We start from the raw sequence: 72,089 nt of genomic DNA, 5'->3' as shown, positions 1-72,089 counted from the left end.
TGATAAATCACTGAACATAAAAAAGGCACACCTTGTAAATAATACCCTGCCCCTTATATCCTAAGTTAACTATCTCCCACCTCTAAAATTCCCTACTATCCTCTAGATTTTTCTCACTAAGTAGAAAAAGGATCATAGTTAAACTTTTTTAAGATCCCTAGAGCTAGGAGGGCTTTCTTTTTAATAGAGCATGGTGAAGTTGAGTCACTTTATGATAGGGTACAAAGATCATCATAAGCTGTGTTCCTCCTGCCTTCGTTGAAGAATCTTTAAAACTCATTCAGGCCGTTAGAGAGCAGCAGAGAACCTTATTTCAATAGTTAAGCTACATGGAAACACATATTTTGTGCTTCTTTTCTCCCAAAGTTGAACCAGATCAAATAATCCTAGAAGAGAGGAGCAAAGTCGTTATCTTTATGTGAAAAAAGAATGAATTACTACACATTTAGGAGAAGTTAGGATAAAAAGAGAGAGAAAGACATAACAACTACTGAAAAACAAAAATAATATTTTTCTTGAGGCAGAAGAGAACCACTATAGAAAATTTGTTGGTGATTAAAAACTAACAAAATCAACCACAAACAATGCCACGTACAGAAATTACTGGTTGCTTATCAGAACAATAGTCTCACATTTCCACTTGCCCCAGGGACACCTTTGCTTAAATTTTATAAAATCCACAAACCCAGCATGACCAGCACCATCGTTTCTAGTATGAAGTGGTGGTCTTCTAATTTGTCTCCTGACTGCAGTCTCTCACCTGACCAGGTCAGCTAATGTTCTTTCTTTATTGGTTTTTACCTTGTAAGAGAGTATACATTTACTGAGTATTTTGTTCTTACCACTGAGAATATAACACTTAGAAGAATTCTAGATTCATAACTTGTTTTAAAATGTTAATTTAGGGACTTCCCAGGTGGGACAGTGGTTAAGAATCTGCCTGCCAATGCAGGGGACACGGGTTCGAGCCCTGGTCTGGGAAGAACCCACATGCTGTGGAGCAACTAAGCCCGTGCGCCACAACTACTGAGCCTGCGCTCTAGGGCCCACATGCCGCAACTACTGAGCCTACGTGCTGCAACTGCTGAAGCCCGTGCGCCTAGAGCCGGCGCTCTACAACGAGAAGCCACCACAATGAGAAGCCTGTGCTGCGCACTGCAACGAAGAGTAGCCCCCACTCGCTGCACCTAGAGAAAGCCCCCATGTAGCAACGAAGACCCAACGCAGCCAAAAATAGCTAAATAAGTCAATCTTTAAAAAATGTTAGTTTATTTAACTCTCCTCATGGTTTCATGGAGCAAATCGTGCTGTACTGATATGCTTTCATTTTCAGATTTTTTTTTTTTTTTTTTTTTAATTTTTGGCTGCATCGGGTCTTCGTTGCTACACGCAGGCTTCCTCTAGTTGTGGCGAGCGGGGGCTGCTCTTCGCTGTGGTGCACGGGCTTCTCATTGCGGTGGCTTCTCTTGTTGCAAAGCACAGCCCAGCTCTGCATGGGCTTCAGTAGTTGTGGCACACGGGCTCAGTAGTTGTGGCTCGTGGCCTCTAGAACACAGACTCGGTAGTTGTGGTGCACAGGCTTAGTTGCTCCGCAGCATGTAGGATCTTCCCCGGGCCAGGGATTGAACCCATGTCCCCTGCATTGGCAGGTGGATTCTTAACCACTGCACCACCAGGGCGTTCCCTCATTTTCAGATTTATGGGTCATATGAAAAGGGAAAATGATTCTAGGAAGATTCTGGAGAGAGAAAACCTGTTAAATATGAAAAAGACTTGGCAGCAGTTGTAAGATCCATGATGCTGGGGAATTAGGATTATCCCTTCTCTCACATAAAAGTGGGAGTGATTGAGGAACTGTGTCACATAATTGATGGACACCAACTTGGAGACAAATGCTGGAGGGGTGGGGGAGTGATTGATAATGTTATAAAAATATTCTGTACCTAACCACAGCACAATCGTTATATTCCTGAAAAGCTTCATGATCAGAGAGTCCATGATTGAGACAGTTACATCTTATGGGAAAAACAGCACTGAGTACTGAGATTATTAATGAATCCAGAAAAACCTAGAAAAATATTCAATTTTACTTAAAGGCAGCACTAAATAAAGAGAATATAAATTATTATATATCTTAAGTTAGTGATAATGGCCTCTCAGTAATTAATGTCAATTTATTGATTGCTAGGAACTTCAGGATTTCTACTCTAGAATGTAAATTTATTTTAATGTTCACAATTTTCTTGTAATTTAGTTTAACATTTTTATAAATTCATTTTGCATTAAATTTTGGGACGAAGGGAGCGACAGTACAAACTATAATAAAGGATGTTGTCAAACTTTCATTTGTTATGGCAGGAAGAGATTCAGAGACCCATAATACCTTAGGAGACAAATGATGACTACCCCTCAATTCCATTGTATAGCTTGGAGTGACTCTTAATTTTAGGTGACTCACTGTTCACCAGGCACTAGTCTAACCAAACCTTTTCACAACCTGTCACACCTTTGTACTTTCTTTCTCTTTCCATATTCCGGCATAATTAAAAGAGGAATTAATTCTTGCTGCTCTTAACTTTTCACTACTTGTTTACATCTGTGTAGTGAGTGGTTGATCCTGGCCCATGAGTAAGCATCGAGACAGTATTCCTTGTCTTTTAAAACATCTTTGTTCCTCATTAAGCCTGATTTTATCATTCATTCATTTTTCAACAAATATTAAATATCTAGTATTTTTTCAGTACTGTGCTAGGTACTAGTTATCCAGTGATGTATAAACCTGAAACCATCCCTTTCCTTGTGGAGTGTATATCCTAGATGAGGAAACAGACAGTAACTCCTTCCTTAACACTCCCTGTGTTCCTTACTTTATTTTTTTTTCCATAGCATTTATCAACATCTAAGACTTTATTTTTTGTTTGATTTCATCCACAGAGCGTTGGTTACATGAGGACAAACAAGAATTTCTGTATGCTTTGCTAAAGGAATATTTTTTGGTTGAGAAGTGAGAAAGGCACGTTTAATTCGTCACCACGTCCCCTTGATTCTGCTTCTTCAGCCTGTCTCTAAATAAGCCCACTGCCGCTTCCTTTTAGTTCAAGCCCTTTTTATTTTTACCTGGTCTATTAAAGTAGCTTTCCCTGCCTCTGTAGTACCTTTCCCCTCCAGATTGCTGCCAGTAATCTTTGTAAAATTCAAGTCTGAATTTCTTCAGTGATCTGCTGTCTTTTAAAGGTAAATCAAACTCCTTCGCTGTTCATTGTCGGGTTCCTTCCTATCTGTCCAGCCTTTTTTTTTTTTCTCTGCCACTCCCTGCTCTCCATCTCAAACTTTATGCTGCAGTAGTATCAATATATTGCACTTCTTCAAGCTTCTCTGCTAAGTGTGGTGGCTGGACCAGAGGCTTCCCCTTAACTTGGAAGCTATTTAGAAATGCAAATTTTAGGCTCCACCCCGAGGCCTACTAAATAAGAACCCTGGGAGCAGAGCTAAGCAAGCTAAACAAGACTTCCCAGTAATCCTGATGTACCTTAAATTTGAGAATCACTACTTTAGTCCTTTTTTTTTTTAAAGTTCATTTCCTTAACAAGCTCAGCCATTAATTACCATGCTTTCAATATCATTTTCATTTGTGTAACTCTTAATTTACATCATTGACCCTGGTATCTGTGTCAGTCCTGCTTTTTAAATTGTGTATTGGACATCTTTCCTGGATATCCTTCCTGTACTTCAGACTCTGTAGGTTCTAAACAAAATTCAGTACCCATCTATTAAGATGTTTTATATACTGCGTTTCCTATTTTCTCCTTCAAAGGATTCCTCCTTGCAGCTTTGAATCCTAGATTATGAAGTATTTTCTCTTTGGTTTCTATTTTGTCTTGCTTTAGAGCAACAAAGGAAAAGGTTTTTTAATAACTCTACTGACCAGAATAGGGTCAGGATTTTCCAGGCAATAGATTACTGTTGTTTATAGACCATCTGTTAAAATGTATTTTTTAATGTATTTTTATCTTATTCTTCTCTGCTTTTAACTTCCCACCTTTTTTCCCTCCTCAATTGTCTTTTTCTCTCTCATTTTAAGAACTTAGAGACCATTTACTTTGAATCTTGACCTCAGCTGCCCACGTTCTACCGTAAAGCTGGAGGCATCCTTGACCCTGGGCTAATAGAGTGACAACTTGTACCAAAAGTGACAACTGGTACCAAAGATTGTAGTCAGGCAACATTTCATCTATCTCGGTACAGTTTCTGCAGTAGATTCTCAATAAATTTTTTTCTAATGAATAAGTGAGTAAGTTAGGCAAGTCTCAAAGCACTGGACAGATCTCCAAGGTCAAAAAACCACAGTGAAATTGTGGCTGGATACATAAGGAAGCTCAAAGATCTGAGCAGTAAGAAGTGAGAAATTTTGACACTCAAATATTTATTCAGTGAATAAATGAAAGATTTTAAAGAAAAGAATAGCCATTGTAACAGATGGTGAGGTATTTCCTTCTCTGAGAGAAGAGCGATAAATTTAGATTTTATTTCAGTGTGAACTTTCAAGTTTAATTTTAAAAATTCATGTTTATGTGTGCTTCCCCATAAGCACAGTTTGATATACATTTTTAATAATTTTCGTGTCAGTTTATGTAACAGTTACATTTTAATGGTTTGACTATATCTCTTGGGCTATAACTTTTAACTGTTATTATAGTTCTATTTTTGTTGGATAGGAAAGACAGTAATGTATGTGTGTGTATATATATATCTGTTAAATTGCACATCTGAATTACCTTACATATGAGAAATTTTTATATGTGAAATCATATATCTATTCTCATAATTTGAGCTATTCTCTCATAAAAAATACATTCTTAAATTATAGTAATAAAAAAACCTTTCTTTTTAACATGCACACAGGAAACCTCGGCCTGTCTCCCAGTTGGTTGCACAGCAGGTTACTCAGCAGTTTGTGCCCCCTACACAGTCAAAGAAAGAGAAAAAAGATAAAGTAGAAAAAGAAAAAAGTGAAAAGGAAACAACTAGCAAAAAGAACAGTCATAAGAAAACCAGGTAAATTTAGAGTGTTTTAATGGCACTTTTGAAGTAATAAAATTAACCATTTAATATTGTCTTTTAACATCAATATATAAAGTATATAAAGTAGAAATAAAAGATTTCATCTCTTTTACTATATCATGAAAGTGTTTTTCTTAGTTGAAGGTATATTAGAAATTAAATTGTGAGGACACTTTCTGTTTTTTGTTTTTGTTTTTGTTTTACTAGATTACAAGACATTTGTGTTTGAAATGTTTCTTTTTCACTCATAAAGCCAGGAGTGATGTTCACAATACTGAACAGATATTTGCATGAGCTTTAACCAGTCAAAATGGTCATGGGTCCAGGCAGAACAGACAGTCATGACGCCCTTATCACAAGTGCACATCAGTGGAGTAACAGCCCTGCATATAACTCAACCTTAGCTGTTGTCAGCTTCCTCTGTGATTCAGCTATGTCACTGCTGTTCTAAAACATTTATTTTAGTAAAATTGATAAGCTGTCTGCAAAATTATGATAAAGCTATAAAAGCACATTTAAGAGAACATTACTCCCAGAGTTTTTTGTCACGTTGAGGAAGATTCAGGAATGATTGGCTTGATTAATGTTAATGATTTCAAACATTTAATTATATTTTTGTGGCTAGTTACACATGAATATAGAGCTTTAAAGATAGATGTATTTGTTTTGTTATTTTTACCTAATTTAATATGCATTACATGCTCAGAAAGTTGGTAGAGAGAAAAGCTAGTTTAAAATTTTATCATCTTTTGTGTTTAGGCCAAGATTGAAAAATGTGGATCGGAGTAGTGCTCAACATTTGGAAGTTACCGTTGGAGATCTGACAGTCATTATTACAGACTTTAAGGAGAAAACGAAGTCACCGCCCGCATCTAGTGCTGCTTCTGCAGATCAACACAGTCAGAGTGGCTCCAGCTCTGATAACACAGAGAGGGGAATGTCCAGGTCATCTTCACCCAGAGGAGAAGCCTCATCATTGAACGGAGAATCTCATTAAAGTTTATTTTCTCCAATTTCCTAGTCACTTCTGTCATACCATGCAAATACACAGATTATGCCAAGAAGTACCACATTTTCATGACAAACATATTCATGCACAATCCATAATTTGCATTTTACATAAAATAGAAATTTGTTAGATTTTATTGCAATCTATGCCTACCAAACATTTCCAGACTTAACATTTTGGTCTCCACAGTTAAAGGTGCCATGAAAATGTGGTTGAATTACTCATTATGCAGTGTTATTGGTAAGTCTATTTTCACTTTTAGTTTAGTGAATTCTAACACATAATTCTTGAATTCTCTACTATTGGCATGTAACGAATTTAAATTTTTATAACATAGTGCAAGCTGCCTAAATATGTATTATTTGAGAATTGTGAAACAAATAGTTATATGTATACAAGTCAAAAATCAATTTAATCAACTGTTGCTACAACAGAATTTTCTTAATGGTTATCCTCTTAAATACACCTGCTGGTACTTGGTGTGGTTAAATAGGAAGATTGTTATTAAATAAAGAATTTGTATGAACCATTGCCAATGTTTTTGACACATTTTACTAAATTATTGTTCCTGAATTATGTTTTAGGTTTTATCTGTTTTGGGGGGGATTTTTTGCTTATCTTTCAAAACATTCATTTATTGTAATGTTTACTAGCAGACTAGTAAACAATAAAACATTGATTACATGGCTTTATAATTCAGATTTAGTGCTATTGTCATTGAACACTGGTATTTTCTGTATTATATAGAACATTAAAATTCAAGTAATTATAAGCATTTGGCAAAAACAGAAGAGAAGAAACCTGTCATATTTTAAAAGCTGCAGTTTTGGAAAAGCTTTAACTTAATAGTTTTATCACTGTTTCCTTGCCCCAAACTTATCCAGGGTCATAGAAGTGTGAATCTAATTAATACAGAAATGGGAACTGTTGCACAGAACTGAGAAATAACTAATCTTTAATCAGTTTAATTGGCCTCTTATTAAATATAACAATTCTTATAAAAATTATAGTACCCTATTTTCAGAAACAATTGCCAGTTTATGCATTTATCAGTATCCTAAAATTTAAAAAGCATTTACAGCCCCACTAACTATTATGTCAATTTACCAATAAAATATTTTTATGACTACAGATTTTGCATTTTTGTTTACAACTAATAAAAGTGTTTTTTGTTGTTTCTAAAAATCCAACTTAGAAACCACACAGTACTTAAATTCTAGGGTCTCCTGCTTTCTCTTAGCCATTTGTTGAGTATGTATTCACCTATAGGAGACTTTTGAACTATAAATGGACTTTAAATCATAACTTGGATACAGAATATCACATAAAAACATCATGATAGCATTTGAAGAAAGAAATAAAACTGTAGACCCTGACAGTTGTGATATTTGGTGGTTTCATGTGGTAATGTAATTTTCTGTTTAATTGCAGTACTTTTTACAGGCACAATGGTACTGTCTTTTTTGTAAGATGCAAGTTGTGAAATACAGTTAATTGCATACAGTAAAAGTCTGTGATTAAAACATTTATATACCTCATTCTTTAGTGTTGTTAAATGAAAGAATTTTATTTGTTTTTAAGATACTTTCAGTGGAACCCCAAATGACTGGTATGTTCTTTTAAAACATGAAAATTTTTTTCTCTTATTTTATTCTTTTTCACATGTTCCAAATGTTTTATATATATACATATATATTCATTTTTAGACATAATAAAAACTACAAGTACTAATTGTAATAGGGCAAATATTCTAATTTTTAAGTCAAAATTACTCTTTGGAGGTACTGGGTCTTATCATGATGATCAAATACTTTCTGGATATGTTTTAAATGGACTGCAAGAGAGAAAAATCTGACAGAAGATGGGATTTTACCTGAACGGGGCATAGTCATCTTTCTAAATAGTAGGGAGACAGTTAGCATGGAATTTGAGAGTGCTAACTGATGGCTGGTATCTGAATCTCTGTTGTAGAACCTAAGTGAGCTTGAGTAAGTCATTCAAGGTCCTTTCCCGTCTATTAAACAGGGATAATGGTAATCATATCTAACGCATAGGGTTGTTGGGAGGATTAAATGTCAATCCATACAAAATTCTTAACAACTACCTGACACGTACTCTATGCTCAGTAAATGTGAGCCTTTACTATCTTTATAGGTAAAATCCCATTACAGAAACATAATTTTTTTTGTAACAAAACTTATTTCCATGCCTTCTTGGATGCCCAAAAGGAATTGTGTTCTGTAGGTTAAACTGAATTTTTTACATCAGATGTTTGCTCTGATCCCAGACCAGCTGTCTTTCTGTAATTAAAGAACCTGATGGTATGCATTATGAGACAGGAGAAATAAGCTGAGTTGGCTACTTTGATATTTTGTTTTCCTTTCATTAATCACAGTTATCTTTTCCTGTCTTCATTTCACCCTACCTCAAATACACTTCCAAACCAGGAAACAGACTCAAATTCCATAAATACACCTAATGTTAAAATATGCAAAAAGGTTCAGAGCCTGGGCTTAGGGTATATTTTTAGCTCTGGTTCATCAACTTACCCTATGGTTTTAATAGTGGGTTATTTTAGCCAAATTCTATACAAAAAGAGCATTTGGATGTTTTTCAGAGTTTATTAGCTTATTTTGATATAAGTAAGAGTGAAGATATAATTTGAGGCATACAAGAATACATATTCTTAAACCTTTTATATTACACAGTAGAAATAGTTGACAATAACTTAAAGGTTTTATTTGTATTAAATGCTTTCCTAAAATTATAGTGATGACTGTAGACAAAGTGAAAACATGAAAAAAGGAAGAAAAACGTTTGCTTTTCTAAGTTGATAACATTTATTACCCTTCTTTTAGAAAGAAGTTCTTATTGCCTGAAAAGAATATAGCTTATTATATACATTCATGCTGAGTGGTCTAGAAGTTTTAGTTTCCACTGAAACCCTTATTTTACTTATTTTCTCGGTCTGCCACTTATCTCTTTCCTGGAATCTTGAAGACCTGAAGTAGGAACTGGGCCATTGATAGAAATTTCTGTACTGTACTTTGAAAATCAAGTGCAAACAGAAGAGTTAATGTGTGTGTAAGAAGGGTAATCATAAAGTAATACTTCGACTTACTAACACTGGCTCCCCTCTTCAACCACAGGCACCTTCAGGTGTCTGGAACAACTGAAATGTAGAAAAACTGAAATGTAGAAAAGTCATCAGTGACAAAAATAGCTGAGTAGACTCAAGAGACAGTGAAGATTGCAGAATACAGGATGTGACTGATCGTTTGTGAAAGCAGAAGGAAAAGAACACCCTCCCTGGCTATTGAGAGTGATGAAAAAGAAGATGCCCTAATAATAAAGGCAAGGAAGGTTAGAAATGGGGAAAAAAATGAGGGAGGAGGAAGGAGAAAAAGCAAAGATAGTAGCAGAAATTAGAAAATGGGGATTGTGATGTAGTCGATGATAGCAGAGAAGAATCACTCAGAAGGGAGAGAGAACAGATAGAATGTATAGCATCTCGGTCTCTTGAGAAAAATTTTAAAACAAGCTATGATAAATCATCTTTGTAATGACTCAGTCATTAAGTTTTCAGTTGTGTTTAGTAGACTGTTTACTAGAGCAGCAATATGTGTAATCACTATAAAATGATTTTCTTCAAAACCAGTTCATTTTTAGAAGTTGTCATAGAGATTTACCTTGAATTATATGAACACTTTCCTGAGTGCACAGCCCTGCTAGCCCAGATAATTTAAATGTTATGTTTTTAATGTGGCTTTGTATTTAGCCAGTGCAGATATTCCAGCCTTTGTGGAATGGGCCAATTCTGGAGCATATGAAATGCCACGATAAGACTAGGTACTTATATAGAAAAATCAAGTAGAGCTCTGAAAGCTTTTAGTTCTCTGGGACATGTTTCATGTTCTGAATTGTTTTTCAATGGTGATTTCTTTCCTCCCCATCAGCAGGAGTTGTAGACTGTAGTAGCTATTTTACTGCTGTAATACTTTCATTATTTTCCTGATCTAGATTTTCTTTATGTCAGTTTTCAATTCAGTGAACATTTATTGAGTATGTTTTGTGTGCTAGGCACTGGTCTGGGGGTTGGTTGCAAAGAGGACAAAGATGTGGAACTCACATCTTAGAGGAGAGATCTGTAAATACAATGCCATTATTTCAACAATAAAAATACATATAAGATACAGAAGTAACAGAAGAGGGAGTGCTTGCCACCATTTTTTTTTTTCTTTTTCCTTTTTTTTTTCCCCCTAGAAAATTCAGCTTGGCCTGAGTATCCACTGTAAGTCCGCAGTGGAGATGTTAGGATCTCATCTTGATAGTTGCAGCTGGTAATGTTGGGTGTCACCAGTAATTTTAGCCAGCTACCATTTCATTACTCCAGTTTGAATTTTCAAAAGTTAAAGACTTTAAGGCATGTAATGTGAGATTATCATTTTCCTATACTAATTTTTAAAAATCAGTAAACAGCTGAATGAGGTCTCCTGTTGCCTTTTTGTGAGGATATTGAGGAAACATTACATCACTCAGAATCCAAATGAGAAAATTTATTCAGACCTGTTTCAGGAAAAGCTTTACTTCAACCTGAGAAATCAGTTTGCCTTTTTCTTGTGAACAATGCAAATCATCGATTGTCCTCAGTTTTTGCTTTAGTTGTGGGAAATCTCAGATTAAAATTAGGCATACTTTTAATAATTATATAGAACTCAGTCATCTGCATATCCATATTCTAACTTGTTTTTCTTCATCTAACTACATTTTTAACTTCATCTAACTACAGTTTTTATCTACTTAACGTTTTCCCTTGTGTTCTTATAAAGTTCCTCAAATCTCTTTTGTACATAAGGCTAAATAGTAATGCTTTTTAAAAAAATCTCAAAAAAACTGCTTTATTTTAGTTGTGAGGATAAGCCCCTACGTGAAATTTTCAGTTCAAGGATCCAGTAAAATGGATCCAACTGGAATTCCTGAGGAGTGGAAATAATACACAAGTTTGGCAGGTCTTGAATTACATGCAGGTAAACCTGGATCTGCTGACTTACCTGGAAGTAGGGAATGTGGATGAAAGCTACCATCTCATCTTCATATTTTCATTAACTCTTTTTTCAAGAGAATTCAGAAACTGGGTACCAAGATTTACTAATTTAGACTTTGTATGTGTATTATTTTCACTAACCTCTTTTAATTCAGACTAATAGCAACAATGAAATTAGCCTGTGTTCACTTCTGGAGTCAGCAAGATTGAGAAGAGTTGGGATACTGTATAAAACCAGTTTGGGAGAAGACTCCTAAAGGACAAAAATGTAGTGAAAGCATTAAAAAGAAAAAGAAAAGTAGGCTGTTTTCAGAATTAAAAAACAGTGATCTGGCCTTAGGTCCAAGAGGTAGCTTTTGGTCTTTAATAAGAGAAAATGTAAAAGCCTATGATGTTTCCAGTATAGGATAAGATAAATAATTTAAGGGACACTTTAACTTAATTAGAAAGAAAAAAAAATTTTTTTTACTTTATTAAAAATAAAATATAGACATGTGAAAAGAAAAGCCATTTCAACATGTGAAACCTATTAATAATAAAACCTATTAATATTAAAAAAAAAAGAAAAACCAAACATAACATAGGACTATTTAGGATGTAGCTTCTATACAGAAAGGAATATAGATAACAATAATTCTGACTTTATTTTTCAACTAAGTACTGTATTTCTGAAGTGTAATAGTATCAGAATTCTTAATTATTTTCATTTTTCAATTTTGGGGAATCTGGGTCCAGAGACTTATCTGTTACTTAATATTATAATCATGACCTTGATTGATGGCAGGTTTTGGTGAACTTGTGCATGTATGTTTTAATTCTAATTTTCCTCATGACTAAATTTCCCTGTAAATCTAGCTTTTAATTTCACTGACAGTATTTTTAAAAAATAACAGTAGGGCTTCCCTGGTGGCGCAGTGGTTGAGAGTCCGCCTGCTGATGCAGGGGACACGGGTTCATGCCCCGGTCCGGGAAGATCCCACATGCCGCAGAGCGGCTAGGCCCGTGAGCCATGGCCGCTGAGCCTGTGCATCCGGAGCCTGTGCTCAGCAACGGGAGAGGCCACAACAGTGAGAAGCCCACGTACCGCAAAATAAATAAATAAATAAATAAATAAAATAATAGGTTATAATCTATTAATGGGAATGCAGGGTTCCTGAAGATTGAACCAGGGAGAAATGTAAGGATGGTCCATAGCATATTCGTTCTTTCCCTCCCCACTCTGCCCGCTTCATAATCTCTCTCCTTTGTGGATGGAAATACTAGCTGAATTCTAGGATTATTTAGGAGTTAAGGTGTCCCCACTTAGTTTTCCACTGCCACTTTTTCTAATCTTATGATCTATAGCTGAGTTTTTTGAGCATGAAGAGAATCAGTTTACTCTTTCGTCTTCCCCCTTACCCTACATTTTCCCACATTTACAAGTCTGAATGAACACTTAAAATGAAATACTCTTTGCTCCAACTGACAACATACTTTTCCAACTTTTTCCTCCAGCCCAACAAGGTCTCTAGGAAATGGACTGTGAAAAATGAAGAAATTTCACTAGAGGCCAACAAGAGGAGAGAATGATTTTCAATTTTAGTGTGAATTTCTGATTCTTTGTGCTCTGCAACTAATCTGATTTGTATTTTTTTAATATAAATTTATTTATTTACTTATGGCTGCATTGGGTCTTTGTTGCTGCATGCAGGCTTTCTCTAGTTGGCAGCGAGCAGGGGCTACTCTTCGTTGCGGTGCACGGGCTTCTCATTGCGGTGGCTTCTCTTGTTGCAGAGCACCGGCTCTAGGCGCCCGGGCTTCAGTAGTTGTGGCGCAGGGGCTTAGTTGCTCCACAGCATGTGGGATCTTCCCGCACCAGGGCTCGAACCCGCGTCCCCCGCGGCGGATTCTTAACCACTGCGCCACCAGGGAAACCCCGTGATTTGTATTTCTGTGATTGCAAGTTTAATTTGTTTTAATTCCCAAGACCAATCTAAGAGATTTTCATATAACATCTATTTTGCTTTTTTGCTTTTACTTTTAATTTGCATCACTCAGTTTAGCATTTATTTTTTCACAGTGAGATAGCATGGTATAAGGGAAAAAACAAACATGCACTTTGGATCCTCAAAGATTTCCATTTGAATTATGGATCTTCATCATTAGCCATGTGGTTAACAAACTTCTCTGAATTTCAGGTTCCTTGTTTGTTAAAAGAATAAAGTATAATTGTTATCAGGATTAAGTTAGTTTATGCATAGACCTTTATAAAGTGGAAATTATGTAAAAAAGCTTTGAACTTTACTATGAAAAGGTATAGAATTTACCTTTTCCCCCACAGGACGTCTTTTTTTTTTTTTAAGAAGTACTAAAAGGTATAATTGGGAAGGAAATGCTGAGCAGGACCTAAATTTGCTCTAGAGTGTCTTGGAAAAGACATTAAAAAACCCCCCAAAACTCATTAATTGAATGTCTACCATATATCCAGCATGTACTAGGAGCTATATGAAAAATCAAGATTAATCTTTTGAATATACGATTGTTGAGATTTGGATTATCCTGAATCCGAGAGTTTTTCAGGTCATGGAGAAGGTCTCTATCTCCATAATTTAAACAACTAATGTTGCTACTTTTAAATTTCTTTTTGTCCACCTAAATTTACCTTTTTTGACAGAATGAAGGGAAGATCAATATTGATTAAATATTTGGATATAGGGGCTTCCCTGGTGGCGCAGTGGTTGGGAGTCCGCCTGCCGATGCAAGGCACGCGGGTTCGTGCCCCAGTCCGGGAAGATTCCACATGCCGTGGAGCGGCTGGGCCCGTGAGCCATGGCCGCTGAGCCTGTGCGTCTGGAGCCTGTGCTCCGCAACGGGAGAGGCCACAACAGTGAGAGGCCCGCGTACTGTAAAAAAAAAAAAAAAAAAAAATTTGGATATAGCCAGCCTGTCACTAGAGAATTAAGAGGGTGGTCTAGAGATGAAAAAATAGACTTAAGAACACATACATACACACAGTAAGTGAAAGAAATGCCTAACCATTATGGCAAAAAATATTTTCAATAATTTACAATTAATTTTAGGAATATCAAAATGTGTGAATCCTGGAAATGATCAGAAGTATTCACACAGCTCCTTGTACTCCAGGATAACCAGTTGGGACAGTGTGTGGGTAATACAAAAATCATTTCTATTTTTGGAATGCCTTACATACTTTTCAACAGAATTTCCTTTTTAATTACAGGATTAAAAGGAACCTAAAGGGATGATATGGTCCAGAACCCTGATGTCAAGTAAATGGATGATTGTTCTTCCGGATATGGTCTTCCCATATATTGTCGCAGAAATGAATATTGCCATTCTAGTATTTTAACAATCTCTGGGTCATTAAATTATTCTTTATTTTCATTACATTTAGTTTGTTGAAATAGAAACAATTGTAGTTAGCATCTCTTTAAGTTAAACGTACTTTGAGTGCTAGCTCTTACTCTAGTTTCTTGGTACCATATCCTTTAGTTTTCTCTCTGAAAATCTATTTTCTGTTCTTATAAATGCTTTTGTTATCCATCTTTGTACCTCATTAAGTTTATCTTTATTTCTCTAAGAATTGTAAGGCGTAGTGAAAGGATTAACTTTATATTGTCGTGGTTTTTACTTGCTTGTCTCCAGTTTTGGGGGCAGTACAGAATAGCCCCTTGTCTGGCATGTAGAATATATTCAATAAATGTTTATTGAATGAATAAGTGTATGTTTTCATTCTATTCACAGCTTGATAGCATGCTAGTTTTCATTTTTTGTCAAGTAAGGCAAGAAATTTAATCCTTATAGGGTAAGAAACTGAGGCTTAAATTTGTTTAGTGACTTTCCCATGGTCACAGAGCCAGCACTTATTTGGTGTAGGGATTCCAAATGAAGAGCTACCACTAATTATACAGCATTTCCCTATCTTGTTTCTCATGGCCAAACTCTTCAAAGCTCCAACTGCAATTTGAACAGTTTAACAGCATGATTTTTCTCCATGAAGAGAGAGAGAGAGAGAGAGAGAGAGAGAGAGAGAGAGTGTGTGTGTGTGTGTGTGTGTGTGTGTGTTTAAAGCCTCCTTTCCCTCACTTTTTGGCACTGTAGCTGCTTTCTGGCTCCAATATCAATCTGTCCCAGCCTCTACACTGCAGCCAGAATCTGCTCTCCAAAAGGCAAATGTGACCATGTTATGTCCTAATTTAAAAACCCTTCAATGGTTCAACATTTTACGTTCAAGCTCCTTGCCAGATTATGTTCAAACTCCTTGCTGTACTAAATAACGCATTCCGATATCTGACCCCTTCAACCTCTAGTCTTATAGCTCATCTTCTCCTCTTTTGCATTCACTTAACTGGTGATATCAAACTTTTCACAGCTCCCTGACCCAAGAGCCTGTTTCACTGATTCCTCAGCCTGGAATTACTTCTCTTACCACACTCTAGACTCTAGGGCCACTTTTGCTACAGTCAAAAGTTCACAAAAAACAAAAGTAAAACCTATGAGTCACTTACATAGTTATTAGTAAAAGTTTATTGTGTGTACACCAAAAAGACAGCAAACTGGGAGCACTCAAACCAAAATATGGAATGAGGCTCAGGGGTATATTCTGTGAAGACTGTGAGTGTGTATTCTCTACAGTGACTGGTTAAAATATTATAATTTTCTCTTTTCATTTTTTTTTGCAGTTTAAACTTCAAACGTTGAGTATTCAACTGCTTTTCTTTCTTTTTTTAAATTATTTTTTATTATGTAAGTTTCAAGTGTACAGCATTATAATTCAACACCTATATACTCTGCAAAGTCATCACCACCACAAGTCTAATTATCGTCCATCACCGTACAGTTGATCCTCTTCACCCATTAAAAAAAAAAAAAATTTATTTGGCTGCTCCGGGTCTTAGTTGTGGCACATGTGATCTTCCTAGTCGTGTGCGGGATCTTTAGTGGCGGCATGCGGGATCTAGTTCTCTGACCAGGGATCCAACCTGGGCCCCCTGCACTGGGAGTGCAGAGTCTTAGCCACTGGACCACCAGGTAAGTCACCCCCGCTTCACCCATTTTGCCCACCCCTCCTAGACTTTTCTTAAATGAAAGGGAATTGGTTAGTGGTTACCTCATACCAATTTTTGGGAACTATTTAAGGTCTGCTTATGATTTTCACATGCATAAGCAAAAAGTAACCCAGGTCAAGTTAACCTCTTATCCCGCAAAATAAGCTAAATTAAGCTTTGCTTGTATGACTAACTGGTTTTGTTCGCTCAGGGTTCAAGTCTGGCGTCTGTGTTTCATTTTAACATTGTAAAGTGTCTCTTAACCATGCCCGCAGGCAGAACTGATTGCTCCGTTTTGTATGTGTGCCCACACCTTTACAGGCTTATATCCTAATGTCTGTATGGTCGTATTGCACTTAACAAGTATCCACTGTCCCACCCCCATGCCCCAACTAGGCGTCTTTGTACCCCAAGGTACTCACACAGTGCTTGGCACATGCTTTGTAAATGTTCAATAAATGAATGGAGTGAAAATATGGCTGAGAAAGAGGGAAAAGAAATGGAAAGCTAAAGGCAAAGCTCTTTAGGGAGAATATTAATTGTTTTGGACATGCGAATGGTGAGCTGTGAGGAGGATCAAAAAGGCATAAAAGGTTGAACCTCAGCCTTATAGGAACTTACAACCTCGATGGGAGGCAAGATATGCATCCTAAAGGGCATTAGGAGGTAATTAGACATCTGGGTGAAAATGGCTCGTACCGACTGTATTATAGAATCTTAGAGGCTGGGGAAGTCCCTGCTGAGAAGGATGTAAGTGAGAAATGGCTTAATCAAGTGCCGTCTAAGTGCAAGGGTTTTTTCGTGCGTTAAGCAATTTAATCTTTACAAGCACCCTATGATGTGGATGTCATCTCCATTTTAGTGACGAAGAAACACGCTCAGAGAATTTAGGGCTTTCAGCGTCCCAAATTACCACGTGGAAGAACCATCATTTGAATTTGGGTCGGTTGCCTCAAATGCCCCAATCATTTCGCCCGCAGTTGGGAGCCACAGGGCTCGAGAGTGGCCCTCCCGGGGTCGCCGGTGGCCCAAGACCCTGCGCCAGCCGCGTCCCGCGTCCTGCTGGCCCCAGCCCACCCGGCGCGCCCTGCCCCCCTCGCGCTCAGTGCGCCGGCGCGTCCGGCCGCCCACCTTCTGGGGAGAGGCCCGCGGCGGAGGCGGGGCCGGGGCTCCGGGGCGGGGTGTCCGCGCGCTCTCGAAGGTGGTGGGCGGAGAGCGAAGGGAGGCAGGGAGGAAGGGGGGCGGGCGCGAGACCGTGGCGAAGGAGGAACTTGTTGCGCCGGCGGCTGCGTGGTGTCGCTCCCTCCGCGCCAGTTCGCCCGGGCGGGCGCGGCGGCGACGGTAGCGGCGGCGCGGGGACGGCGTGATGCGGCGCTACCTGCGCGTCGTGGTGCTGTGCCTGGCCTGTGGCTTCTGCTCGCTCCTCTACGCCTTCAGCCAGCTCGCCGTGTCCTTGGAGGAAGGAGCGGGCGGCGGTGGCGGGAAGCCGCAGGCCGCAGCGGCTTCCTGGCTCGCGGGCGGCGGACGCGGCGCCGGGAGAGGGGCGGGCAGCGCGGGCCCCGCGGCGCATCCCGGCCCGTCTGACAGGTACGGGCCGTTCCCTGTCGGGGTCCGGGGCGGGGGGCGCGGGGTAGCTGGGCTACGCCCGACCCGGGCTGCCTGCGGGTCAGCCCCGCGCCTCCCGCCACCAGGCCCGCGTCTCCCGCTTCTTTACCGCAGACTCTGATCCCCTTTGCTCGTTTCCCTCCTCCTCACCCTGGGGGTGAGCCCAGCGCTGCTCCAGTCCGAGAGCACCCCACGCTTTTTGTGTTTGTCTTCAGACCCATTCTTTAGGCACTATTCACAGCAGTTAGAAATTAATTTTCAACTCTTAGTTGACAGTTGCATTTTCTTTTTCCTTTTTTCTTAGGATTCGTTGAAAATAAGAGGGTCCTACCAAAGCCTTCTTGTTGTCTGGCTAGTGGGAATTCCCTCTTGTTTCCATGGCGTTCAAGTTGAGATATTTAAACATCGGGCTGGCGCCCTAGTTCAGTTTTTTCCCCCCTCCTGAATGGGACATTTAAATTTCCTGTTAATGCTTAAAATTTTCATTATTTGCCGGTTAGTTAAATTTGGATAGAGCATTTCTGCGGACTGTGAATTTTTCTTCAGGAAACGATCGGGCTGTCGTGAAACTTACAGCAAGTTAAGAAAAATAAGCGATACTTAACATGCCCACGTCTTTTTGTGTGTTGGGATAGAGGTGTTTCTCTTTAAAAATCGGAATTTAAAAAGCATAATGACATAAGTGTATTTACACAGATCACTGTCAGAGTTGGAATCAACATGAGATTTAAATGGAAAAAGCAACGCATTACGAATGCTTAACAAAATCTGAGCGTTTCCACTTCCTTGAAAACGAGGCTCCTCTGTTTGTGGGCACCTCTCTTACTCCGTGTGCTCCCTTAGTAAGAGGTAAAGGCTGCTTTGATATGAAAAACTTCCTACGGGCTGATAGGAGGAGGGAGCGCAGATCAGCTGTAGGCTGTTAATGTTCTTCTGAGAGTTGATGGCCATTCCCAAAATGAAAGGGGACGTTTGGGCAGAGGAGCAGCATGGAAAAGCTGGATTGTCCTGTTTTCACCCTGTGATTTGATTACAGTCAGGACTCTGTTAATAAAAGCAGAGCTGCTTTCCAGAGCCAGGTTTGTCAACGCTATTATCTGTTCTGGGAGAGGCCGTGACTGAAGACCTGGATGAGCTCATGAAAAGCTAATGGTGGTCTGTTATGTTCCAGTGAAGCATTTATTTAAAGTTATGGGGAAGAAGCTATTTTTGCATTGGGTAGAATTGTCAGGAAGCAACATTTTTATCAAAACATTGAATGAAAGTGGACTATGATATTAGCATTTCAATCTGATAGAGTAACATTCATCTTTAGTGCCTTGTCTGAGATACTTAATATTTTGTGACAAATTTTTATAAATTGTATCTGCTTGGCTAGCTAATTTTAACAAAATTACATTATTTGAAATTCAGAAAGTCAGTGCTTCAGTTTTAATGAATGTTTTATAGAGCCATTACTGAAATCTGAAGTTTGATGTGTCAGAGTCGAGTCAACTAAAAAGCTGTATATATTACAGGTCCTCTGGGCAACATAATTCCTCATTTTAAATGAGGCACACATTTGAGTTAAAACTGAAGGTGTATGGGCTTCCCTGGTGGCGCAGTGGTTGAGAGTCCGCCTGTCGATGCAGGGGACGCGGGTTCGTGCCCCGGTTCGGGAGGATCCCACATGCCGCGGAGCGGCTGGGCCCGTGCGCCATGGCCGCTGAGCCTGCGCGTCCGGAGCCTGTGCTCCGCAACGGGATAGGCCGCAACAGTGAGAGGCCCGCGTACCGCAAAAAAAAAAAACCCCAAAAAAGCAAAAAAAAAAAAAACACCTGAAGGTGTATCATTCTTTGTAAAGAAGTGTGGGCAGAGGAGCACCCTGGAAAAGCTGGATTGTTTGTAGCCTATGATTTGATTAAGGTCAGAAGATTCCTAAGACATCAGGACTCTTCATTTTAAATATTATCATTTATAACATCTTTTTAGATTTCTCATAGAGTTCAGTCAACTTTTTTGGCTACCATGGGATATGGAGTAGGTATTCTTAACCTCTTTTCCTATGTATAGTTTGGTGGAGGTGCAGAGGGCATCAGTACCAGCATTAGAAACTATGTATCCTTTGATTGCTCTGCAAGTGCTCTATCTATAAAGCTGCTGTGATAAGAACCTAGTCTAGATAGCATTACATCAGTGGAAAATGGGGCTATGAGGCAAGCAACATCTTCCTTTTTTTGGTAGGACTTGATTATCATTGCATTCTTACTTTTTTTAAAGCTGTCTTACCTCAAAGATTAAAACTATTATTTCTCTCTCTCATTTGAAACATGGGATTATGGTTATACCCAGTAGGTTCCAGTGGTCAGACCTTATAGAAAATATTCATTGCACAGAATTCCACGACAACAAAATACTTGGAAATGTCCTTGCACGTTCTCAAAGTAAAAACTAGAAAATGATGGAAACAATTTTTCAGTGAAATTTATTATTAGTGAGTTCATTTTGTTTGAATCCATTATTTTGGTATTTAGAAAATGGGTAGATCTTAGTGTCAGACAAACCTGTGGTCTCATTCCGGCCCTGTTTCCTGTGAAACCTTGACCACCTCTCTGCTTCACTTTTCTTACCTGTAAAATGTAGTTTGTATTTACCTTAATTAATTTATAGTAATCAGAATTCTTAGTTGTCAGTCACCAAAGTCCATTAAAACTGACTTAAGCAAAACAGATATTTATAGGCTTCTATGGGTTGCTGGAAGGAACAGGATTGAAGGAAGAATTCCCCGGGCAGTTCCAGGGACATCAAGGACTGGGGACTCTTCCTCTTCTGCTGTAGACAGGCTTTGTTCCTGGGGTCTTTCAACTTCTTGTAGTGTTTCATCTCTAATCTCAGGTAGAAAATTCTAGAAAAAGGCTCTCATTGGACTTGCATCACACACCCATCCTTGGATCAGCCAGTGTTGCCTGGGATGGGGGCCTCTGGTTCTCTGGGCTGTGTTCCTTGCACATCCATACTGCAGACAGAATCCCATGACTGGCGCTGGAGAGGAGTGCTGCGCCAGTGGAGAGGAATGCTTGGGAGGTAGTGGCTCTTCCACACAGAGGGACTCTCTGAAGGTGCGCAGTGTGGACAGACTGTATTTAAGGTATTCAATCTAAAGCACTTATCTTAAAGCACTGACCAGATGTCAGTACTTCAGAAGGAGTTAAACCATGCTCTGGCTTTTTAGATACTCTGGGTGATTAAATTCTCACATTTCACTGATGACAGCGATTATCAAGATTTCATCCCATTGAGGCTGTACAGCATATCGGTAGTAGGGAACCAAGAAACTACCAGGCATTTCAGTGATACCATTTCTGGACCCGTCATACCCTTACTGTGAATGACTGTTAACTGGGAGGTAGTCACCTTACTTTCCTTTTCAGACCTGGTCAGGCCATCAAGTTATGGTTTCTGCTGGGTCCCAGGAACACTAACTAGTAGGATATACTGAAAATGTAGAGTGGGAAGAGTCAGGGCTTTGGAAACAGACTTCAGCTTTGCCACTCACTGGCTGTGTTAACCTTGAACACGTTTCCTCATCAGTTACAAAGAGGTAAGAGTATCTGTGATAATTGGGTTGTTTGTGGGAATTGAAAAAAATAGCTTGTGTAGATTACTTGGTATGGTGCCTGGCACAATAAAAATATAGCTAATTCAGTGATGGTTTTGATCATTTAAATTTTAAATGATTTTTTTTTTTTTTTTTTTTTTTTTCAGTTTCTGACCTCTGGGAAAAATGTCCTCAGGCCCCAGTCCAGACCTGCTAAACCAGAGTCCCTGGGAGTGGGGCTTGGGAATCTATATTTTAGATGTGTGCTCCAGGTTGTTGTTACAAAGCCAAAGATTGAGAACCATTGATTTAACTGAGACTGATTTGACCACTATTTTTGCGCTATTGTTTTTTGGGGGAGAAATTTTTTGCCTCTTCCCTGCAGTTATTTTTGAAGAAGAGAGGAGTTAGGCAGTGAACAGTGAAGAAGGCTGAATTATTTACTAAACCCACCTTAATCTCTGCTTTGTTGATACAGAGACATCTTAGATAAAAACCAGTATTTTGCACCTTGTATTTCAGTTCACTGAAGATCATACTTCACATAGCTGTAAAGTGCTTAGCACAAACCTGACTAGTAAATTAATTAATGTTGTTCTGTGCTTTTGAACAGGAAAGTGATTAGGTTAATGAGGAAATACTGTGTACTTTTGACATAGAAATCCTATTTTAAAACATTAAGATTATTATCTGTGTGTCATACCTGTTGGAAATACTTCCTCCCAACATGTTAACTTAAATTTTTTTCAGAGTGTATGCCACGTGAAGTTTAAAATTTTTATGTGTTCAGATTGGCAGTTTTTTCCTTATCATTTTTATTTTTGTCATGCATAGAAAAACTTTCTACCAGTGGGTTTTTTTTCCCTTTTTTTTTCATTTAAATCTTTAATTCAGTTTTTTTTTTTTTGAGAGAGTTTAGGTTGTACAGTGTGATGCTAACTTATTTTTGAAGTGGTTAGATAATTGTTCATTGCCATTTGCGTATAAGCAGTTCTTTTCACACTTCTTGAATATTCATGACACTAGATATTTATGAAAAAGAAGACCTGACTTAGATGTCTGAAGACAATTTTTAGTTGAAAATGAGTTGTGCAGGAACTGATCTTTAAATAATGGTGGTTAGAACCATGGGAATGTTCTCCTTTAACATGACTGTAAGCATCTTTATTTCTCTTGCAGTCACAGTGCAGGTATCCGTGCCTTTAAGGTGCATCTTTGGTGAGGCACCTCATTCAGACTTCCACATTCTTATGCTGGATATGCCTAGACTTATCACTGACTCTCCACAATGCAGATGGTTTTCACTAAAGCCTCATGGCTATCATGGACATTTAGAAATGAAAAAAATCTTTTTCAGTTTGATTTAAAAGTATGAAAGATCTTCTGCTGTTGCATTTAAGTAAACTTTAAGTTTGAGGACTGTTATTGTGGAGAGTGTTACTGTTAAATGCTTTGTTTAATCCAGAGCATGACGTCTCAATTTTTTTTTTTTTTTGTGGTATGCAGGCCTCTCACCACTGTGGCTTCTCCCATTGCGGAGCACAGGCTCCGGATGCGCAGGCTCAGCGGCCATGGCTCACGGGCCCAGCCGCTCCGCGGCATGTGGCATCCTCCTGGACCAGGGCACGAATCCGTGTCCCCTGCATTGGCAGGCAGACTATCAACCACTGTGCCACCAGGGAAGCCCTTTTTTTTTTTAATTTTTAAATTTTATTTTATTTACTTTTTTATACAGTAGGTTCTTATTAGTCATCAATTTTATACACATCTGTGTATACATGTGAATCCCACTTGCCCAATTCATCACACCACCATCCCCACCCCTTCGCAGCTTTCCCCCCTGGTGTCCATACGTTTGTTCTCTACAACTGTGTCTCAACTTCTGCCCAGCAAACCGGTTCATCTGTACCATTTTTCTAGGTTCCACATACATGCATTAATATATGATATTTGTTTTTCTCTTTCTGACTTACTTCACTCTATATGACAGTCTCTGGATCAATCCATGTCTCAAGAAATGACCCAATTTTGTTCCTTTTTATGGCTGAGTAATATTCCATTGTATATATGTACCACATCTTCTTTATCCATTCATCTGTTGATGGGCATTTAGGTTGCTTCCATGACCTGGCTATTGTAAATACTGCTGCAGTGAACATTGGGGTGCATGTGTCTTTTTAAATTATGGTTTTCTCTGGATACATGCCCAGCAGTGGGATTGCTGGATCATATGGTAATTCTATTTTTAGTTTTTTAAGGAACCTCCATACTGTTCTCTGTAGTGGCTGTATAAATTTACATTCCCACCAACAGAGCAAGAGAGTTCCCTTTTCCCCACACCAGCATTTATTGTTTGTAGATTTTTTTGGTGATGGCCATTCTGACCAGTGTGAGGTGATACCTCATTGTAGTTTTGATTTGCATTTCTCTAATGATTAGTGATGTTGAGCAGCTTTTCATGTGCTTCTTGGCCATCTGTATGTCTTCTTTGGAGAAATGTCTATTTAGGTTTTCTGCCCATTTCTGGATTGGGTTGTTTGTTTCTTTAATATTGAGCTGCATGAGCTGTTTATATATTTTGGAGATGAATCCTTTGTCCGTTGATTCGTTGGCAAATATTTTCTCCCATTCTGAGGGTTGTCTTTTCATCTTGTTTATGATTTCCTTTGCTGTGCAAAAGCTTTGAAGTTTCATTAGTTTCCATTTGTTTATTTTTGTTTTTATTTTCATTACTCTAGGAGGTGGATCAAAAAAGATCTTGCTGTGATTTATGTCAAAGAGTGTTCTTCCTATGTTTTCCTCTGAGAGTTTTATAGTGTCCGGTCTTATATTTAGGTCTCTAATCCATTTTGAGTTTATTTTTGTGTTTGGTGTTAGGGAGTGTTCTAATTTCATTCTTTTATATGTAGCTGTCCAGTTTTCCCAGCACCACTTATTGAAGAGACTGTCTTTTCTCCATTGTATATCCTTGCCTCCTTTGTCATAGATTAGTTGACCATAGGTGTGTGGGCTTATCTCTGGGCTTTCTGTCTTGTTCCGTTGATCTATGTTTCTGTTTTTGTGCCAGTACCATATTGTCTTGATTACTGTAGCTTTGTAGTATAGTCTGAAGTCAGGGAGTCTGATCCCTCCAGCTCCGTTTTTTCCCCTCAAGACTGCCTTGGCTATTCGGAGTCTTTTGTGTCTCCATAAAAATTTTAAGATTTTTTGTTCTAGTTCTGTAAAAAATGCCATTAGTAATTTGATAGGGATTGCACTGAATCTGTAGATTGCTTTGGGTAGTTTGGTCATTTTCACAATATTGATTCTTCCAATCCAAGAACATGATATATCTCTCCATCTGTTTGTATCATCTTTAATTTCTTTCATCAGTGTTTTATAGTTTTTTGCATACAGGTTTTTTGTCTCCCTAGGTAGGTTTATTCCTAGGTATTTTATTCTTTTTGTTGCAGTGGTAAATGGGAGTGTTTCCTTAATTTCTCTTCCAGATTTTTCATCATTAGTGTATAGGAATGCAAGAGATTTCTGTGCATTAATTTTGTATTCTGCAACTTTACCAAATTCATTGATTAGCTCTAGTGGTTTTCTGTTGACACTTTTAGGATTCTCTATGTATAATATCATGTCATCTGCCAAGAGTGACAGTTTTACTTCTTCTTTTCCAATTTGTATTCCTTTTATTTCTTTTTCTTCTCTGATTGCCGTGGCTAGGACTTCCAAAACTATGTTGAATAATAGTGGTGAGAGTGGACATCCTTGTCTTGTTCCTGATCTTAGAGGAAATGCTTTCAGTTTTTCACCATTGAGAATGATGTTTGCTGTGGGTTTGTCGTATATGGCCTTTATTATGTTGAGGTAGATTCCCTCTCTGCCTGCTTTCTGGAGAGTTTTTATCATAAATGGGTGTTGAATTTTGTCAAAAGCTTTTTCTGCATCTATTGAGATGATCATATGGTTTTTATTCTTCAGTTTGCTAATATGGTGTATCACATTGATTGATTTGCGTGTATTGAAGAATCCTTGCATCCCTGGGATAAATCCCACTTGATCATGGTGTATGATCCTTTTAATGTGTTGTTGGATTCTGTTTGCTAGTATTTTGTTGAGGATTTTTGCATCTATATTCATCAGTAATATTGGTCTGTAATTTTCTTTTTTGGTAGTATCTTTGTCTGGTTTTGGTATCAGGGTGATGGTGGCTTCATAGAATGAGTTTGGGAGTGTTCCTTCCTCTGCAGTTTTTTGGAGGAGTTTGAGAAGGATGGGTGTTAGCTCTTCTCTAAACATTTGATAGAATTCACCTGTGAAGCCATCTGGTCCTGGACTTTTGTTTGTTAGAAGATTTTTAATCACAGTTTCAATTTCATTACTTGTGATTGGTCTATTCATATTTTCTATTTCTTCCTGGTTCAGTCTTGGAAGGTTATACCTTTCTAAGAATTTGTCCATTTCTTCCAGGTTGTCCATTTTATTGGCATAGATTTGCTTGTAGTAGTCTCGTAGGATGCTTTGTATTTCTGCAGTGTCTGTTGTAACTTCTCCTTTTTCATTTCTAATTTTATTGATTGGAGTCCTCTCCTTCTTAATGAGTCTGGCTAATGGTTTATCAATTTTGTTTATCTTCTCAAAGAACGAGCTTTTAGTTTTATTGATCTTTGCTGTTGTTTTCTTTCTATTTCATTTATTTCTGCTCTGATCTTTATGATTTCTTTCCTTCTACTAACTTTGGGTTTTGTTTGTGCTTCTTTCTCTTGTTCCTTTAGGTGTAAGTTTAGATTGTTTATGTGAGATTTTTCTTGTTTCTTGAGGTAAGCTTGTATAGCTATAAAGTTCCCTCTTAGAACTGCTTTTGCTGCATCCCATAGGTTTTGGATCCTCGTGTTTTCATTGTCATTTGTCTCTAGTATTTTTTGATTTCCTCTTTGATTTCTTCAGTGATCTCTTGGTTATTTAGTAACGTATTGTTTAGCCTCCATGTGTTTGTGTTTTTTACGTTTTTTTCCCTGTAATTCATTTCTAATCTCATAGCATTGTGGTCAGAAAAGATGCTTGATATGATTCCAATTTCCTTAAATTTACTGAGGCTTGATTTGTGACCCAGGATGTGATCTGTCCTGGAGAATGGTCTGTGCACACTTGAGAAGAACGTGTAATCTGCTGTTTTCGGATGGAATGTCCTGTGAATATCAATTAAATATATCTGGTCTGTTGTGTCATTTAAAGCTTCTCTTTCCTTATTTACTTGCATTTTGAATGATCTGTCCATTGGTATAAGTGAGGTGTGAAAGTCCCCCACTATTAATTGTGTTACTGTTGATTTCCTCTTTTATAGCTGTTAGCAGTTGCCTTATGTATTGAGGTGCTCCTATGTTGGGTGCATATATATTTATAATTGTCATATCATTTTCTTGGATTGATCCCTTGATCATTATGTAGTGTCCTTCCTTGTCTCTTGTAACATTCTTTATTGTAAAGTCTATTTTATCTGATATGAGAATTGCTACTCCAGCTTTCTTTTGATTTCCCTTTGCATGGAATATCTTTTTCCATCCCCTCACTTTCAGTCTGTATGTGTCCCTAGGTCTGAAGTGGGTCTCTTGTAGACAGCAAATATATGGGTCTTGTTTTTGTATCCATTCAGCAAGCCTGTGTCTTTTGGTTGGAGCATTTAATCCATTCACATTTAATGTAATTATCGATATGTATGTTCCTATGACCATTTTCTTAATTGTTTTGGGTTTGTTTTTGTAGGTCCTTTTCTTCTCTTGAGTTTCCCACTTAGAGAAGTTCTTTAGCATTTGTTGTAGAGCTGGTTTGGTGGTGCTGAATTCTGTTAGCTTTTGCTTGCCTGTAAAGCTTTTGATTTCTCCATCGAATCTGAATGAGATCCTTGCCAGGTAGAGTAATCGTGGTTGTAGGTTCTTCCCTTTCATCACTTTAAATATATCATGCCACTCCCTTCTGGCTTGTAGGGTTTCTGCTGAGAAATTGGCTGTTAACCTTATCGGAGTTCCCTTTTATGTTATTTGTCATTTTTCCCTTGCTGCTTTCAGTAATTTTTCTTTGTCTGTAATTTTTGCCAGTTTGATTACTGTGTGTCTTGGCATGTTACTCCTTGGATTTATCCTGTATGGGACTCACTGTGCTTCCTGGACTTGGGTGGCTATTTCCTTTCCCATGTTAGGGAAGTTTTCAACTATCATCTCTTCAAATATTTTCTTGGGTCCTTTCTCTCTCTCTCTTCTCCTTTTGGGACCCCTGTAATGCGAATGTTGTTGTGTTGTTGTCCCAGAGGTCTCTTAGGCTGTCTTCATTTCTTTTCATTCTTTTTTCTTTAGTCTGTTCCGCAGCAGTGAATTCTACCATTCTGTCTTCCAGGTCACTTATCCGTTCTTCTGCCTCAGTTATTCTGCTATTGATTCCTTCTAGCGTAGTTTTCATTTCGGTTACTGTATTGTTCATCTCTGTTTGTTTGTTCTTTAATTCTTCTAGGTCTTTGTTAAACATTTCTTGCATCTTCTCAATCTTTGCCTCCATTCTTTTTCTGAGGTCCTGGATCATCTTCACTATCATTATTCTGAATTCTTTTTCTGGGAGATTGCCTATCTCCACTTCATTTAGTTGTTTTTCTGGGGTTTTATCTTGTTCCTTCATCTGGTACCTAGCCCTCTGCCTTTTCATCTTGTCTGTCTCTCTGTGAATGTGGTTTTTGTTCCACAGGCTGCAGGATTGTAGTTCTTCTTGATTCTGATGTCTCAATTTTTAAAACATTTTTCGAGTACTGAAATTTGGAGGAATTTAATTTGTGAATCATTTATTGTTTTAAACTTTTGAAATAAATATAAGTTCACAGGATGCTTCATAGATACCCCATTTATCCTTCACTCAGTTTTTCCCCAGTAGTAACATTTTACACGAGCTTAGTGTAATGCTACCGTATCTGGAATATATGTGTGTCAACATAGTGGAATATTAGAACCCCAGAAATTGACATTGTACAACCCATAGACCATCTTCAGACATCACCAGTTTACCTGCACTCGTGTGTATGTGCAGTTTTATGCTGTTGTATCACGTAAGTGAAATTCGTGTCATCACCCCCACAGTCAGGATACAGACTGTTGTATTACCACAGAGATCCCTGTGCTATCCCTTGATCAGTTTGCTTGTAGACAAGCCACCTAGAGCTAGAAATATTAAGCCATATGAAACAGGGGGATGAGTCATGGTAAAGTTTTATTTCAGTTTGATCCACAATGGAAAAACTTTGCATTTATGGACTTCACTGATTCTGGATGTCATTGTTTACTGAAGACATACCCATTTAGGTCAGCTACAGTTTTGCCCCATTAAAATTATTTAATAGAGTTACCTCTTTGAATTTTGTATGTCTAATGTTCCATTTTCAGTAGTTTTAAGGAATAAAAGCAAAAGCAGCTAATAATCGGAACTTGGATAAGTACCTTTACTTTTCCAATATTTTTAAACTTTTTTTTTCTGGCCTGAAAATACAAGTACTGTCTGTCTCAGATTAGTTGCTTTTCCTCATTTATTGCTTGTAGTGATAGTTATTGGTACATAATGAGTTCTCAGTATGAGTTTCTACTCTTTATCTTAATCTTTAAAACCAAGTTTTCAGAAGTGAAAGAATGTAAATTTGGGAGATAAGAAACTGTGAATAAATTATGCCCCCTTTTGCTAGCAGCAGCTCAGTGTTTTATGTTTTTTTTTTTTTTAATGGTAAGGAGGATGTATACTCACTAGTGCATATGTTTTATATTTCCATTAAAGAAAGACAGAAAGAGAACATTCTTTCTGTAAACTGTGTTTTCTGACATTGAGTTATGGTCAAGAAAGTTACCTAAAACTTGACATTTTTTTCCCTGTAATTTCATCTGCATTAATCAGTTTACATTGATTACATGATCCAGCCATTCCTCTCGTACGGGTGTGTGTGCGCACGTGTGTGTGTATATGTATATGTGTGTGTCTGTGTGTATGTGTGTATATATATATATATATATATATACTCAAGAGAATAGAAAACATACGTTCATGTTAAAATTTTACATGGATGTTCATAAAAGCATTATTTATAATAACCAAAAAGTATCAACAACCCAAATGTTCATTAACTCATGAATGGATAAAGAAAATGTGGTATATCCATCCATTCATAAAAGGGAATGTTATTTGGCCATAAAAAGGAATGAAATGTGCTGATAAATGCTACAGTGGGTGAACCTTGAAAATACACTAAGTGAAAAAAGTCTGACTCAAAAGGTCACATATTATATGATTCCATTTATCTATGGAGGCAGAAAATAGATGCATGATTGCCTAGGGCTGGGAGCAATACAAGTTGAGGCAGAAAATGGTATTAATACACAATTTCAAGCAGTCATTTTTACAAAAAAATTTAGTCATTTTCTTTGAGACTTCATTTTTATTTTCATTTTCTACTGTTGGAAGATTTGACAGAAGGAGATGGAATAACCAACTTATTTCCTTCCTGGAACAAAGGGGCACTTTAGGTGTTGATTATAAATAAATTGTGGATTTGTTGAAAGAAAGCTTTGATGATGTCTGTATCTGAAAGATGGAGATACCTATTTGAACAGGTTTGTTGTGAGGCTTAAATGGATGTGAGAACTCTTGAATCTGAAAAAAACTCTGTGTTAGTTGTTGCCACTTCCACTCAGCCTGTCTCTACAAATAAGTGCAAGACTTAAAAACTACATGACCACACCTGGAAGGGGACCAACAAATTTCCTGATCAGGTTGTACATTTTACTGGTCTGCACACATTTTCTGACTTATCAACTAAGATATGTTAACTTTTTACGCTGTGCTTGAAAACGGTGTCCATTTCAAGAAAAAACAAATTATAGTGTCACTTTTTTCCATTCATTTAAAAATTCTGACGTAGTTCTTCATGCAGTAGTATACAGAATAACTTAGGCAGGACTTTAAAAGCAACCAGTGCCTGACCCTGTCCTCAGGGTTTCTGATTTAACAGGTCTGGTGTAGGGCTCTCTGGTGATTTCATTGTACATCCTGGATTGAGACCCCCTGTCTTAGCCTGTTGACATTTGTGAGAGGTGTGATCAGAGATGTTGCAAATATGAAATTTCATAGACCTTTCACTGTAAGAACAGTAACTTATAATTGAATTAATGGTGATGGCACATGAGGTGACCTGGTTTAGTGACTCACTCTGACTTCATACTTGCTTGTGCAAACCCAAGCCTCCACTGTACTGAATTTCCAACTAGACTATTGTTTTGAAAAGGAATAACAATGAAAAACATAACTTTTTGTAATGTGAGCAGTTGTTGTTGTGTATTTGTGGGGTTTTTTAGCTCCAACCTGCAATCTAAGAAGAAAGTCCACATTTGATCCCCCATTTTAGCTTGTGAAATATAGTGAAACTGAGATGTGTAGGTAATGAAACTGAGCCATGAATATCAACTTGGTCTCTTATTTCCAACTTAAAACACGATACTTGGTGTTTTAAGCTTGGATTGAGGATTAATTTAAAAGCATTTAAAGATTCTCTCTTTCCTTTCTACCAGCATTTGTGGCTTAAATTTTGCTTCAGGATAAGCAAATGTTTTGTTTGGCAGAATGGATTTTATTCTAAGGGGGATATGTGCAGTTCATGAAGGAAGGAAAATTTTAGAAGTATTCCAATATTTTCTGTGTCATCTTAGGAGGAGATCTTAATATATTAAGAGCGTTCATGACTAAAAAACATTTCCAGTCTGTGGTATTTTTTTGCCTAAAGGTTTTAAAGTTCTATTTAAAGTAGTGCTACCCTAAGTAAGGGAGAAATCAATTTCCAGAAATCCTCAAGTTACCATAGCAAGTTGAATTTGCAGTTTTGTTGCTGTAAAAAATAGAACAGTAAGTTTTTATGTTATTGAGTAAATTCCTTGTTAGTTTTAAGCCAAAATACTCACATAGGACTATTTCTGTCTTACTCTGTTAGGTGTAAAGATTTCTCTCTGTGTTACTGGAATCCCTATTGGATGCTGCCCTCTGATGTTTGTGGAATGAACTGCTTTTGGGAAGCGGCTTTTAGGTAGGCACTTAATATTTAATTGGTAGATCAGTGTAGGTAAGATCAGATAGTAGCTAATAAATTTTTGAGTGTAATAAAAATGTGGTCATATGGTCATAAAAATGTTTCTTTTCCTGTAATATTATTATACAAGTAAATAATTAGTTTTCTGATTGGGTTTTCTATTCTTTTTTCCCACTTTGAAGTAGTTATGACTAATTTTTTAATACATACTGTGTATAAAATGATCTAAAAAATTTTAAAGATGTTACTAAGATAAACCATTGTTCTTAGGACAATTTATGATCAAATTTTAGGTAACAGGTAATGAAGTGGTAACCAGATAATAAAGGTAGATTTCCACTGACATTTACCGACATATAGCATTTATCTGACTTAAAGCTGGTATACTGAAAAAACATTTTGTAGGCAAATGGAGACAACTGGGAAAGGATTATATTGGTTATGAGCAGAGGGGTTGAATATTGGGGAATGGGAGGATAAAGATAAGTGTTTAATGAAGGAGCAAATTATATGACATTGTTTATTGGCCCTTTTTTAAAGTTTTTGACTAGTGCAGCTTTGTTCACGTCTCTGGACAATGAAGGCATTGGATTGACTGACTCTCAGGTCCCTTCCTGCTCTAACCTTCAACGAAGGAAACAAGTATTGGTAGGAATGGGATATCAGACTCTCTGAGATAGTAGCAGGGGAGAGTGAGGCTGTAGCCTAAAGTGCCCTTCCCAATAATAAAATTTCTTTATGATTCATTTGAATTTTAATTCTACTCATTCCATTTGCCAGGCACAGTGCTAGGTGCTAAGAATCAGACTGAGTCTGGTTAACATGGCCCCATCCTTCTGGAGCTTACATTCTGATGGGAGCTTCACACTAGTCAACCTGAGACTCTAATAGAGGGTGACAGATTATAGCCACAAAGATGGGAGAAGCAGGAGGGAGGCATCAGGGAAGGCGTTTTTAAGGGAGTGACTGCATGACGAACAGGAAATTAGCCAGGCTTAAGGACAAGAGGTGACATATTCCAGGTGGGAAGAACTGCATTCTTAATAAATATTAGTAGTGTGTATTTTTAAATTCTTGTATTCCCAGTACATTATACATCCCATGAACAACTGGGAATGAATCATTGAAATCACATATTTTAATTGTATCTCATTGCTATGGAAAAGATTGGATGATTGAAATTCTAATATGGGTCAGTCGAGTCAGATTATGTAAACTTTTAAAAACTAACTTTTTCAAGATAATCTTACCATTCAGCTTGTTCATAATTTTGGAGAATGGGAGCTCCATATTTTTCATCCTTTAAAGAGTTTTCTAGCAATAGAGTAATGACAAGCACCACTTAGCTATCTCCGACCTGACATAAATCTGCTCACTCTGGGAGCTGGGTAAGGTTGAAAGCCCCTGTATACTCTGATTTATACAACCCAGGCCCTTTCGTAAGTTACGGCATGAGTAATGATCTTCCTACCTCCTCTGCTGCAGAAGCCCAGGGAAGTTGACCTAGTCTGAATCCTGGAGCCTCTGCTTAGTATTCCTTTTCTTTGAGTCTCTCCAACTCACTATTTTCCCAAAGCTCCCAAGTATTCCCTGGAGGGAATTACATGTGGATAGATACATGATATTGTAAACCCTTGTGCTTTTTTACTCTCCTAAATTTGAGATTTTAAAAGTTATACTCTCTGCCTGTAATATTACATCCGTAGTATAAATCTGTAACCATCTTGTTACATGTATCATATCATTATGTAAAATCTCTTAAACTTAGTATGATCAGGCCACCCAAGATGGCTGTTCTCTTGCTCTCTGTACGTCCCCTGCTCGACCAGTCCATGCCTCACCTACACCCTACTCACATGACTGACCTTCCTACATACTTGCCCCTGCCCCAACTAGCGATGGTTCTGACCTTTAAATCAGAACATCTCCTCCATGATAGCTTATCAAAGGGATGGTGAGGAGCATGCTCCTCTGCTAGTTTCCCTGGTAACCAGTGAGCCAACCTGAGGTCAGTTCTCCCTATAAGTGATTACCCCTTCCCCCCGCCCCCCAGCAAACACTGCTGCCATGTCATCTGCACACAGTAGTGTGCTGCTCCAGGACCTTGCTTTCGACATGTAAGCTCCCCCCATCCATTAAGCCATTGATGTCTCTGCTGGCCTGACTGGCCTCCTCCTTCGGTCTTGAAGCTGGGCAAGTACGGGGCTTGCAGGCCTGCATGCTGCAGCCCAACACTTAGTTTCTTACTTTGCTCTTGGGAATCCCTTATTTATTCAGTCTATTCCAATGTGCCGACAAGCTAAAGTGCTGTCCCATTGCCATGTCATACTCCCCCTCCATTTCAGTATTTAAATAGCACCTCATTTTTGCCTGACTCTGCCCACCTGGGGAAGCTTCTCTGAAATCCCCTCGGCTACCATTAGCTCTCCCATTTTGCCTGGCACCAGGGGGCCCTTATAACTGGCACCATTTTCTTCTCCCCAGACTTGTCCCAGCGTTTCCAATTTGAATTCTTTATGTATTTTGATTAGACTCCTCTGGGGGGTTATTTCCTCCCAATTAATTTATTATACAGTGATCATAAAATAACATAAAAAAGCCCAAATCGCCTCAATACCCACCGCAAGTGTTTTCGCCGTTCCTGTGCATGTGCTTCTAGTAACTTGTATCTGCATGAGTTGTCTGCCCCTGACTGCTCCCCGGTGGCGTCACAGCGCTCACACCTCTTCTGCCTCTTCTGTCCTTGAAACAAACCAAAGTCCCTACCGCAGCTTGCTTCTAGCCCCTTTCCTTCAAGCATCCTTTGTTTGTTCTTTCTCGTCACCAGCAAACATTTATGAGTATCTACTGGCTTTACTTCCTTAAAAAACAAAAAAAGAACACCTTCACACCTCAGCCCGCTAGGAGCAGCACCCGGCCACCACCTGACAAAAAACCCGCTCTCACTGAAGTCACCTCTGACCTCGGAATTGTTCTTTGAGCCCTAATGTGCTTTCTTGTTACCACTTCCTCTTTCTTCCTTTGGACTCTGTCCGTCTCTGGCTCTTGTCGTCTCAGGTTTTGTTCCCGCCGCCTCTGGACTCCTCTCTCCAGTCCTAACTCCTTAGGACTCTGCTCTTTCTTCTGCTGCTCCCTGGATGGTTTAACTGATACCTTCATTCCAGAGCTGTTCTCTGAGCTCCCGAGCTGTGTCTCCAGCTGCACGGTGGTGATTTTCACCTTGCTGACTTGGGCTAGCCCCTCACACCTCCCCTCATCTGGGTTTTGTGTCTTGGTTCATGGTGGGCTTCCCACACGTCAATCAGTCTGCAGTAACTTTTCCCGCCCGTCTCCTTTCATGCTGTTGCTCCTGCCGGCCTCTTCCTTTCTGTCCCTTAACTACCGTGGAATCACTTCTTATCCCGCCACTGTGACCTCCCTTCCGTGCCCACCGCTTCTCCCTTCTCTGTATCCTCATAGTTACTGTACCTGCTGCATCTGTTGTGGTTGCGAATCATTACCCACTTCTGGAGTGTTGACTTCGCAGACGGACACCACGTGGTGTTCATTATTTAAGCCCCATTATTTGGCAAGGTGCTTGGCAACCAGTAAATGACTAGTAATTTTCCCCAGCAGTTTCAGACTAGGTTAGATGTTTGTGTAGTGAGCCGAGTTAGCAACCTTGATTGTTTTCTATTTAAGCAATTAACCATGCTTTCTGATTAAATCTTTCAAAAATCTGTCTTTTCACAACAGCTATAAATTGTGTGAGATTAGGATTGTGGCTTTCTTGTTTATCCCCAGTGTCTAGCATGTGAAAGGAGTTCAAATATTCATTAAAAAGAATTGGATATCACTTATGTTCTAAAAATTATACAGATTTAAGCCTGTACCAGCATTGTGTGAGTGTACTGGTGTCACCATAACCTTAACATTCATTATTGGGAGTTATAATTTTGCCACTTATTAGAGTAAAATGATAGCTTATTATTGATTTATATTCATTGATTATTTCTTGAATATATTTCTGCATTTATTTGGCTTTTTAAATTTTGTTTGTACTTTCTGTATTGATATTTACCTATTGAGCTTTTTAATGCTTATTTTATGAACTCTTAGAATAATACATTCTACCTTTGCCATTGATTACAAATATTTGTTTCATTTTTTAATTGTAGTTTTTTTCATTATGTAATCTCTTAATTTTAATATTATTATGTGACTTGAGCTTTTAAAATAGTTAATCTTTCTCTCTATGATGGGAATTGATTCTCAGTTCATAGTCTGTGTATTTGCTACCTGAACTGTTATCTTAAGTGGTCCCATGCTAGTTTTAAGAGGTATATTTTTACAGACTATTTTAAATTATATTTTAACAATTAATACTTACAAAATGTTGAATTTTTAGATTTTTTTAATCCTTTGCATAAAACCTTGCAGAGTTTTTTTTAAGTATTGTATTTTGTCCCCAGAGTGATTTATATACAACCTTTAAAGTAGTTTTACCTTAGTATATTAATTCACCACAACTCTTTTTTTTATAGTAAGAGGAAAAACTTTTTTTTAAGAGCTACACATTAAGGAAATTATCATTAGTGTTTCTGAATATAGTTTTCCAATTTTGTTCAATTGCAAGTTTTTTTTTTGTTTTTATTTTTTGCGGTACGCGGGCCTCTCACTGTTGTGGCCTCTCCCGTTGCGGAGCACAGGCTCCGGACGCGCAGGCTCAGCGGCCATGGCTCACGGACCCAGCCGCTCCGCTTCATGTGGGATCTTCCCGGACCCGGGCATGAACCCGGGTACCCTGCGTCGGCAGGCGGACTCTCAACCACAGCGCCACCAGGGAAGCCCACAAGTTTTTAAAGATAAGTTCGTGGCAGTTATTTTTTAGTTTGGGGAGATTGTTATCAGAAATTTAATCTGTTTACTTTGAGTCTGTGTACTTAATTATAATGCTAATTACTAGGCTAAATATTGTTATATGTTGTTTTCTTTTATAGAGAAAACACTAATTTAATTATAGGCTAGAAGAACACACTGGAAGCTTTTGATGCTAAATTTCGATTTAAAAAATTTTAATTTTGATTAAAAATTTTTAATGTTTAAATTTTGATGCTGTCTAAAAAAAGAAAAATTATTATTCCTTTACAGCAGAAATGTTACTTAAAATAAGTCTATTCTTAAGGCTTGTAAGTCTGTTTACAGTATTTGTATTAGAATTTTCATGTAAAACATTGTGTTAACTTTTTTTCTGGATTCCTCGTCTCAGCTTTCTACTTTGATAAGTTTTCAAATCTACAGAGGTTATAAGAATAGCATAGTGAGCCACTACATACCTGTCACTAGATATTTACCTATTAGTAACATTTTGCCACTTTTTGGCTGAACTGTTTGAGCGACAGCCTAAATATTCAGCATGTATTGCCTAAGAACAGGGATAGTCTTCAGTACCAACATAACAAAATTGGCACTTACAAGTTATTTAACACTGACAGAATGTTATATTTATATATATTCATATTTCCTTATTTTCCTTTTAATGAACTTTGTATCTTTTCTTCCCCATTCAGAACCCAGTCAAGGAACAAGTGCATTCAGTTATTAAATCTATTTAGTCTTTTTTCTAGAACAATTCCCAAACATTTTTTTGAGGGGGGGACAGGGCAGGGAGGCGTGGTGGTTGGTGTCTTTCTTTCATGACATGATATTTTTGTTTTGTTTCACAGAATGTTCCTTTATTTGGATTTGCCTGTCTCCTTAGGATTAGATTCAGGATCTTTGGCCGCAATATTGCGCAGGAGATCTTGTGCTCTTTGGGCGTTCTATGGGGAGGCATGTGGTGGCAGACAGTTAACATGATTGGTTGTTTGATCCCCTGGTTAAGGTGGCGGTGTCACATTTCTACACCGTAACAGTATCTTTATCCCTTTTGTAATGTGTGGGGATAATACCTTGATACTCTGTGGTTTTAGCATCCATTAATTATTCTTGTTCAAATCATCTATTGCAATAGTGAGTGCAAAATAGTGTTTTTTGTAATTCTGTCATTCCTTCTACATTTATTGGTTGGTATTCATCTTTAAAGGAGGGTTCCCCCTCCGCCTTACTCTTTATTTAGTATCATTTTGGACTCACTGATTCAGTTTTTTAATAGAATGTGTTACCAATCATTGCTGTCACAATTCTAGTCTATGCTCAGGCTATGCCAGATTTAGTCATGGGGACCCTCAGGTGTTACCTTTGAATTATCTGAAGCATTTCTTCTAATCATATATCTGTAGAAAAGTAGGTTATGACTTTAAAATGTCCTTTTTGGATAACATTTCTTTAAATCCACAGGGACTTTCTCTTATTCACACTGTGATTAATACATAGCATATTTTTGTAGATCCTGACAATATTAACACCATTCAGTTGGGACCAAAATTACTTGAATGTCTACTTCCCTACAACTTCTTTGAAGGTTTTAGTTATCCCTTCCTCTAGTGTAAAAGCTTACTTTAGATTTCTTCCAGTTGCAGTTACTTCCTGTTCCTGGGTCTAGGGACAGGGTGGTGAGCAGAGACATCTTTAAAATATGTTTTGTCTTGTCAGTTTAGCTGTTGGAGTCTGTACTGTATATAATGCTTTTGCTAAAAAGGGACACATAACAGAAAAACAAATGCAATATTGTTGACAGTACTACTGCTTTTATAGAAATTGGTGGAAGGAGTGCTAGCAGTGTGATTAGAACAAGCCTTTCTGCAGTGCCTGAGAGCAGGAGTCCCTGGGACTGACCTTAGAAGGACTTTTTTTCCTTGAAGAACATTTGACTTATTTCTCTTGAGAAGGTTTATTATACTTCTGTATGTTGAGAGTTCTGTGCCAAACAGCACATGACTGTTATGGCTCACTCTTTAAATCTCTAGGCTTTTAGCTTTGGGGAAGGATCTAGTTATGGCCAGTTAAGCAATCCGAGCCCATTATAGATTCTCAAATCTTGGTGCTTTAATGAGGGTCTTTATACCCTCATGAGGAACAGGACCTGGAGGCATTTATCAGAAAGCTGAGACAATGGAGAGCTCTGTGAGATTGTTGTGTGTCTTGATTGCCTTCTCTTTTACTTGTGTCGTTGTGGCTTCCACTGCTTTGAGGTGAACTGGGTTCATGTCCCCTTGTTTAGGTATAGAAAGTGTAGATAGTCTCCCCTCTGATAGGGCTCCAAAGTTGTAAACTGAGGGGCTCAACAGAAACGAGGGGAATGGATAGAGGGTGCAGACGAGGACACAGGCACTGCTTCTTTCTAATTCCTGTCAGTGGAAAAGAACAGAGCTTTCAAAAGACCCAAGCTTATGCTGTACCTTATGAGTGAAAGAGGTAGCACAGCAGGTGAGTGGTGGAAGGCTAAACTCTGGTAACCCTGTAACAGAAGATGGTTGGATAGCTGGATAGCCATGTGCAAAATTATGCAGTTGTCCCCTCCTCAAACCACTCATAAAAACCAGTTCCTGGTAGATTGATGTAAATCTTAAAGGCAAAGTATGTACCTGATGTTATATCTTAATTTAATGATAATCTTAATAACTTGATGAAGAATGAACTATCACCACCGCTTCTCGAATCGTAAATTCCCCTTCCAACAATACCACTTTTTATGTGACTTCTCCATTGAATACCATTAACAAAGTGGTGTAATGTTTAACTTCATGAATTATCCAGGGAAGGTTTCTTTTTCTTAAAAGCAGTTGTTGTTGTTTGTTTTTAAAGAACGTCATCTTTAGAATAAGTGGCCCATTAGTCTGAATAAAGGGTAGGTTATCAAGGTATTGGGTTTCAGCCTCCCAGTTGAGGGATCAGGGAAGGAAATGACTCTTGTGTTTTCTAGGAGATAAGTATTCATGCTGAAAAGCCTTTCTGCTCCTCTGCTGAAGGCTGACAGTTACCAGTAATTGTGTAGGTAAGAGATGTCCCATGTAAGAGAAGTGAACCCATTTTCAGGCCTCAGGAACTCAGAGCAGAAAAGCGTCAGTTTCAACTGCTGTCCTTAAATGTCTCTGGGCCCTTGGCAAACAAGCTTGTTAATATGACTGAATAGATCCATAGTAGATGCAGGAGCACGTTATATATATTCAGACTTTATCATTAATAGGATAAAAAATTAATAATTCCAAATGTTTAATGTTAAAACATTAAGTTGTATGAATTTGATATTTAGGTGTGTTTTATATAGTCAATTGTTTGTATTTAATGTTATTTAGCATCATTTTCTGTTTTCTCATATCCTGGCCAGTTGAGGGACTACCCATGAGCAAGACCAAGATTTTCCTCAGGAAACAGTTCTGGGTCCACTCTGACACACGGACACATGAATACTCAAGATTCCAAAGTCCTGTGCTAAGGAACATAACCACGATAATTTTAGCTTATAAATTTAAGAAAAATGATTAATCACCCATCCCTGCTACTACAAAATTTCAGTAATGGATACATACAACTATTAACGTTAAACAGTATTATTTGTAATCCCCTTATACATTTTACAGAAAGGATCTCTGTAACTAAAAATTGAGTTAAAGTCAAATTTGTATGTTTTTAGTTTTGGAATGTTTGTACTTTATAATACTTTAATGTGCTACTAGGTTGTTTTATGTTGCCTTCCACTCCTACATACCTTTAGCTGTCAGTTCCAAAAAGATTATTTTATGTCCTCATTACAGATGAGGTCTTTATTTCATATTGTAAATGTTAATTGTTTAATAACAATGCAGTCACACATAATTAGTTCTGTTCCTTGTATGATGGTGGAGTATTACTGGTTCAGTGGTAAGGTGCTTGCACTGCTGCTCTGTGTTAGAGGTAGGGTCCAACATAGCCTAGGCTGATAACTGGGGTTTAGGAATCTTTCCTTCCTTCCAAAATGATGTGCTACTAGTGTTTGACTAGTATTTTTAGACCACCTCAGAAATTTTTACTTCTCACTGATTACTTGATAAATGGGACTGCACAGTAAAACAAAACAAAACAAAAAAACTTATGTGAAGGAAACTTCTTGTAATCAGCATGGTTGAAGATTGGATATAATATTGAAATATTTGTGGGTGAATTTATATCTGGGTTTGCTTCAAAATGATCTGTTGGTTAGTGGAAGGGGCTGTGGGGAGGGGTTTTAGAGGAAATAAGAATACCTTTGAATGGATAATTGTTGCAGCTGAGAGATGGGTACATGGAGATTTACTGTTGTCTTCTCTCTACTTTGGTGTGTTTGAGATTTTTTTTTAAGTAAAATAGTTAAAAATTAAATGGAAGACCTTCAAATCAGTGCTGCTCCCTTTCTCAAGTGGGGGTTTCTTTGAGAGAATTAAGCCCTAATGTCCTACAGCATCCAGAGTGAGTAGTGAATTAACTTCTCTCCCGTGCATCCAGAATGATGCTAGTTATGTACCATTCTTGGGGGAATGCGGAAGTGGTCATTTTTTGTGTTTTGTGGTTCCTGGTGAGGAACGTTAGCTGAGAAAGGCTGGTTGAGGGTATACATACATACATACATACATATATATATATATATATATATATATATATATATGATTGATTCAACATTATACTGTTTTGTAATTTGATTTGTCTTTGCTTTTTAAATAGAAGGTTCAAACTTCAGTTTTCTTTTTCAATTGAACTATAGTTGATTTATAATGTTGTGCTGGTTTCTGGTGTACAGCAAAGTGATTCAGTTATATATATATTCTCTTTAATATTCTTTTTCATTATGGTTTATTACAGAATATTGAATATAGTTCCCTCTGCTGTACAGTAGGACCTTGTTGTTCAAACTTCAATCTTTGAACACGGTCCGAATACCATGTCGTTAACATGTTACCCTATACTAACACTGTTGGAAAATGTGGTTTTCTTTTCTATCAGGTATAGTCTGAAAATGCAGCCCGTTGAGAGAGTGCACCTAGCCGTAGTTGCCTGTGGGGAAAGACTGGAAGAAACTCTAACCATGTTGAAGTCAGCACTTATCTTCAGCATCAAACCTCTTCAGTTCCATATTTTTGCTGAAGATCAACTGCATGATAGTTTTAAAGGCATAGTAAGTATTTGAGACTTAGTCAAGCCTGTATAGTTGAATATTTAATGGTATATATAGTAAAATGTTGTTGAACAAAGATATGTATTCTAGGGCTTCCCTGGTGGCGCAGTGGTTGAGAATCTGCCTGCCAATGCAGGGGACACGGGTTCGAGCCCTGGTCTGGGAAAATCCCACATGCTGCGGAGCAGCTAGCCCCGTGAGCCACAGTTACTGAGCCTGGAGCCTGTGCTCTGCAACAAGAGAGGCCGCGATAGTGAGAGGCCCGCGCGCCACGATGAAGAGTGGCCCCCACTTGCCGCAACTAGAGAAAGCCCTCGCACAGAAACATCGAGCCATACACAGCCATAAATAAATGAATAAAATTTTTTTAAAAAAAAGGCAAAATTCCTTAAAAAAATAAAATGTATTCTGCAGCTCTGCCCTCTAAGAGTGGGGACTGTCCCCTGCTGCCACTTCCATCTGCACTTCCAGATCTAGGGTGTAAGAGGAAGACTTGTTTTTGAAAAGGAGTTAGGCTACTTAGAGTCCTTTGCCAAGCATGGAGGTTTTATTTTACTGACTATATAGTTCCAGGATGTTTTGACTGAGAAGTCCTACTTCTTAATTGTGTTCCCATCCTTGGCTTGAGAGTGCCTCAATCAGAGTGTGCACAAAGGTTTTAATTCTGTTTTGAGTGGAGGGAACTCTTAATTGACAATATGGAGGGAAGTAGCTTCTTGCTCTGGTAAGAACGTTTCTTATTTTGGTTTTGTATTAGTTACAGTCAGTTTCGCTGTAACGGCAGAAAACCCAAAATAACAGTGGCTTAAACAAGATAGAAGTTTATTTCTCTCTTATATAAAAGTAGGCAGTCTGTGGTATATGGCAGCGCTGTGTCTTCAGGGATTTTGTTTTTTTCTCTCTTGTGGCTGAGCCACCTTTAACATAAAGCTTCTACCTCATGATCCAAGATGGCTACTCAAGCTCCAGCCATCACACTCATATTCTAGCCAACATGACGGAGGAAGGAGTGAAGAAGGGGGTTCTCCTCCTCCTTTCTAAGGAAACTTTCTAGAAGTTGCACATGACATTCCTGCCAGTATCTCATTGGTTTCAACTTAGTCATGTGACCATATCTAGTTGTTTGTGTGGGTTGACAATATACCCTTTTAATCAGGACTGCCACATAACCTTAACAAAAAAAATTATTCCTGTGCAAGAAGAGGAGAACAGATAAATATAGGAGGGAGAACATACACGAAGAAGAAACTTCACCTGAAATCTCATTACCTTGTGTCCTGAGATGGTGGTGAAGATGATAATGATTATCCCCGCACCATCTCTTATCTCTCTATCTACACTCAGTTAAGCTGTCAAACTGATCTGGGTTTTTTGCTTGATCTATGTAGGAAAAGTATTCGATGTTTTTTTCAGGTTAAATTAGTTCATTTTGCATATTAAGTGAAAAACACTACTTGTGACCTCAAGTCTTTTAGATTTCTGCTAAAATCTTTGATTCCAAGAGGCTTAAAGCTTTACTTGCTATTTTACAAGGAATGAAATTAGAACATTCTCTAACACCATACACAAAAATAAACTCAAAATGGATTAAAGACCTAAATGTAAGACCAGAAACCATAAAATTCCTAAAAGAAATCATAGGCAAAACGCTCTTTGACATAAATTATAGCACTATTTTTTCGGATCTGTTTCCTAAAGCGCAAAGGAAATAAAAGCAAAAATAAACAAATGGGAGCTAAGTAAACTTAAAAGCTTTTGCAAAGGAAACCATTGACAAAACGAATAGACAACCTACTGAATGAGAGAAATATTTGCAAATGATATGACTAATAAGGGGTTAATATCCAAAATACATAAACAGCTCATAACCCTCACCATCAAAAACAACAAACAACCTGATTAAAAAATGGGCAGAACTGAATAGACGGTTCTCCAAAGAGGACATGCAGATGGACAAACAAGCACATGAAGAGATGCTCAACGTTGCTCATTAATCGTCAGGGAAATGCAAATGAAAACCACAATGAGAGGGATTTCCCTGGTGGCGCAGTGGTTGAGAGTCTGCCTGCCGATGCAGGGGACGTGGGTTCGTGCCCCTGTCCAGGAAGATCCCACATGCCGTGGAGCGGCTAGGCCCGTGAGCCATGGCCGCTGAGCCTGCGCATCCGGAGCCCGTTGCTCAGCAACGGGAGAGGCCACAGCAGTGAGAGGCCCGCGTACTGCAAAAAACAAAAAACAAAAAACACAATGAGGGCTTCCCTGGTGGAGCAGTGGTTGAGAGTCCGCCTGCTGATGCAGGGGATATGGGTTTGTGCCCTGGTCCGGGAAGATCCCACATGCCGCAGAGCGGCTGGGCCCGTGAGCCATGGCCGCTGAGCCTGCACGTCCGGAGCCTGTACTCCGCAACGTGAAAGGCCACAACAGTGAGAGGCCTGCGGACCGCAAAAACAACACCACCAACAACAAAAAACCCACAATGAGATCTCACCTCCCACCTGTCATAAGGGCTATCATCACAAAGACCACAAATAAGAAATATTAGGATGTGGAGAAAAGGGAATCCTCATATGCTGTTGGTGGGCATGTAAATTGGTGTAGACACTGTCGAAAACAGTATGGAGGTTTCTCAAAAAATTAAAAATAGAACTAACATATGACTCAGCAATCCACTCCTGGGTATATATTTGAAAAAAATAAAAACACTCATTAGAAAAGATACATGCACCCCAATGTTCATAGCAGCATTGTTTACAGTTGCTAAGATATGGAAGCAACCTAAGTGTCCATCAACAGATGAATGGATAAACAGATGGTATATACACACACACACACACACACACACACACACACACACACACACACAGTGGAATACTACTCAGTCATAAAAAAGAATGAAAATTTTGCCATTTGCAGCAAAATGGATGGACTTGGAGGGCATTGTGCTAAGTGAAATAAGTCAGAGAAAAACAAATGCTGTATAATATCACTTATGTGTAGAATCTACAAATTACAACGAACTAGTGAATGTAACAAAAAAGAAACAGACTCACACTTAACAGAGAACAAACTAGTGGTTACCAGTGGGGAGAGGGAAAGGAGGACAGGCAGTATAGGGGTAGGAGATTAAGAGGTACAAATTATTATGTATAAAATAAGCTACAGGATATATTTTACACCACAGTATATCCTATATATAGTGTGGGAATGTAGCCAATATTTTATAATAACTATAAATGGAGTGTAACCTTTAAAAATTGTGTACCTGTACCTTACATCTGTAACTTATATAATATTGTACACCAGCTGTACTTCAATTAAAAAACAACGCAGAAAAAAAGCTTTACTTACTGTTTTAAAATATTTCTGGTATCTGTACTTGTGATATGTGTTTTTGTGATCTTAATCTTATTATCTGGATTGTTTCCTAAAATATTAACTGAGGAATTAATCTCGTCCTAACAGTTCAGAGAATAGTAAGAGATTGCTACCAACTGTGGAAACCTTTGAAAATGTAATATAAAAGTAAAATAAATTTATTGCTTCATCTTATATGCGGCTTCTGTGTTGTCTTCAAATCTGGCTGAGTTATTGCTTGTATAATATATACTATATTTTTAAACTTAGTTTTTCTTTAACTATCATGGTTAACTCTGAGACTGTTTGGTTTTGCTTTTGATGAAGGAGAATCAAATATTTTGTGGAATGTGCTTTTACTGCAGAAAAGATGATTCGATATTAGAATTTTAAGAACGACTAAGATTTCATTTTGAAGTTGGTATTGAAAGGATCTTCTTTTAAAATTATTTATTTATTTATTTACTTATTTTTAGCTGTGTCGGGTCTTAGTTGCGGCACATGGGATGTTTCGTTACGGTGCCTGGGCTCTTGGTTACAGCATGTGGGCTTCTCTCCAGTTACAGCACGCAGGCTCAGGAGTGCGTGGGCCCTGTAGTTGTGAAGCGAAGTCCCTTGAAAGGATCTTTAAGTGATTTATAAGTCACGCAAGGAAAATAAAATACTAGTGTTTGAAACTAATTAACAGATACATCAAAACAGTGTGTTGGAAGTAAAGTTATTCCCTTAAACTGTGTTGGAAGGCATTGATTGTGTGTGTGTGTGTGTGTGTGTGTGTGTGAGAGAGAGAGAGAGAGAGAGAGAGAGAGAGAGAGAAAGAGGGAGGAATTAATGTTTTTAAAAATCCCTTGAACAGGGACTTCCCTGGTGGTCCAGTGGAAGGGGATGTGGGTTCGATTCCTGGTCAGGGAACTAAGATCCCACATGCTGCGGGGCAACTAAGCCCTTGCACTGCAACTACTGAGCCCGCGCACCACAGCTAGAGAGCCTGCGTGCCGCAACTACAGAGCCCATGCACTCTGGAGCCCACGCGCCACAACTAGAGAGCCCACATTGTCTGGAGCCTGCGTGCCACAAATAGCTCACGCACTACAACTACTGTGCCCATTCACTTGAGCTCACACGCCACAAGTAGAGAGCCTGAGCGTCACAATGAAAGATCCTGTGTGCCGCAACTAAGACCCGATGCAACTGAAAATAAATAAAATAAATAAAATAATAAAAAATAGATATGTGTTGAGCATTTTAAAAAATTTTTTAAAAGTAAAAATTACTTGAACACAGACATAATTCAAAAAGAGATCATCTTCAGCCTGTTATATAAAATGCTTAGTTTTTTTCTTCCTGCAAAAATTGTGAATGCTCTGTAGGAAATTTAAATCAACAATTCTGTTTAAGCAGCAGTGATAGGTAATACTTAAACTGAATTTGAAGCAATTCAGTGTCTTGAATTGCACTCCGGATGCTAAAGAGTAAACGTGTTCATTATAAATTTTCAGATCAGTAAATCAAGATTTTGCTTTTTGTAATGATTTTTTTAAAAATCAGCACTGCATATGTATTTATCAGAATATTTTATTACCAGGACTATTGAATCTATATAGATAAATATTTTCTAATCAGTTTTTCACATTGGTCTGACTTGGATTGTAACTATTTTCTGTTATACATACTGTGGTAATAAAATTAGTGCTTAATTTTTCTGAGTTTAACTTGTTTAGGGATTGAGAGGATTTATACATTAGGTCAAGCTGATGGAGGCGAACAGTTTGTAAGGCTCCTTCCACTTTGGTTTTGTGGTTGATATCCTTATAACTTCAATTGTCCCTCAGATCTTTACGGTGGAGTCTTTCTAGCATATTGGAATGACTTTAAGATTTTGAATGAAAACAAAATGGTGGGAAAGAAGAATCTAACTTTCTCTTAAGTGTGTATGACATACAATGTATAACATCTTAAATTTTAACTTTTGAAAAATAATCTGTTGGTTTATGATTTTGCAGAGAAAGAGAAACAAATCTAAACCGAGTTCTTTTATTTTTTATTTGTTTTTTTATTTTAGCTTAACAGCTGGTCATTTCTACAAACATTTAATTATTCATTATACCCGATAACTTTTCCAAGTGAGAATGCAGCAGAATGGAAAAAGCTCTTTAAACCGTGTGCTTCCCAGAGATTGTTCTTGCCAGTAAGTTTTTTTCTCCAGTGTTTTTTTTGTTTGTTTGCATGTTGCTGTTACACACACAAGTTAATGAAGAGTTCCATATAGATCAGTTAAATAAACACACATGTATGATTTTCCCTTTGAACATTAGAAGAAGGAAAAACTTCCCATAGAACAAATAAAAGATAGAATAAAAAAACCTCTGTTAAAAACGAAAAATGTAAATAATTTCTGTTGAAATACTATTTCTTACATTTTAATTTATTCAGTTGCTATAAACTTTCATCTCTAAGAAGGAGTTAGAGGTCATCAGGTCTTAATGGAGCCAAGTCTTTGCCAGGCGGAATGCAGTGGCAGGATCACCTGCCAGGTGCAGACTTCATTTATAATTTGGGAAATGAAGTAGATCATTAGATAATCATTTCTGTCTTAACAGCAAGCCAGTTCACCTTTTCTAGCTGATATTTTAACACAGACACAAAATTTGAGCCACGTGAACTCGAAGGGAAATGGGAACCATTTATTCAATGGGGCTGTTCTTTGGTGGTGGTCTCTGGTGATAAACCCTGATTATTTCTTTTTAATCTAAAAATATTCAGGGACTTCCCTGGTAGTCCAGTGGTTGGGACTCCAAGCTTCCACGGCAGGGGACACGGGTTTGATCTGTGGTCAGGAACTAAGATCCTGCAAGCCGCATGGTATAGCCAAAAAAGAAAAAATAAATAAAAATATTCAGAAGCCAGCTTACCTCTTCCATTTTGAATTGAATTCACTGATAGTTTTAAAATTCTCAGTAGTTGTTAGAACCACTGTAATGTTTAAAATAGTTACGGTAGTTAGAAATACTGAGTTTAAGAAGCTCACAAGTTTCTGGAAGGTGAATTACTGGGAAGAAACTTAAGTTACTTGTTATTATTAAGTGGATTAAGGCAATTCTTAGTATATTAAGAATAGAGTTTATCAAATCCAGGATGTCAGTTAAAATTTAAAATTAAGTTACATTTTGATAGCTGAGTCTGCCTAACCAGTAGCTTTATTGCTGAGCATAAAAAATCTGGATCCTAGGATATCTTTCTCATTACCTACTTTCATTGTAAGAAGCACACAAATAAGGGATTAAAGGGGAAAAGCCTAAGAAGTTTTAGGTACTTAATGTAGGCCTTAAATTTTAAAAATTAAAAAAAAATCTTATGTTGAATCATTGCAATGTTACATCATTTACTTAATAGTTTGAGTGCCTCTATTCTACCAAGTATCTGTAATGAAGTGCTGGGTATATAGGAATGAATGAAACAGACAGATTGCTTGTTTTCGTAGAGCCTGTTGTCTGATGTGGGAGGCTGACATTAAACAAGCACATTATGACATTAAATAAACACAGATATGTCACTGAAAAACAATGATGAAAGAAGCATGAGGTTACAGTCATTGCTCTTCTGTTTTATTCTGCATTATTAACAAGTTTAATTGTTGATGTCTTGATAGGAAATTTGCCAGATCATTTAATGATGTAATCTGGTTAAATTCCTAAATGGAATTTGACTACTAAAATTAAATACTTGAAGCCTGTCAAATTGTCCTCGTCCTTCACTCTTACTTAACCAGATCTAAGTAAATTGATTCTTCATTTTTCTAAGTAAAATCCTTTTTTTTAACTAAGTTTCTCCTCTAAAATAGATGGATTAAAAGAACCAATGTAAGCTCTGCCAACTCCTTGTTCCGCCAAAAGGAACCATAGAAAAATACTGACGTGGTTATTATTTAACCTTATGTGTGAACTCCAGTTGGCAGTGGCTCCCAACAGTAACCCTGGAGCTTCCTGTAGTGTCTTCCTAGATTGCTAACAATACAAAAGTCTGTAAACACACATTTGTCTCATGGTACAGAAGCAAAATGTTGATATAAAAACAATTTCCCTCACTCTTCGTCCCGCAAAAAGTGAGAGGGGAACAGACATCCACATACGTACATACCCTTTTAATTGTAGTCTTTGAACAAGTGAGCCTTCTCTACTCAGGCTCTGTAGCCAACTGTCAGATATTTTTCCCCAGCCTGATACTAAATCAGTGGGGGCATGGAGTGATTTCAGCTTCGTAACTGCTCATCTTCGTAACTGCAGGAGGAGGTAGCAGCTTTGAAAAGGAGCAGAATGAAGATCAAGCTCTTATCATCTTTGTATTCTTAACCAAAAACCTTTAGGTTAACCTAATCATTGAGTCTTACTAATACACTGGGATAGGCAATACATTTAAATTCGCAGGAGTCACATTCTAAAGTATATGGGTAAGGCAGAAATAAAAATGTACCCTTGAAAATTCCTATAAGAGATGCATGTTGGAGGTTTAACGTCTCTCGGAAAGTGACATAGCGAGTCTTCCAAGACAAGTCTTGTCTTCGCCCTTGCTATGTGAGTGCACATTTTCTTCGATTTGTTGGGAGGTAGTAAGCTCAGAAATAAGAGGATGGGTTCTGGAGTTAGGTGGTGTGGATTTCAATTTTGGCTCTGCCATTTGCTAGCTGAGCCCAGAATGAGGTAAAGGTGCTGGCCATTAGTGTTACAGGCTGAGGGGACGAGTTGAGAAGATCTTCATTTGTACTGATTAATTTCTGTATTTAACCTCAGGAAATTAAGATTCGATATGTCAGTTCACCGAAGCTAATGTTATTTTCCATTATGAAAAACATTTCCACCCTAGTCTTTGAGGCTACTGCTTTTATTTTTTCTTCCAATTTTTAGTATTGAGTTTTTGTTCTGATTTGTTTTTATAGCTTTTCTTCTCTAAAAGTTAATTAAAGAGATTAGCAGACTATCTATATATGCTCTTGTAAAAAATGACAGACTTGGGAAAAACTACTTTTAAAAATTAATGTCAATTAGTTTCTCTCTTAGGTGTTTTTTAAATAATGAAAGCCTCTTTCATGTTTTATATTAAATAGAGTTATAGTTAATGATTCAAATATCTTTCCCCACAGTTAATCCTGAAAGAAGTTGACTCACTATTGTATGTCGACACTGATATCCTTTTTTTACGGCCCGTTGATGATATTTGGTCTTTACTAAAGAAATTTAATTCCACACAAATTGCTGCAATGGCACCAGAACATGAAGAGCCTCGAATAGGCTGGTATAATCGCTTTGCCAGACATCCATACTATGGAAAAACTGGAGTGAACTCTGGAGTTATGTTGATGAACATGACCAGAATGAGAAGGAAGTATTTCAAGGTAAGTCACCGATCCAGGTTAACTTATCTCTCTTTTCCCTCCTTATTGTTTGGTTTCCAGTTTAATTTTGCTTTATTAAAAACTAGATCGAGCTATTCAGAATTTTCCCACTTATCTAGAATAATTGAAGAAAAGTGTGTTCTTAGTATTCTGTTTATTAGAGCATTACAGTAGGTCAGAGCAGACGGTGTTACAGTGAAGTAACAGTGCAGCAAGTGTGAACATCACCTTCCTAGATTGGTATTCCAGGCAGGGGTTGCCATTTTGTAGTTGTGCAGCCTCATAATACTTGAATCTAAACTGCGGTACGTCTTGGGGGAACACAGATTGTGGTTAAGAGCTAAGAACCGTTGGCTTGGTTCAGACGCTGAGACCTTGGGTAAGTTTTGAACATCTCTGGGCTTTGATTTCCTCATCTGTGAAATGGGATGATAGATAACAGTACCTATGTCATAGGGCTTTTGTGAGGGTTAAATTAGTTAGAAGGGAGGCTAACACATAGGAAATGTTGGCTATTTTGGTGCTATTGGAAGTTAACTTAAAAAAAAAAAGTTCCTGTGTGTTTCTCATCGCTCAAATTGTGGGGTCAGTAGAAGAGTGAGGCTATTTAACTTCTCTTATTCTGCATATTCTGAACACCTGAGTGTGTTGTACTGTTTACCATTTTCATGCTGATGAGTCCTTAAGTCGTAGTCTGGGGACATTGGGGTCAAGTGGTTTAGCCTTACGTTTAGCTTTGCCACCTGTTCACCACAACCACTAGCCAACTAGTTAACTTTCAAATGTCAGTGCTCTCAGCTGAAAAATAGAGATAATAAATGGACTTATGTAGGTTGTCTATTTAAAAGAGACCCATTCAAAATGCTTAGTACAGAGCATGACACATAGTAAGCACTTCAGTGTTAGCTAAAAGCAGTGGCTTCTGAAACACTGATAGAGACTTACTGTTTATCCTTTTACATCTAGTTAGTACTAAATCAAACATCAAGGGATAGTATGTCTTTTATGGTATGAATATATATGTAATATATATGTATATTTGTATGTGTATATATATTTGTCTGGTATTTTTCTTATGGCTTCTGGTGGACCAGAATTTACACCATTACTTAATACTCCTTTCGGCATGTCTGATTTAAATCTCTTGTCCCTTCTTATCCTTGCTCTAGGCAGCAGTACTGCTTGTAGCCTTCACCACCCACATCTCGCCATTTCATTCTTAAGACAGTTAATACCCATCACTCTTGTCTTCTGTAAAGATCTAGTAAACCTAGGGGTTTTTTTAGCTTTCCCATTTTCTGTACCTTTCTGAAATCTTGATTTCATTTCACTTTTGTCTTCCACAAATGAATGCATTAATGAGGCCAGTGTAACCTTTGCTTTTGCTTACAAGTGAACATCTTTCTTCAATTACCCAATTTTTTAATATATTTTGAGTTTTAAAATTTCATGTACCATAAAGTTTTACTAAATAAAACAGGTGTCATACCATGAGTTTTCTTACTTTTCTGATGGTTAGACTATGCACAGTAATATTATACCAGAAGATGGTGCTGTAAGATTATGTGCTAAGGAATAATGTGACTGCTCAGGAGCTCTTCATTTGAAATTCTTAGAATTATGAGAAGTGTAGTGTTGCAATAACCTTAGAGATAATTTAGTGTAACATCATTACTTGATTTTTAAGAAAATTTCAAATTGCAGTTATATAGTTCAAATCTCTGATTATTTTTTATTTACCTTTTACTTACTTAAATATCATTCTTAAATATGTTTAACAGTTTCTCCCCTTTCCCTTTTCTTTTTGTCTGTGGCATGTTCTAAACCAGCTAGAGATGTAGATATAAGAGTGGAAATAATTTCTAAAATTTCAAGCTTTTGTTTTTTTCTATGTATTAATGACTTAATGAAGAAAAATATGAGGAGTGTGATAGTACATTAATTTAGTAGGCACAATTTACTTCATACCTACTATCCCTCTGTTTCAAACAGCTCTATTCTTGCCCAGTGGGAACAACACAGATGTACTCTGTTTCTAAAATTGTATTTATGATTGCTGATATGTTTCTACAAAATTTATTGATTTTTAGTTCTGTTTTTCATATACCTTTATTTTTCCTGATTTCCAAACATACCTTTAGCAAACATTGCCTTGTTTTTTCCTACTAACTCTATAATTTCTGGCACAGATCTTAAATTTTAAAGCTCTAGTGATGTAACTGAATTACTTGTAATAACTTTTCAAACTGTTTCATGCAGATCCATGAATGTTACCCCATAGTGCCTATCACATGAAAAGCTGTAAGATTACCCACTTAGGACAGTGGCCATGGCCATGTTTTAAAGTCTTTGCTTTGCTGTCACGCAGTCCTACCATTCATGATTATTCACTTCCAACCTGATGTATTATAATTATATATTTTAAAAATTAAAATAGTAAAATTTTAACTTTTTTGTTTTTTTTCTCATAATGCTTGATAGACATTGATATAACACTGGCTAAGATACTGCTTTGTATTTTGTATTATGATTGTATTTGCAGTGTTGAATCTCTATTATTTCTTAACCTTTTTCTATTTATTAGCTAAAAACCAGAGAATATAAATAAGGCATCTTGAGAATTTTTTTCTTGTATATTTACTGTACCCTGTTCATGTCGTGCCATATATTACTTTGTAAAGTAATTTTTGCCTGTTTTCTCCATCTGCTGAGGGCAGGGTGTATCTTTTATGCAGCTTTGTATTCAGAATATTTAGCATGGAGTCTGGCGTAAAGTAGCAACTCAGTACATAATTACTGGCAGAGGCCAGACAGAAGTTTTAGAAACTAGGCCATTAAAAAGAGAATACTTATTGTGAGGTGGCTGTGAGGGTCGTTTTTACATATTTGAAAGATGTATGTGATGGAGGGCTTTTATTGTGTTACATGTAGAGCTTAAAACAATATCAATGAACATCTTACCAAAAGGGATGGAACTTTTCAGAGATTAGGAGAGTAACTGATCTTTGGGAATTGATGAATTCTCAGTTTCTAGCATTGTTGGAACATAATAGGAATAGCCACCTGTCAGTTTTATATTTGTTTGTAACCTAAACTGATGATAATAATGAGTCTGTCTATTTTCAAAAGCATACATAGTTCTAGAAATGAAACTAATTTATCTTAATATAATGCATGTGCATTTTGGTAGGTTTGCTGAAATTAGTAAATTAGAACTACATCTTTTTAAAGAATTACAAAACTACTTCAGCTCTATCATCTCCCACCTCCTCTCCCTCCTCCAGTCAGTAACTCTTCTTGCCTGTTCACTTGATGCCGGTTCCTGTATGCCAGCTGTTGTACTGCACTACTGTACTTTTCAAGGTACTGGACTGTAAGATTAAAAATGTTTTCTTTAAAAAAAAATTTACAAAACTAAATCATGCTTATAAAAATTCAGGCAATTCATTGCATATAGAGTAAAAAGACAAGTCCCCCCTTTACACACCACTCTCCTCAGTTTCATTCCTTTGCCCAAATGGCATTATAAACTTTGCTGTGTATTCTTCAGACCCTTTAAAAAAGTATTTTGAAACAGATATACATGTACATTAGCATTTATATGTAGAATTCTTTTATATATCTTCAGTTTGCTTTTTTCACTTAGTAAATATATAAATGATTTTTATGTCAGTACATATAGTCTGTCACATTTAATATGTGTGATATTGTGGAGAAAGAATGTTTTGATTTTATTGTTTGTGTGTACTAGTATGAATATGTAGTTACATGGCTGAAAAATATCTCATGTATTTTAATTTTTACTTTCCTCACTGTACCACCAATGTGGGATGAAAATCTTTTCATACAAATTTTAGCCATTTTTGTTTCCTCCTTTGTGAATGGCTGTATGGCCATATCCTTTGACTATTTCTGTACTTTGCCATTTTTCCATTTCTGTTGACTTGAGCTCTTTTTACATATGATGCCTCTTTATTAAACTCATTTCTCATAGTTTTCATTGGTTGTCTTGGATATTCTAGGTTGTATCCTCAGCAAATAATGCTAGTGTTATTGCTTCTTGTCCAGTATTTTTCTAGTAGGACTTTTCCGTTACGTGTATTATAAAGGTCTCCCCCACCTCCCACCCCTTGATTTTTTTCTTTTTTCCCTAAAACTGCCCTGGACCTTGTAATTTTATCTTTCTTTTCTTTGAATAGATGTATTTCTTTGAATAGGTGTATTTCTGTCTCTCTATACATTTTTTTTGTTTCATAAGTAGAATCCAGTGAAGACTTGAACATTGACATGGTACAAGGGGTCCACCAGTCCTGTCTATTTAATCTGTTTCTGGTCTTGGTCCTTTTGAGCAATTCAGAAGTTTCCTTTTCAGATCCTAAGAACATTTAGTGAACATGATCTGTGACTTATTTCAGAGTCATCCTTTCAATAAAGTATTTTCTTAATATTTACTTAAGTAAAACTTGTTTCAGTCATTTTCCAGATTTATTTCCGATTGTGTATAGTTTACTGTATTTACTGCATTCTGAGAAACTTCACACAAAGGTAATACAATTATAGCAGATTATATTTAGTTTAAATACGTAGTTTTTTTCCCAGGAATTCTGACTTTTCTTTCTCAAAGGATAGATTGTTTATACCTCCATTGTGTTTGTTATATATCCTAGAATAGCTTGTAATAATGTTTTTTAAGCTATCCGTGGAGAAGAATCCGTGTTTTTTTAAACATTGTTTACAATCTGTCATGAGGCAATGCTTTTCTAAAAATAATGTAAATAAATTACTAGGAAAATATTAGACTAAAGAGACATAAAATTGCTATAAAAGTTTCTAAATCTTACTCTTAATTTGTGTACTTAAATCTTGTAGAGGACGTGAAAAATTCACTGATCAGCACACTGCAAACTGTACTTTGAGGAGTACGGGTTTAAGTCTGGAGAGTTTCAGAGTCAAATTGGTATAAAAGACTTAGTATTCAACTTCACCCCAGGTTCACATGATCCCCAGCCCTCTTTCAACTCTGTTGTTTCCTTAGGTATGAGCTATGAGTAGTTCCATAGAGGCTGAAAAGGCATCTGACGAAATTCAGTATCTATTTTTGATTTATCAATTTCAAATGACCTCTTTGAAATGCCAGTTATAAAGGGTTGGCAAATCAGACTAAGAATAATAATGATCATGGTGACAATAATAGCTAACACTGTGCCAGGTACTTTTCCTAGTACTTTTTATTTATATATTAACAGGTTTGCTCCTCAGCAGCTGTATGATAGAGACATAGGTACTGTGTCTAGACATATGACATAGGTACTAAAGGTATCTGCTTTTTAAGATGAGGTCACAGTCATAGTACTTAAACTACCACATACTTTTTCTTTCCCTTTCCTCCCCAACATCTGTTAGTTTTATCACTTCTTTGTGCAGCTTCAGATACCTTCTTTTGTTATGTTCTGCACTCCAGCTGGACAGTTTTACTGACATTTACGTTTACATTAGAGTCACTTGGTTTTGAAACAGAAGTTTACACTTCTGGGCTTCCCTGGTGGCGCAGTGGTTGGGAGTCTGCCTGCCGATGCAGGGGGCGCGGGTTCGTGCCCCGGTCCGGGGGGGATCCTGCGTGCCGCGGAGCGGCTGGGCCCGTGAGTCATGGCCGCTGGGCCTGCGCGTCCGGAGCCTGTGCTCCGCGGCGGGAGAGGCCACGGCAGTGAGAGGCCCGCTTACCACAAAAAAAAAAAAAAAGAAAGAAAGAAAGTTTACACTTCTCCCCTTGCTCTGTAACAATTGCTAAGGGAAGAATGGGGAACTGTCATTATGCTGCCGTTTTACACCTGGAAGCCTGAGAATCTCATTAATGTATTTACCAACAGAATGATATGACCTCTGTGCGACTACGATGGGGAGATATACTTATGCCATTACTTAAAAAATACAAACTGAACATCACATGGGGTGATCAAGATCTGTTGAATATCATATTTTTTCATAATCCAGGTAATCATTTAAATTTATTCTTTGCATTTGTAAAAAAAATCATAGTTAATATTTAGTCAGAACTGGAGAAATGCATTTATTTGATTTTGGCTTATACTAATGGCTATCACTTTTTTTTTAAGACAGAGTAAACTAAATTTAAACTAAAATTTTGCAAAGTATTAATTCTGTGGAATTAGGGTATGTTTGCTTTTTTGTTTTGTCTCTGCCTAGAAAGCCTTTTTGTTTTTCCGTGTCAATGGAATTATCGACCAGATCATTGCATATATGGAAGCAATTGCCAAGAAGCCGAAGAAGAAGGAATCTTTATTCTTCATGGGAACAGAGGTGTTTACCATGATGATAAGCAACCAGCATTTAGAGCTATTTATGAAGCACTGAGAAATGTAAGCTTTTTTTAAAAAAATGTTTTTGTGGACATACTCGCAAGCTTACAGAGAATTTGCATATCCTTTACCCTAGTTCATCAGTTATAAACCCAGCACTCCTTCCACATCTAGCTCTGGCACTTGGCGTTCTGCTGTAAGGAAGAGCACTCCCCTTTGCCCACTTATTGATCTATACATTATCAGTGTGAACTCACTGATATGTATTTTTTTCCATGATTTATAATGCAGTATTCAATTTTATTTATATTGATGCTGAAGTTGTGCCAGATTTGGCGATCGGGAGCCCTTTTGGCTACCTCTTGTGCTCATTTGACATATTCCCATCATTATTTTGAGTACCTCCGCATTCTCTGTCCAAAGAAAATATCCCAGGCTCGTCTTGTTATACATTCCCTGCCCTCACCCTGAAATCAGCTGTCAAAGGAACTCCGATACTTATTGCTACAAGGGTGTCTTCCCTTCTAAGCCCTTTCAGCAGCAGAGCTGGGAAATACAAATATACAAACACACACAGTCATGTGCTCACACCAGTGCCTCCAGTTCCATTCCCTTAGGCCCCTTCCTTGCCTTCTCCTACTTTGTTTCTGTTTTATCTCATTTCTTCCACAATTAGAATCCTGGCTCCGAGCATAAAATATTTCCTCTTTTGCTTAGTTCTGCAGTACACTTAAACTGATTTCAAAAATGCTCCATTCATACTGCTATCTCTGCTCCTCTGTTCTTGAAAAACCAGCCTACTATAAAGGATTTGTTTCTAGTCCTCCCCCCGCCCCTCCCCTGCCCCAGACGAGGGTGTGTACTCAGTACTATGTACAGAAGTTACTTGCATCAGTTCTTTTCTCCTTCTTTCAGTGTGGTTATTCATTCATTGGAAATACAGTTGGGTTCATGTGTTCTGTATGCTTTCAGTTTTAAGTTTTTTCCCCTCATCTTTGTTGATTTAACTTTAGTTTGATATGAGGAATATTAATATACTTCAAAAAGTCGAAACTATATAACGGTTTACTCAGAAGTAGCGCTCCTCCCCCATCCTTCCACCCCAGGCCCCCCACCCCATCACCAATTTCATTTTCTGGTTTGTCCTTCCTGTACAGGTAAGTAGATACGTGTATGTTTTGTAATTCCCCTTTTCTTACATGAGAAGTAGCATACTGTTCATCTTTATTTGCGCTTTGCCTTTTTTACAGTATTCTGGAAATTTGGGCATTTATAAATATTTTCTTCATGCTTTTTTTCTTTAAACAGCTGTATGATATTCCATTTTGTGCATGTACCAGAGTTTATTCAATTAATCTCTTATGTTTGAACATTTTGGTCTTTTCCAGCATTTTGAATAATAAATAACACAGCAGTGCATAACTTTGCCATACATATATATGTATTGTTGAGAGATGTTTCTTCAGGGTAAATTCCTGGACATGGGATAATTTTAATTGAAGATACCGCCTGTTTTCCCTACATGGGGATTATTTGCATTCCCGCCAACAGTTCATGACGAGGCCTGTTACTCACAGCCTCCCTAACAGAGTGTATTACCAAGCTTGAAAAATTTTTGCCATTCTAACGAGTGAGAAATGGAATCTTAGTTTAATTTTAATTTGCCTTTCTCTTATGATTGAGATGAACATCCTTCTATATATTTAACAGCTATTTTTACATCTTTTTTATTGATAACATATTTTATATACCACACAGTTCACCCATAGTATAAATAATTCAGTGGTTTTTAGCATGTTTACAGAGTTGTACAGTCATCACCATGAGGGAGTTTCGGTCTCTACTCCCCACCTCCCCACCATTTGTTGCAAGTTCTTTGTGTATTAAAGATGTTAGTTCTTTTTCTGTGATATCTGATGTAAATTTTTTTCCCAATTTGACTGTTTATGGAATTTTTTACCATTCAAAGTTGTTTTTAAAAAATTTTATGTAATCAAATTTAAAACCTTTTTTTAAAAAAGTAGTAATTAGAAAGTCTTTCCTTACCTATACTCAGCTTATAGAAAAATTCACCTATATACTTTTTCATTTATTACATTTAACCTTCTGCTCAATTTGGAATTTACTCTTTTGAGAGAGGAATAGGTCTAATTTGATCTTTTTCCAAATAGCTGTCTTGTCCCAACACCATTTATTTAAAAGTCTATCTGTAACCCAAAGATTTGAGATACTGACTTTATTATATACTAAAGTTCCATTTGTAATTTCTGGATTTTCTGTTCTGCTCCATTGGTCTGTCCATTTTTGTACTCTTGCACACTTTTAATTATAAAGCCTTTGTGCTGTATTTTAATATCTGATAGGGTTACTTCCTCTTCGTAGCCTGTCCTTTCAGTGTTTTCCTACCTATTGTATTTTTATTTTTCCACAAATATCAACTCATTCAATTACATAAAAAACTTGTTTTTTTGTTGGGAGTGTATCATCTTCACATATTAACTTAGTGACTGCTGACATTTTAATGGTGTTGAGACATCTTAAGAACAAGGTCTGTCTTTCATTTGTGTCTTTCAGGAATGTTTAATAGTTTTCTTCATACTGTGGATTTTGAACATATCTTAAGTTTATCCTTAAGTATTTTATCTCCTTTGTTGCCTTTGTAAATGGGGTTTTCTCTTTTAAGCGTTTACTTTATATTGATTTTGGGAAAAAATTATACTGGCCCCACCACCCCAGATATCTGTTCTTCTCTCTTTTTTTTTCCTTGCTCTTACGGTGCTCTTGTTTAATTCAGGTGGATTGACAGGGGGAGATGATGCATGAACCAGGTCTCTGAATATGTTGGGGACCAAGACTTGGGGCAAATCCAAATAAGGACTGGATTTATGATTTTGCTTAAGGAGCATTATATCAAGTGCTATCCATGCAGCTAATTCATTGATACCTGGGGAGAAGTGTATGTGAGCACTCATCTCTCACATGGGTGTGTTCACTGCTCTGCTAGACTGTGTCTAATCTTATGTGGACCTGAAGACAGAAACATAAGTAAAATAACAGGAGTGGTTTGGTGTAAGCGTGGGGGTCAGGAGAAGAGCTGATGCCCCTGTTTGCTAGATGCTCAGTATCTGCTCGTGACTGCTCTCATTGTTTGCTAGTACAGCCTCAGTAATAGGAATGGGGATAAAGATACTGAACTGTAATCTACTGAGACACAGATTGTACTAGGACTGTGAAAGAGTGCAAGTTTTGCCCCAAAGAGCCAGGGAAGGGTTTGTTGATGAGGCATTTGAAGTGAGCCCTGAAGAATGAGTAAGAGTTTGCCAGGTGAGCAGGCTGGGCCAAAATTGCCTGAGAAAAAGCCTCAGGGTTGTGGAAGGTCCGAGAGGAGGTCAGGCGTTGAGCTGTTTGGGGTGATGGGTGAAGGGAGGCAGCAGCAGGGCTGGGCTAGATGCGGTGATGATGTGCTGTGTAAGGTGACGGTCTGCAGTGACAAGGAGCTGAAGGTTTCTCCTGGAAATCTGAGTTTCTCAAACCTGGTGGTAGGCAAAGTGCTGACAGCATTGTAGGCTACAGTTTTAGTGTTTTTGCTAAGTTTCTTGTCCTATAAACCTGAGAGAGAAGGTTTCTGAATAATCAGTTTATCACGATACAGCTACACTCACTGAAGAATTATAAAATTTAGTGATGTTCATTTTCATGTAGCCAACCTTGTATGCCTTCAGAAATCAATATCGTATTTTAATAATGCTTTATCATGGGTTGTCAAGAGGTGATAAAAATGACAAAAGGTACATTTGGGGTTCTGAGACTTTGCAGGATAGAAAAGAAATGCACTCCTATAAAAATGTGATTTCTTTGTTGCCTTTGATCATTTAAAAAAACATTATTAAGGAATTAAATCTTACTAGTTTTATTTGATCTTTTCTGATCTTCTATAAATGTATACTTTAAAAAAATTGAGTATTGGATTTAAGCTGATGAATTACACTTGGTTTTTAAAAAATAAATCTTATTTTAAAAACTATTTCAAATACTGAAGTAATTAAAGATTAATGTTTGTTTTGGGTCCATATTAATAGCCATATTACCCATTTTTCAACTTAATGAAGTTAATCAGTCTTTTTTGGTGCTCTTGGTTAGTGTTTTTATCTTGCCTTATCTATAATTCAGTGAGAAGTGTAATTTAAAAGAATTGCAGTTTAGACAAGGGCATTTATGCAAGTGTCAGACAGAAGCTTAGTCATAGCCATCGAATGCTGTGAACAATAAGGACGTGAACCATTTTTAAAATGTAAATGCATGGCTCTGTCTGCCAGCAAATCAGTTTTTACAGCCCACACATAGTTGTTAAATATTAGTTGCTGAGTGAATAAACATACTAAGATTAAAAATTGCAGATTTGCAATGGGAACAAAATATTTTATTGCTCTGTAAAATATTTTCTGCTTCTTGTATTTCGTTTGAATTATTAGATTTCTTGGTGTTTCTGTGTTACCTATGATTTACTTCACACCCTTCTTCTATTTGCGTAAGATGCAGTAGATTTGCAGAGATGCAAGGGATTCTCGACCATTTCCCTCCTGCACAACCTTGTACATAGTTGGCACTCAGCATTTGTCAGATTGAACTGCCTGCCATTCTGCCATACTTTTAAAACATGTTCTGTTTTTTGAAAATGCCTTTAATTATCTACTTGTGGTCATCATAGCCTCACTATTTATTCACTGCCTTCAACTGACAGTCTTAGATATAAAACATGACCTTCCTAAAAGTTTGTGTGCTGGGTGCGGTGCCAGTGAAGAGGGAGGGAGTGATTAACTGTGTCAGGAGAGCTTCTCAGAGGAGCTGACTTTGGACTGAGCTGGAAGGATGAGTACCAGGCAGGCAGGAATGGTGCAGACCAGTCAAACGTAGCACTCAGTATGGGAAGAGGCGCCCAGTCAGGTAAGGGCACATGTGGCCTCTGGGAAAGGGAACGTCTGGATGTGCGTTCCATGCTGCACAACTCCTGGACACTGCAGAGTCTGTGGCTGGTGGAGGGCGTGACTTCTGGCTGTGTACTACAGGTAGACATCTGGGTGATTTATCACCTTCTCCCGTAAAGGGCAAATTACTTGTGTTATATGTTGGACTAAAAGAGCTCTAATTCATGAGGCACTATTTTTATTTTGGGAAAATACTCATCAAAAGACTTTCCCAGTGAAGAAAAAAGAAATTTAACCACAAACTGGGATTTAAATCACATGAAAGTGGATGAACTGAATCTCTAGTATTCCTGGGAGTTTACTTTTAAACACCTTTGTTATGTTTTCATTTTTTGTCATTGTAGAGTAAGAAAAAGACCACAGTTTGCTCTTCCCATTATTACTCACCTCTCAGCCACAGTTGTCCAAGTATGTTGCTTATACACAGTGAAATGTTACTTGACAGTATCACTTAATACAGGTGTTAAACCTTGAAGAAGGTAAGGTAAACCTGACCTTCTTCAGCATAACCCCAGACAAATGTAGACGTGTCTGTATACAGCACAGCACAGTTTACCACTGTTAACAGAGCTGCATCTTTTAACAGAGTTTTTGAAACTGACTTGGCACAGTTGCGTTTGCTGTTTTGGATAAGCAGTGCTGTGTGGTTGTAAAGCTGTTGACTTTTTTTTTTTTTAAACATCTTTATTGGAGTATAATTGCTTTACAGTGGTGTGTTACTTTCTGCTTTATAACAAAGTGAATCAGCTATACATATGCATATATCCCCATATCTCTTCCCTCTTGCACCTCCCTCCCTCCCACCCTCCCTATCCCACCCCTTTAGGTGGTCACAAAGCACGGAGCTGATCTCCCTGTGCTATGCGGCTGCTTCCCACTAGCTATCGATTTCTTTTCGCAGCTGAGGTGGACTCCTGGCTTAGCCACCTAACTAGCATTGTAACTGGGAGGATTCTCCCCCTGCCTTAAGTTGCTTTGTAAATAGTGATGTCCTGTTACATGAAGTTGGTATGAGGCTTAAGTGCATTAATACGTATAAAGCTCTTAGAACAATGCCTGGCATGTAGGAAGGGCCCTCTTTTAACCAGTCCAGCTTTCAGCAGTCTCTCCTAGATCCCTGTGTGCTAGCTGTTGTTATTTTCGTTACGTTCTTCCCAGTTAAGCCTGTCCTCTTTTTGTTTTTTTGGGGATTTTTGGTTTGCAAAAATACTTCAAGATATTTATCTTCAGTATATGGAATTAGGTTTGAAAAACCACCCCAAGAGTGAAGGTTTCATGCAGTTAATGCTCATAGTTTTCTTGCACTAGAGGCACCCAGGTTTAGGATCTCTTTGCAGCTCTACATGTCCATGTTCTAAATTAGCATCTACGTTCAGCCTGCTCTCCCTAGATGGGCTGTGGCTTCCTACAGACTCACTAATTGTGATTCAAATGGTGCTTTTATTTCCTCTCCCTCAGTGGCAGCGTAGTGAACCTCAGGTCATATGCAGCCCTCCTAGATTTCAGGTTCTGAATTTCCTTCAGGATTTTGCATTTTTCACTGACTTCAAACTTTTCCCGTAAAATGTTCTGTTTTCAAGCCCCATCAGTCTTTCTGACTGTAGTTGCAAATACTAAATGAAAAAATGTACCTGGTTGAAAATACTAAGCTCACAGGTTATTTGCACTTAACTATTAACAACAGTGTTTTCCAAAATATATTCCTTGGGCTATTAATATATTTTATGGTGAAAAGGGTAAAAAGTATATTTTGGAATTAGTGGGCCAAACAATACCCAACAGATGTATTTTCTGTTTTTATAGTTTTTCATGTGCCACTGTGAATCCCCCCAAGAGTGCTTGGTATTTAGCAGTTCTCAAACATCTTTATCCTTGGGATCCCTTTGTGCAGTTAGAGTTCTGTGGGAAGCACTGACCTGTGCTGTCATTTTGCATTCCTCCCGCTCTGTGCCTCCGTCTCCCTCCTTCCCAGTCCAGCCTCACCAGTGTTACCAGAGTGATTCTTGGCTCTTATTAGTCTCTCTCAGACACCTCGAGCTTTTGGTTGTCACCTCACACCTGTCAGTATCTCTGGTCTTCTCTGCCCTTGACCATGTTCTTGCCTTGGCCTGGAGTGCCCTGCCTCCATGCTCCTCTCTGAAGGGCTCTCCCCAGTACCCCCAGTGAGTTACCCGTACTCTCTCCCTCCTCCTGTGAGATCGTAGTCTCTTAAACTCATTGAAATTATTTGTTGGGCACATACTTTCTGTGAGACTTTAAACGGAGGTTGTCAATGTAAAGTTGATTGAAGAAGAAGTTGTTGGGAATAGAGTGAAATTTTTATATATATCTTTGTCTTATTTTCTTTCTCTAGTGTTCTTTTGAAGATGACAACATCCATTCTTTATTAAAGCCTTTAGAACTGGAACTACAAAAGACAGTGCATACATACTGTGGAAAAATTTACAAAATATTTATCAAACAGCTGACGAAAAGCATACAAGATCGTTATGATAGACCACCAAAGGAAAGGTGATTCTTGGTGACCGCTAGATCAAATGAATTAAAACAACAAAATATCAGAGGATGTGTGTGAAGGAATAGTCTTAGATGAAGTGTTCAGGAAAGAATTATTCATCTTCAGAATAATTTTTTTCCCGAAGAAGTTTAATGAGCAGTATTTTCATGTAATGAAGAATAAGTTGAAGTCTTGGACCCCAACAAGAAGATATTTTTGATTTCTGATGTTTTGTAATGCTATTTGCTATCATTCTAGTATTGATGAAGATATTATTGAATGGTTATAGCCTACAGACTTTGTTTGACTCTTACTCTCAAGTGGGTAAGAGCAGTAGGGATGTATGGTTGGAGAAAAATGTACCTCATACACAGTGGAAACACTCAAACTGTGAGTATAGCAATAATTTTATGTCAGCACTAACCTCACTTTAAATGTGTGAGAAAAGAAAGTTGTTTACAGGAGCAGAAAATGTTCTGTTTCTAAAGAAATGGGATGTAACTGATGTCACTATCGACAATCTGTGTGTGCCTTTATACATTTCATCTCTGTTTTAAAATATTTTTGTGACAATCATGCTTAAAATTATTATTAGTTTATAAGTAAACTGCACATTTAAAATTGAGAGGGAAGACTGAAAGTTTTGATTATTAGTCTCTGTGTGTATTTGTGAAACGTAGAATTTTCATTTGTATGTGCTTAACTGTCTTGCCAAAAGTCATATCTAAGATTATTAATTAGGTATTTTAGGAAATTTTTTATCACTTTAAATGAAAATTTTCAGCTTTACTGGGCATTCTGGACACAATAAATATACTGATAATAAAATGAGAACCTAACGAGTGTACTTATATGATGGTGGAAAATGTGAGGGACCAAAATGCATAAGCTATGTACTTCCTGTGAGCAGTCATTATAGTTACAGTGGAGCAGAAAAAAAGTGGTCCACTTAAACCTTTTTCCTTCTACCTCAAAATGGCTTTGCAAGATATTTTTGAAGAAGCAAATATACGTATAGAGCCTTACTTTAAGTTAGACAACTTTCATGGTTGATTGGCTTCAGAAGATTGTCACATCTGATTATAGAAAAACTAGTTTTGATTTGGTTTGATGTGCATGTCCTCCTTCTTTGAATATCACTTAAGACAGTTTCTTTTTTTTTTTTTATCTTGGCAATAAGAAAATATTACTTCTCTTAGTGTTTTTGACCTGTCTTCTATAGCTGTAGATTCTGAGTACTTAGCATGTACTGTGCTGGGGCACACGTCTCATTTTACCAAGTACTGTATGGTTAACTTCTTTTTCTCCTTTTGACATTTTAACGCTTAAATAGAGAAGAGAAAATCATGAAGGAAGACTATCACCTTTGTGAAAATAGTGGTGATTGGGTTTATGAAGACACAGTGCCCTCTGTGGAGACGTGGAAGACGGTCCTCGGTCTTTGCAGTTCAGTCAGGGACAGATTGGGAGAGGAAGGTGTTAAGAAAGGCAGATTAGAAGCTGATGGCCAGCCCAGCACTCTTGGACAGAAGCGTTCAGAGAGCACAGTCTGTGCGTCCCTGGCAGAGCACCGTGGTGACTGTGAGAACTTGTGAACTTGTTGAAGTTGATTTGCTAAATAAAAAATGAGGTCCCTAGAATTTTGAAGTTTGGAGGGTATAGGATCATTTTTAATGGTCCCCAGGTGAGACCCATTGGCGGCCTGGCTACATTAGACTCTTGTGGGGACCTTGCTGAGAATGGATTCCTGGGCCTCACCTTTGGTGACTCTGGTACCCCATGTCTAGATGGGTCTGCACATTACACAGAAGTAGAGAGAACAGTACAGTGGGACTCCTCGTCCAGATCAGACACGTCAGTATCTTACCACATTTGTGTCATCTGTCCCTTTTTCCTTTGCTGAAGTATCTTAAAATGCCAGGCATCATGTTATTTCACCTCTGTGAACACTTCGGTAACTACAGTGACATCATACCTCCTTTGGCTTCGGTTAATATCCAGTTCTTAGGCAGATTTCCCTTACTGACTACAATGTTAGAATCAGAGTGCAAAAATAAGTCACATTATGATTCTATTTGTAATAATCCCCTCAGATGATTTTGGTGTCAGTTTGGGAACCCCTGGAAATCATTTTGCCAACTTGAAGGTTGAAGGTAGGACCACAATTCTCGGCACAGTTGGTGGATTATAAATGTGATTCTGAAACATTAGCGGAAGTACTTGGGGTTATTGACACGATACAAATTTATATTAGGAAGTTGCTTAGATTTAATTTCCTTAGTGAACAGAGACTCTTAGCCCCATAGGCTCTAGTATGATTGGGACTGGGTAGAGTGTGGTCATAGTTTAACTGGACTGTGTGCTGTGGTCTCACACCTGTTGTACCTATTTACACGGTTACACACTCTACATTGTGGATCAGTTGGAAGGTTCTTCATGTGGTTTATTCAGACCTGACCTAATTGAGCGTTTTACCATAAATTGGTTTATGGCGAAAACTCTCCACTTAGGGACTGTGTTTACCTGAAAGTTAGGGTATCACAAAAAGTCCTTAACAATATTAAAATGAGTTTTCTGAGTTTATCTTTAGATAGGGTAACTTTTTCCTTGAGAAGTCTCAAGAAGTGCAGTTCTCAGCATTAATGAGGTTAAATTCTAGAACAGCTTAGAGAACGTTTTATATTTCTTTCCATAAGATGGTGTATCTATGCAGTTTATACGAATTACATTCTATATCCTTTGAGTCTACGTGTTAGAACAATTCTGACCTCAGAACTATCTCTGGGCTGCAGTATTACCAAAGCGGAATGACTTTATAATGTAGCCAGCCCTCATTTATGTGAAGTAGCCACCTTAGAGGAACTTGGAAAACCTTTAGAAAATATATATTGTGATTTACATTTTAAGAAAATACATACTTTTTTTTTTCCCTATGAAGAGTAGTTCATAATGTATACGGTAACCCACTTACCTTTGGACACTTCAGAGCCTGAAACAATACTACTGCTTACTCCCTGCTCTCTCATCTTGCCTTCAGTCAGGTGTTATTGGTGTAATGGAAGGAAAACCAGACTGTGAACGAGATCTGGATTCTCTTCTTGGTTAGGGACCCGAGGCATATCATTTAACCTTCTCTGTGCCATAAGTTTGTGAACAATCAATATGCCCTTCCCACCTCATAAGACTCAGAAGTCATGAAGTTGAGACCCAGAAGAGAGAATGGATTTGCTGCATGGCTTGTATCATGCCACACCAGCATTACTGTTGAAGTTCTGTGTTGCTCTGTTGTCTCCTGAACAGATCATTCTGTTTTAGGCTGAATGTTTTTTATCTCTGGTATGAATTTGCTTAGATTATGTAAGGAAGAATTTTTAAGGAAGAGAAAGCAAAGGAAAGAATGATGTAAAGGAATGATCAAAGGAAGAAGGAAAAGAGAGGAAGTGAGAAAAGTGAGGAAAGAGAAGGGAATAAGAGTGAGAATGGCCAAAGGCAGAGTGCAAGAAGAGAGGGGATGAGAGTGGGGAAATCGAGAAGTAGAGGTAGAGAGTGGAGGTGTGGGAACAGTCACTTTTTGAGTTGCAACACCCCAGCCTGTACCACTGTCTGCTTCCCTTCCTCTGTTTCAGTTCACGAGGCCCTCTGGGCTCAGGAATTGTGCTGGCTTTCATGGAAGGGGCAGCCAGGATACCTTTGTTTGATTTGTTGATCCTAAAGTCTTTTCCCAGTCACTCTACTCACTGATCATTTAGTGCTGTGATTCAACATTGTATTTTTTTTTTGTATTTTTTTGTTAATTGGATCCAAGTTTGTGAGCTAAGACCTGTCGAAACACGATGACAAATATCTTCCTTTTTAACATTCTTTTAGTCTTCCCAGATGCTGGATTATGCAGGACTGACCACAAAAAAAAAAATAACACAGGAGGAGGGGATGGCCATATCAGATCTGAAGGGGGCCCAGGAATCTATCACAGTGGTTTTCCCAGATGATACTGATAAGAAGCTAGATTTGGGAACCACTGCCCTGCCTTGAATGAATGGCAGCTTAAACAGTACATCACATCTCCTGATTCCTCAATAGGCATACTTCCAGTTGAAGTGTTAGGAATGGATTAAAGAGAACAGGAGGCAGCAGGAGTACATTAAATGGAAAAACCTAAAAAGAAAGTGTTCAGTGTCTTCTTTTTCAGAAGTTTATATTGTAAGTAATAAACACCTTAGTGTTAATCAGTAGTGATTTAGGGAGACCACTGATTTTTTTTTTTTTTAAATAACTTTTTGTTCCTTAGAGTAAAATAGAGAAGAATTAGGGAAGCAGTATGTCAGGTGTGGGGCCAGTTATCATTTTATTAAATGTAATTTCAAGCATCTTAAACAATTGCCTTATTGAATTTTAATATTTAATAAAAGTAGATTAAATAATGATTAGTACTGTAACAGTTATCCTTTTATACATTGCCAAAGCAACCCTTTTTTGCCTGTTAAAGTCTGGCTAAACTGTCCTGGTGTTCGTCGTTTCTTAATTCATTGAACATGAAACTAGATTTTTAAAACTAAATTATATAAACGTAAGGCAGGTGTGAAAGGTAATGCAAGAATTTTTTTTAACTAAAAATGAATATGATGTTAATCCAAATATCTAGCAATTACAGAATTACGAGAACATGGAATAGCATATTGGACTAGGCAATTTAAAACTGATTACAAGTCTATGTCAAACTTCTAAATGGAAAATATCTATTGTCACCTCATCTCTACCAATTAATTCCAAATGTCTGATGGGATTGTTTCTTAAGAATTTTCTATGAACCCAATATTCAAACAAAAGAGAACCTTTGAAAAGATACGGAGAGAAAAAGAAAGGAAAATTTCTGTCACTTCTAATGCTGTGAATGTTATTTGGAGGGTCTGTGGTCAGACATTTTAATGCCAAACTTAAGACCTGATGTGGAGCCTCTGATTATGTGTAGTTTGCATATACAGTCTGAATTTGTGAGCATATTCAAACACACATCATCATAGCAACTCCTTGTAAAAACTGAAGAAAAGCAACAGTGTACCTTTCATTTAAAATGTAAGTTGACTTTGACTATGATGGAAAATAGCTGTTTTCAACCTGTGTATAAAATCTCTTCAGGGAATATTGGAATGTTATGCAAAAATAATTCAGGGCTTGTAGCGTAGCTGTAAACTGTGTCATCCATTGCATCACATCCATTGTTGTCAGTATCTGAGAGCTGGGCCAGTGGCTTTTGATGGATGTTGTAACAGAAGATTTATGAAGGAGATGGTGGTTTGTACTTGTTCCTGAAGTCAGAAACTGGAAGGTGTTTCCATTTTTCACAAGCATTTTGCATAAATATGTTAATATTTTGAGTAGTAATGATTCTAAAGCTGCAGGAAGGCAGCTGTGGTGTCCTGTGTTACACAGAGATTACTACTCTTAAATTGATTTTTACCTGAAAATATGACGGTTTTAGGATAATTTGGATATCTTCCTCCAAGTATTTTGTGTATCTTGACATTTATTAAAGGGAGGGTCAGTATAAGATTATAGATTGGGTTGTAACCTGAGAATAATGGAAAGTTGCTCTGTTCTGTTTTGGGGGGATTCAAATCATCTTTTTCTTGAGAAACTTTGTGTTGTTCTTACTAAATAAACATCTACTCAATAAATACCTAATTTCTTCAAGTGATGTGTCTGAATTATTCTAGCAGTCAGAAGCAATTTTGGAATCTTTAGGCTTGGGAAGCTTGATAACTAAAAGTCAGGGCAGTTCCTGGACTGACTAATTCAGCAACTGGACAACGTCATCAGAAACCTAGGTACCTTTTGTCTTTACAGTACTGTTCTCACCATGTGAGCTGTGTCTCCCCCCACGGCCCCCAAGTGACAGCCAACATTCTGCGTCTCAAGTGACAACCAGATGCAAAAATATATCTTTTTATAAGAGGAAGGTGCCACTTGCTCTCATAGCCATAGCAATATCTGTGTCCAAAACAATTACTTTGCAAAGAGAATAAAACTTCACTGGTTGGCTCAGACCATGATTTGCCCCAAACTTAAATATAGCCTCCCTTGAAGAATGTATACTCACAGGAAAGGAAATAACATCAGGGTTCTTTTAGAAGTCTGTGGGGTAGAAGGGTAGGGGCTTAGAAGATAGCTATTGGGTAGGCAACAGACCTAGATGATTTTACTGGCCCAAGTATTTCTTTTTATTACTATTATTATTTTTGGCTGCGCTAGGTCTTCACTGCTGCACACGGGCTTTCTCTAGTTGTGGCAAGTGGGGGCTACTCTTCATTGCGGTGTGCAGGCTTCTCATTGCAGTGGCTTCTCTTGTTGCGGAGCACGGGCTCTAGGGTGCACGGGCTTCAGTAGTCGTGGCATGCAGGCCCACTAGTTGCGGCTCGCAGGCTCTAGAGCACAGGCTCAGTAGTTGTGGTGCATGGGCTTAGTTGCTCCGCAGCATGTGGGATCTTCCTGGACCAGGGATCGAACCCGTGTCCCCTGCATTGGCAGGCGGATTCTTAACCACTGCGCCACCAAAGAAGTCCCCAAGTATTTCTTAAAACTACCCAGAGGATCAAATTTCACATCTAGAGAAGAGTACCTTTTCTGTGCCAGGGTGTAATTGTGCCTTAATGGGTCTCGGTAATATTATGATCCAACAGTTCTCAGTTTTACATATTTTATTATTTATACAATGGTTTTCTGGTTACAGTGATAGCTTGAAGGGTTTTAAAAGATTATTGAGGTGATGACTACTTCCAAGAGAGTTTAAAAGTTCTAAATTTATGTTGAGAAATGTATTAATAGTTATTAGCAACCTTTGTCATATTTTTAATCATTTATTAAGTTACAAAATGCCCTCACTGAAAAACATTCAAACAATACTGAAGAATTAAAAGTATATGAAGTAAAAAGTAAGACTCCTAACAATCCACCCCTAAGAGCATTTGGTGTGTATCCTCCCTGTCTTGCTATGCACGTGTACGCACAGTGTACCCACACACGGGCTTGGTTCTACAATGGCTTCTACAACTTGCCTTATTTCACACAGTATATTATGATATCTTTCCTTGTTGATACATTAGATCTACCTCGTTCTTTAGCTGCATATTATGTCACAGTAGTGTACTTAAGTAGAGATTAGCGTATGGACTTCTGAAGTATGAAAGCATAAGTAATGAGTTTTAACTTGTTAGGGGAAATAGTTGTTAACTACTTTTACCATTTTTCTAGTTGTAATTTAAGGTGCATTAAATCGTGAATAAATTGTAGTGTACCTTAAAAATCAAAGTAAATATCAGATTATTAAAATTTTTAAAAATTAAATGGGAAGTTTTTGTAAGTAATATAAAATGTAAGAAATACATAATAATAAAATAACAATAGTTACGTTTCTGTGAGACTGGCATGTCTGAATATTGTTACTTCAGGGTTCTTTTACCTTTCTATTCTTTTTTAAAAATACATTTTGAATAGTATTAAAATACATTTGAATAGCTCTAAAAAATCTATTTGTAGAAATTAACAAAATTTGACCCTCAGTTTTACCTGTGCTTTACCTACTGTTCTTTAGCATTTAAAATATTTTAAGTGGGCCATGTAACTGGTTAAAAGAGGTTTTTAATCTATTAGAACAGTGCTATCTGACAGTAATATAATGCAAACACATTTAATTTTAAATTTTCTAGTAGCCACATTAAAAGCGGTAAAAAGCACTTGCAGTTAATTTTAATAATACATTTTACTTAATTCAGTATATCCAAAATATTATCATGTGGGCATGTAGTGAATATAAAAATGTTAGCAAGATCATATTTTTTCCATACTGTACTAAGCCTATATTTTTCACATACAGCACATCTCAATTCAAATTTGCTACATTTCAAGTGGCCACTTGTGGCTCATGGTTAACATCTTGGACAGCACAGCTCCATAGAGTACAAACTCTGTAGGCAAAAATCATTTCTGTTTTTTCAGTGGTATCTGTCACTGTGACTGTACATGGTAGACACACAGATAAGCTCAGTGAATTTTTTTTTTTTGCTGCACGCGG

The 72,089-nt window shown here is 37.6% G+C and overlaps 2 protein-coding genes across 8 annotated transcripts in view; both read left to right on the top strand.

Moving 5' to 3' along the window:
- YAF2 (YY1 associated factor 2) overlaps positions 1-7,608 on the top strand; it is a 65,315-nt gene extending 57,707 nt beyond the window's left edge. For 2 of the 7 annotated variants that reach the window (XM_029205399.1, XM_029205400.1), the window contains 2 exons: positions 4,903-5,055; positions 5,821-7,599. In XM_029205399.1, coding sequence (XP_029061232.1) covers positions 4,903-5,055; positions 5,821-6,058 — 391 coding nt within the window. In that variant the 3' untranslated portion in view covers positions 6,059-7,599. Of the gene's footprint in view, positions 1-4,902; positions 5,056-5,820 lie in introns of those variants that run through there. The other 5 variants (XR_003791105.1, XR_003791106.1, XR_003791107.1 and 2 more) reach the window with 4 other exon arrangements.
- Positions 7,609-17,310: 9,702 nt separating this feature from the next.
- Positions 17,311-64,738, top strand: GXYLT1 (glucoside xylosyltransferase 1). Its single transcript, XM_029204216.1, has 8 exons — positions 17,311-17,749; positions 31,336-31,428; positions 41,308-41,479; positions 46,896-47,021; positions 49,971-50,222; positions 56,090-56,213; positions 56,427-56,599; positions 63,878-64,738. Exons 1-8 carry the CDS (start codon positions 17,529-17,531, stop codon positions 64,037-64,039), a joined length of 1,323 nt encoding a protein of 440 aa, XP_029060049.1. The 5' UTR covers positions 17,311-17,528; the 3' UTR covers positions 64,040-64,738.
- The last annotated feature ends 7,351 nt before the right edge of the window (positions 64,739-72,089 follow it).

Source organism: Monodon monoceros, unplaced genomic scaffold, assembly GCF_005190385.1.
Source record: "Monodon monoceros isolate NGI ecotype Baffin Bay Population unplaced genomic scaffold, NGI_Narwhal_1 Super_Scaffold_6, whole genome shotgun sequence".
Classification (NCBI taxonomy): Eukaryota; Metazoa; Chordata; class Mammalia; order Artiodactyla; family Monodontidae; genus Monodon; species Monodon monoceros.
Note: the sequence above shows the minus strand (reverse complement) of the source record. Positions and strands in the feature narration are given on the sequence as shown.

Bases quoted from the DNA above. Each gene is read 5' to 3' on its own strand.
- GXYLT1 (XM_029204216.1), top strand. From the start codon at position 17,529: ATGCGGCGCTACCTGCGCGTCGTGGTGCTGTGCCTGGCCTGTGGCTTC. The intron at 41,480-46,895 runs GTAAGTATTTGA...TTTTTATTTTAG, and splicing joins ATGATAGTTTTAAAGGCATA to CTTAACAGCTGGTCATTTCT. The intron at 50,223-56,089 runs GTAAGTCACCGA...ATTTACCAACAG, and splicing joins TGAGAAGGAAGTATTTCAAG to AATGATATGACCTCTGTGCG.